A 55,549-nucleotide genomic window follows, 5' to 3' on the forward strand; every position below is an offset into this window, starting at 1 on the left:
AAATTTTAGATATTTTGACCACATCATTTAAATAAAGATATCATCATTGGATAATAATATCTTTATGTAATTAATTTTAATTAAATCTTCAATAAATTTAGCATTAAATACTTGAAGGTAGTAATTAATATTTTGAACAAGTTATTCAACAAATCAAATGAAGACAAATTCACACAAATACCTGAACAGTGGTAAAACTATGCTTATCTTCATTTCATAAAAATACAAGTCCTAAATACATGATTTGACTTGTTCATTGTATGGTCAAACTAAGAGCCTTTTAATATATCTAAGGCTCTTATTTTATCTTCACATACAATCAGTCAACTACTTGATTGAGGGCCTATTGTGCATTGATCACAATCCATATTGAGGCATGCATCACTTTGAACATTCATCAAAACACACATTAAAGCATTGTGCAAAAAATGCCCTTAAAGCTTAATCTTCAATATAAGTGTATAAACTTTTACTCAATCAATTGCATTCTGCAATTGATGCATTGGGGAATCCTCATCAAGGTGCCCAATCGTACCGTTTAGCACTCAACGAACAAGGTTGTTGAAAAGTATGTACACTATAATGAAGGAGAAGTTAGTGTAGTATAAATCTATTTTGGAATGAAGCCAATATTTGCCTTTGCAACAATGTCAAAATTCAATACTGAAGATTTATTTCATCCATAAGGATGAAAAATATTTCATTATCAACACTGGCATCCATATTCTTGATATATTTCCCTTCTCATCAACTTCAAGCAACCAGACATATATGGAGGATACACCTACTAAGGTTGTGATGACGCTTGCATTGATCAAACCTAACAAAATGAGACAAAGTGTAGTATCAAGATTTATTACAGCATAAGTATATAACTACCTTAAGGAAAAATTTTGTTAGCTCTCATGAGTCTGCACTCCAATGGTGGCATACATTTGGGTTACATAAATATTCATGCCATGTACTGATTCCAAAGTTATTCCTTTCTAGTTGACTCGAGTGCTCCATCGGAGTGTGATGGGGGACCATCGCACCAGCCAGGCCACGGGATGCCAATAACCTCACCGCGCAGCTCGAGTCGACATCTGCAACCCCAGCTTTAAGTACACGGCCTAGCAATGAATTGTGAGCGTTTGCTTTTATTTCCATGTATTTTGGTTTTTTTCTAAATTGTTGGATGGGCCTTCGTGTTTGGGCCTTGTCCATTATTACTTTCGTTATTTGCCTTGATGTACGTTTAAGGGAAAATCTCTCATCACGAGACGGTTTCCCCTTGTTCAGCCCAATTGGGCATCCTCCCTACCCTATATAAAGGGTGGCATGCCCAACGAAGCCGTAAGAGCCAATTTGAATTTGAAAGATATTTTCTCATCTGGGTTCCCGCCTCTTCCCGTTGGGAGTCATCTTTACCGTTTTCTAGAGTAGATCATGGATATCCGAACGTCGCAGAATTGCCAGCTTCACCACATTGAGACACGTCTCTGTGGAAGAACGACAACACCGTCTATGCCATTTCTTGGGCAGTTACAGTCATTTCTTGAAGAGTTCTTGAAGTTTTATCCAAGAATGCCATGTCTTCAACATTACCAGTGCCACCGCCATCTCCATCACCGCCCACGCTCGCCGACCAGCACGTGCGTGCCCTACCTGCGCGCCCTCTTCCTCGCCCCATGTGGCCCACGTATGCCCCCTGCGTGGCCCTACACCCGCGACTGCGGCTCTTGCATCCCCATGTGGCCCACGACGTCCGTCATCTTCTGCGAAATGACTCCTCACCTCAGTCTTTCGGGTCTCGACCCATCAGGTACAATCCTTCTCCCACTTTAAATTTGTGGTATTATTACTTCTTTAAGTGTCGTCCAATGGATATTATGTGGCCATCCAGCCAATCACACTACAATGTTTATTTAAGTTCATTGAATAAAATATTACTGTTCATTATTATTCTGTGTGGTGTTTATAATGAATCCATGAATACGTGCAATGACTTAGTGAATTATGATGAGATCATAATACAGTGATCACTAGTCTTTAAACATGTATTCTAAATATTCACATTCAATGGATAGTCGAGACGAACATCGAATTATCCAGATAGAATAGCACTAGGTGATCCTACTTGGACGATAAGTATAGCTGATCATGTGGCTATTAATGTGGCAACACTAAGGGAAGATAGTGGGTGATCTTTGGAGAAAGAGTTCATTGAATCGATCCGTATGAATCCCTTAATGGTATTATACCAAAACGTCAATTAGGTTGATTCAAGTCGTGGTTGTATAAGTGATCCACTAACTTGAGACGCCAAGGACATCTCGCGAGTGGACGACTACATTTTGATTACGACTTACGAGCCTCTAATCATGGGATTCAAAAAAGTCATAGCTCGGATGTAGTAAGAAGATCACAGAGATGATCGAGTGGTCAAGACGAGATCATCCATCTTGAGTATAAGAGGAGATCAACTCAAGGAAGACAATGTAGAAAATCCCTAGTCAGAGTAGCGAGGATATTGGAGAAAGCATTCTCCAATGATCCCCCTTACGCATATGTATCCAATGATGGATTAGGGTTTGACGATCAACTATAGCATGTCTTTCGAGAGTCTGGCGCAGATGATGGATTATTCATAAACGGTAACCGATGACGATAAAGGTTCCATGAGAGAGTTCAAACACTACTCGGTATCTTCTAGAGCATGAGGTGTAGCTGGGCATCCCACGGGCTAGAAACTTAACCTATCGATTGGGTTAAATCGATCCATATTTAATTAATCCATATGTTGATATAGTTTATTAATAAGGTTAGTCAATAAATATTTATTAGGGTACTAAAATTTATTAACTAGAATGATACATGGGCCTTAAGCGTCACACACACAAGGTCATAAAGGTGATGGAAATATATGTGGCTGGCAAGCCAATCACACATTCCACATCTCGTTCCATATTCATTAATAGAACATATTCATTATAGTGCACGTGTAATGCGTATAATGAAGTCCACGAATACATGATCGAACTTAGTGAATTATGATGAGATCGTAATGCGGAGATCACTAGCCTTTAAGCATGTGTTGTAAACATTCATATTCGAAGGATACGCGATGAGGACATCGAAGTATCCTGATAGAATAGCACTATCTAGCTTCACTCATATGATGAGTATGGCCGGTCCTGTGACTATTAGTGTGGCGACACTAAGGATATATAGTGGGTGCTCTTTAGTGGAAAGAGTTCACTGAATTGATCCGTACGAATCCCTGAATGGTATTATACCAAACTGTCAATCAGGTTGATTCACGTCACGGTTGTGTAAGTAGTCCTTAGACCCGAGACACCAAAGACGTTTGCGGACGGATAGTTGTACTTTGGCTATGGCCAACGAGTCTCTAATCACAGGATTCTAAACGGTCTTAGTTCGGGTGCATCAAGAAGTACACGAAGGCGATTGAGTGGTCAAGATGGGATCGTCCACCCTCAGTATAAGAGGTGACAGCTCAAGGAAGACGATGCAACAAAGTCCTTGTCCACGGCAATGAAATATCGGAGAAGAGTTCTCCAATGATTTCCGAATGCATCAGTACTAACTCGGATGATCGATTAGGGTTTGACAGTTGATCATACCCTAAGTCGTCCAAGGAGCATCAAGTGGATGAGGGATTATACATACACGGTAGCTGATGATGAACAGGTTCCATGAGTGAGTCGATACACACTCATTTGCATCTTCTAGGACACGAGGTGTAGCTTGGCACCCCACGTGTTGGAGTCTCGACCTATCAATTGGGTTAAATCGATCTAACATTAATTAATCTATATAATGATATAGTTAATTAATTTGGAAGGCCAATAAAGGTTATTGGGCCGTCGGAGTCGTTAACTAGACTGACACATCGGCCTAGAAGGTCACACTTAAATTGCCTTTTGGATGTCAGAAGATATACTTAAGTTTTGGGGGGTTTTATGAAAAATATCCACTTAGTATAAATAGGGGAAGGCCCTGAACGAAATTCACCTAGGCCAGAATTGTTCAGGGGCCTTTCCCCTTCTTCTCCACTCTCCCCACACCCCCTCTCCATCCTTGATGTGATCGGGACGACGTAACGACACCGACGGAGATAGAACGGGGCTCGTCAATGAGAAGGAGGAGATCCGGCGTGCCGATGACCGCGTGGATACGTCTAGAGGCTACACACTTGAGCAGCTCAACTCGTCTCGCTCTGGGATTGAAGAAATCATGAATGAGATTCGTGTAAAGGTACTTCATTTTAATAGTTTTTGTCGATGCCGTTCGATTTGCAAAAGTCTTCCGCTGCGAATCATTTTGTTTTGTTCATCCAGATCTAGGCCTCTAGAAACCAACAAAAGGCATTGGTGGATATATCTTACTTCGTAGGATTTTTGAGAAAAACTTTAAGTGAAATATAAAAAGAAGGAAATGGGTATCATTTTAAGCACCCATGCAAGCCTGATTTGAGAGCATCTCCCTTTCTCCATTCTCTTCTCCACTTATCCAAGGGAGAGTGTCTTCATGGTGAGGAGATCTTCTAGATTTCCAAGAAGAATCGAAGAAGACGTGGAGATCCAAGCACCGAGTGATCACGTGGATACTTCTAGAGGCCGAACGCGTGAACGGCTTCAGAACGATCTCGGAGCTGCAAAGTCAAGGGTAGAACAAGTTCCCCAAAAGGTACATTCAATATGTTGATTTTAAAGATCGATTATGAATCGATCTACACACTTCTGCATCCATGGAATGTGTTTTCCATGGACGAACCAATGCATTAAACCCAACACCATCTTCTGCTCTATGCTCAATATTAATATTGAAATATAGAACTAGCCACCTACTTGTCGATAGCTAGGGGTTTCTTGTGATAAAGACTAAGGTCCCTGGCAGAAAACGACGTGGACATCTTTGGACTTCTCGTTGTCCACTCACCTCATAGGACTTTTAGTTAGTCCGAGAGGGTCATTGGGAGCCTAATTGTGAATGGTCCACTCCCGAATCTTTAGTCGATTGTCATTCTAATCAGCAATTTCCACGTCTTTCTCATTGGTTTTTCACCATCCTTTGCATACATTGTATCACTTACATTTCAATTTTTGTCTTGCCTGTGTTGTAACATGAGACGACAGATCCCGGCGCTCTTCGTGTTATATCAAAGTGCCTTTTTCGAACGGACGAGGGATCATGACATTAGGCGAGGATGACTTTTTGTGGACATGATATCCATCTTTCATGACTATGCAATGCTGGGCATCAATGATGAAGTGGAGTACTAAGGGGATGATAGTGAAGCAGATGACATGTGAGTGGAGAAAAAATGAAGACTGAAAATGTAAATTCATTTTTTATTTTCTATTTTATGCATTCTTACGTATGTTTTCAACCATGGTGAATATTATCGCTTCTCTCATGTGCACAATATCAAGCACCACTTGGCACCCACAGCGACAACTAAACAAAGTCCAGTTAAATGCGTTGAGACAACTTTGTAGAGCAAAGGCAAGCTAAGCAGCAAAAAGGGATACCACTTTCGGTGGAATATATGTAAATGAGATCATAATATTTTCTAATTTTGACTTTAAATATTCTCAGAGATTCTCTTAAAATGTTTATAAAGATTGACATTTGACTTTTTGACATTGACGTTGACATTGACAAGGTAACTTGACCAAAATGAGACTAGACCGAACTTCAGATCTAGGTTTAGGTTTTTGATAAGCTTAGACTGGAACCTGACCATGTACCTCCCTACCCCTCCAGATGCCTCCATCATCGTCATCTTGGAAATTTGTCATGTCTCATGTCCTGATGATAGTCTAGATGGCCCATCTGTCACGTCGGCCATCACCTCTTCGTAAAAGAAGTCGTGATAAGAGACGTTTGCTGAACCCCATCTAAGGCAGAATTCTTGACTGATGACCATAGTTTTGGTTCGTCCAGGATGTGGACGGTGGACGGGTTGGGATGGATTTCATCTCGTCCGACATTGGGCTTTAGTGCAGGGAGGTGGACGAGACGATTTTTTTGTCAGGCTATACGAAAACCATCCCGTCTAGGGAAAAACCGTCCCGTCCCTCGTCCTAGACGAAAAAAAATCAGTTTAATATTTTAATACATTAAAGGTATGTTAAACATTTTAACATACTGTTGCCTCATTGTGGACTTGTTCCAATGTCTCATTCAATTAATATGGATTTTTATAAGTTTTTTAAGGAAATACGAATGAGAGCGAATGCTGAGGGACATATATACAATTACTTTTGAGCAGCGTCAGTTTGTGAGCGCATAAAAATACAGGGACTTTAATGTAAAATGTAACAACGAGGCCTCGTGGCTAGATCTCAACGTCAGATGTGAATCTGACAGTTTTTAGTCCTCCGACCGTCCATCATCAGAGACCTCTGACGGGACGGGTTTTTCGTCCCACAGGGCGAAAACCGTCCCGTTAGGTCGTCCCGTGACGAATTTTCGTCCCGATTCTCGAACATTCCCTTGGGCGGGACGATTTTTTCGTCCTGGGACTGAACGAAGCTCCGTTCGTCCTCGTTCCGTCATCCTTGCACAAGCCTTTGGGCTGACGAGATAAAACTCCTGTGCAGCTTTAAGCTGTTCCCTTATCCGGATTTACCTAACCGGAGCCCACGAAAGGGACAAGTTTCGCATTTGGGGTATTTAAAAGGAGGCCGAGTAACAGAAAACTTGAGCGCTAAGAAAAGTCGGGAGTTCGTCCTCGTTTTCCCCCTTTCTCTGCCTTTGATCGCCTTTGATCGTCGGCTGAGGAGACCTTCATCCGCAACCACCATGGCGTCTGGTGGATCTTCTGGTCGTCCCTCCGCTCTATCGCATTCCTTCGATTTTGGTTCGAACGACGTTCTTTGCGCGTATGATGACATCGGTAACCAGGATCATTCCAACGGGAAGCGAATGGATCCCTCCGGAAAGGTGATATTTATTATTTGTTTCATATTTATTGATTGATGACAGTTTTATCAGGATTTCTTGTCTGCCGTCTATCCTATGAAGTCTCCTGAAATTATTTCGTTCTCTGGTTTGATCCTGGCGTCGAATTTCGTTTAGCTAGAATTGTTTTTGGCCAACAGTTAATTCGTGGTTTATCATGTTGTTCGGGATTTTGGCTGATCTTCTCTGTTCTCCAATTCTATATGGTGATTGTTGGTGCGGTGATGGCATAATTGCTGTTTTTTCTCCGTATATTCTCGCTGTCATGTATCGCAACGTTAATTTGTCGCAACTTCACCTTTGCCTCTCCGATTTTATGAACTCCGTCCATGTACTGCGGTTTAATTCCCGTTTTTCTTGGGGTAGGGTTTGTCTGATCTTATCTCTCCAGAGGTTTCGAATTACTTCTTATGGACCTTTTTTTTGCTATTTCGACTGATTTGAGTGATTGTGTTCATAAATTAAAGCAATTATTATGTATAGTTTTATGTCACTCAGATTTCTCCAGAATTTCAAGCGACATGTGCAACTTGGGGAGTAATCTTTAATGAACATTTCTCCAATTTGATACAGGAATATAGGGATAACAGAACAGGGAGATCATTGATGGATGTATACGGCCAACGGGAAGAGTTTGACAACCGCGATGTGCTCACATCTGTGGAGAAATGCATGAAAAAACACGCAGACAATCTTCTGAGAGTTCTGGAAGGGATCACCGGGCGGCTGTCCCAGCTAGAGCAACACTGCTACAGCCTAGAACGTTCCCTTGGAGACCTGCGCTCAGATATGGGACGTGATCAAAGTGAATCTGATCAAAAGCTCAAGTCCCTCGACAAGCATCTCCAGGAAGTAAGTTGCATGTTAATAAACAGTAAGCACCACCAGAGAATACTAATACTGATATAGTGCAGGGACGCGGACAGGACGATTTTTTCGTCCCGGGACAAAAAAATCGTCCCAGGGACCATTGGACGGGACGGTTTTTGCCCCATGGGACAAAAAAAACGTCCATCCGGAGGTCTCAGACGATGGACAGACGAATCTGGACAGAAAACTGTCGGATTCACATCCAACGGTTGAGATGTTGCCACGTGGCCTCACTATGACAATTTGCATCAAAGTCCCTGTACTTTTACGTGCGTGCAGATGGACGCCGCTCAGAAATAATTGTAAATATGTCCCTTCGTATTCTCTCTCCTCTGTAATTCAGTAAAAAACTTGAAAAAATCTACATTAATATATTAAAAATATAAAATGGTTTTTTTCCGTCCGGGACAAGGGCTGGGATGAAAATTCGTCCCGGGAGGACTGGACGGGACGAAATACCATCCAAGTATGACTGGACGGGACGGTTTTTCTATGGTTGGACAAAAAACCGTCCCGTCCTCCGTCCCAGAACTTACTCTGGACGTTGGATGGGACAAAATTCGTTCCGTCCCGTCCATCGTCCACGTCCGGGACGATCTGGAACTATAAATATTAATTTGTCTTGATGTTACAGATCCACAGGTCGGTGCAGATTTTAAGGGACAAGCAAGAGCTGGCCGAGACGCAGAGGGAGCTGGCCAAGCTGCAGCTCGCCAGCAAAGAGCCGTCAGACGGTGGCGCCGCGACCACTGCTCCCGCTGCGCCTCCAGAGCCATCAGGCCAGCCGCTGGCGCTCGCCCTTCCTCCGCCGCCGCCCAGAGCTCCCGAGCCGCCCGCGCCGGTGCCTCAGCCAGCGGCTGCTCCGCCAGCCAGTAACTACGCCCAGGTTGCTGGTGGCGGCACGACTTTCTACGCTCCATACTCACAGTGGCAGGCGCCTCCAACACATTTCTCTCAGCCGCCGCCGCCACATCAGCCAGGTCAAACCCAGAGCACGCCGCCACCGTACCCACCAGGTCAAGCCCCGAACGCACCGCCACCGTACCAGCCGGGTCAGACCCACAGTGCGCCACTGCCCTTCCAGCCCGGTCAAACCCAGAGCGTGCCGCCTTACCAACAGGGCCAAACACAGAGCATGCCACCGCCTTACCAGCCAGGTCAAACCCAGAGCACGCCGCCTCCATACCAGCGAGGTCAACCTCAGAGCGTACCTCCGCCACATGAGTTGTATGGTGGGGGTGGGCCGCTGCAGGCGCCACCGTATTCTGGGATGAGCAAGGGCGGAGGTTACGGCGGTGGATATTATGGTGGCGGTGGATATGCAACGGCGGCGCCGGCGATGGGCCGTGGTCACCCTTATGCTGAGCTGATTGACAAGGCCATCAACATGGGTTATCCTCGGGACCTCGTTGTCGGTGCCGTCCGCCACATGGAAGAGAGTAGCCAGCCCGTTGACTTTAACTCCCTCCTTGACCTTCTGAATTCCCGCCCTGGCCCGCCCCCATCCCAGCGATGGTCTAGTTAATGATCTCTCTATCTCTGCCTCTCTATATTTTCCTCTCCCTTTCAGTGTCTCTCATTCTATCTTTCCTGGTCTATGTGGTTATGTTCCTTTGTCTATATTTTTGCTTTTTTTGTGAATGTTGGCTTTTTCCCTGTCAGCCCAGAGAGGTCAGGTATCCACCCCCATTCTCTTGCTCCCATACACTAGAGGATATCTGAAGGAAAGTTCCAACAAAGTAAAAGAATAAAACATGAATGAACTTCTTGCTCAACAGATCTCCAAATGAATTGAGTACAAAGGATCTCCAATGTAATTTGGTACAAATGATACACAATAACTACTAGATTAATGTCTATGATCCTTCTCCTAAAACAAGAAAAGCGAGAATCATGGGTCTCTCTCAACAGATCTCTAGTACTTGTGATTGAGCTGTTTCATTGATGCATCCTTAGAGCAGGAGAGGAACAGAAACATGACTTGCATCCATGAGCCTTATTTTACTTGAGGCCTTATATAGGCCACAAGTCTACGTAATCTACAGAAATAGTCTCTCCAGACCTCATGTTAGAAAGTGGCCTTGTATCGGCCACTAAAGGTTCATGGTTTTACATAATGACAATACTATTGAAAAAGACAACTTAAAACTAGGAAAGACAGCACTAACAAGATACAACAAAAGGTATGAAGTTTTACATGCCTGAGTAGAGATATTATGTAGGTTCTTGGAACTATAGAATCTATCAGAAGATAATGTGTGGCTCAAGAAAACTCTAACAAGATGAAATTGAAGATCTGCACCTCTAAAAAAGGTGTAATATAGATATTTTGTAGATACTAGTAGAAGAAGAGTTTGTTGAAGGATTCTATGATGGAAGAATATCTAAAAGGATTTTGTGGGTCTCGAGGGCCCTTTATGTAGATCTTGCCACTTCTAGAAGAATCTCCATCTTGGGGCACTACTTACTATGGGCCTCCAAAAATAAGCATTTGGACTCCATTAATTATGGATCTTCTTGAAGTATTTTCCCTCACTTTTTGTATATATACCTAGTAACAAAGTCCCATTCACCTTCCCATGTGACCCAACTACCTTCCCCTTAACCCCATAAGAAGAGGAGGTCATCTCATGAAAACAGTGTGATAGCCATTTGCCAATAATTCTCTTGCTTCTCCTTAGGAAAGTTATTTGTCATTATATATGAAATATTATTCATTGTATGGTTCTGATTGAGTTTAAATTCCTTATCTTCAAATAAGTGTATAGAATGATGATTAATGACATGAATATATCAAATGAAATGCTATCCCATTCCTAATTTAAATCATTCCTAATCTTTTCACATTGAAAATATAGAAAGGTTATAAATATATGCATCTTCACACATCACACCAAATATTCATAGTTACAATTTATTCAATTAACACATGTTATGATTATCATCAAGTCCATGAATACATGTTATGACTAAGTCAATAATGGTGAGATAATAATATGGAAATCACAATTTTTTATATCATGTATTCCAAGTATTCCTTTTTTTAAGGATACTCAAGAAGGACATCAAAATATCGTGATTGAATAACAATGTCTAGTCTCACTCATTTGATGAGTATGGTCGATCCCTTTGCCATTAGTGTGGAGATACTACAACATATAGTGTATACTCATTGTTGGAAATTATGTGGTTGTCAAGACAATGACACTTTCATGTTATTTTAAGTTCAATTGAAATGAATATTTAATCATTATTATTATTCTCCTGTTATGTTTATAATGAAGTCCCTTAATATGGGCAACGACTAAGTAAATTATAATAACATTGTAATATAGTGATCACTGATCTCTAAAAATCTATTTTCAATATTTTTATTCGACGGATAAGTGAGATAGACATCAAACAATATGTAAAGAATAGAACTATCTTATCACACGGATAGCGAGTGCTCTGTAAGGAAAGAATTAACTTAAATTATATGTGTCAGTCCCTGAATGATATTATACATCAATTTCAATCAAGATGATTCATATCTCATTTGTATAAGTGATCCATTGACATGACTCACCAAAGATATCTTGTGTATGGATCATTAAATTTTGACTACGATTTAAGAATCCCTAATCATAATATTTAAATAATTCTTAGATTGAATATAGTAGAAAGTACACGAAGGTGATTTTACGGTCAAGATAATTCTTGGATTGTGATGTCCTAGCTCAGTTCACACTTGGTATATGAGGATATTGACTCAAGGAGGAAGATGTGGTAAATCCATACCCAAGGTAGTGGAGATATTGGATAATACATCCTCCAATGATCCCTAAGAATTGGTTGAATGATGTATTAAGGTTTAACAATTAACCATACCCTTAAGTCATTTTGGGGTTTACTGCAGATGGAGAATTATACATGACTACGGTAACTAATGATGATAAAGGTTCCATGAAAGAGTTCAATCACTACTATGTATCTTCTAGATCAAGAGGCATAGCTTAGCCCACCACGAGCTGGAATTGTCCATTAGGTTAAAGTGATCCTTAATCAATTAATCTATATGTCAAGATATTTAATTAATTATGTTGGTTAATAAGTGTTCTTGGGCCATGAAAGTTAATAACTAGATCGATTCATGGGCCTAGAAGTTCACACACATAAAATCAATGAGTGTTGATGGATATAGTTGAAGTTAAAAAGGGCTTTTATATAAAGTACCTTAATAAGTATAAATAGAGGATACCCCCATTTCAAGTGTCCATGCCAGCCAAACCTGGGCACCCCTTCTTTCTTCCTTTCTACACAGGTCACACACTCCATTGAGTGAGATTGATAGTGAGGCGAGACACGTGAACGGCTTGAAGAAACTCTTATGGAGAGCAAATTATTGTTTCCGCATGAGCGCTAACTAGGATGACAGATATTGCACAAATTATTGGGTTAATTCTATGATATTTATATTATATATACGCTACCTATTTTATACTGATATTCTAGTTTTTGTGGATTTATTGGTATTTTAAGGGATTTTTGACATCATATTCTTAAATAAATTAATTTTATCTATCAAAAATATCTTTAGAAAATTTATGACATTATATTTACGGAGATATTAATTATTAAGTTGGAAAGTATATTTATTACACTTTTATGACTTGTACATTATTTTTTATGGTTATTATTTAATATTTTCTAGTCCTATTTTCCTGCCTAGCCTAGTGGGATATTTGATTCAATCAAATTGGACTAATCATGGTTTTGAAACTATGCCATCGTGGCATTACAAATTTTGATACCATAACATCCAACAAGTGGCCGACATACTTTTATTTTTTCAATCTATAGGACAACGTGGACCAATAAAAAAAAGATGGTAGTAAAATAGCAGTCACTACATGTGCCAAGATCAAGAAAATAATCATTATTTGGATAAAGTTTCCTAAATTAAAAAGTCAAAAGGCGAGAGGTGACAGGGAAAAGGGAAAAACATTGATATGGTGTCGTAGTTTGTGTTGTCATGTCACACAATCGATCTTTCTTATCTTTCCTAACGAGAATGACATGTTTTAGCATGTAATTTTAAAGAGGAAAATGTATTTTTTATGTTCGCTTTCCATGCAGGAGACGTGGCGTTCTTAGAGTTTTAGCTTATGGAAGCCGAGGAGAAGGAAATCTGGCAGGCTTATAAAATCATTAAACAACAAGTGAAGGAACAATTTCACCAATGAGGATTGAGAAAATGTAATAAAAAGGGCACCAAAGATTACGCCAACTTCAGAGGTTGATATCTACAATCCTGAAGGCCAATTGAGCTGAAATTTATGGACAGCTTCATTTTTTATTACATGTTAAAAAGGAAATCTTCATTTTTTATCCCCTCTTTCCATCCATGTCATCTGATCTGTAAGTTGAGTTGTGGATCATTGTAAAAATTATCCTTACATTTGTTTCCCACATACGTGGGATGATTGTAAGATACCTAGTTTCTGAGATCCATCAGCATGGTTCTTGGTGTGCTTGGTGTGCTTGGTGTGCTTGGTGTGCTTGGTGTGCTTGGTGTGCTTGGTGTTTGAGAAGAGGCAACATAGCCTCGGGGGAGTGTACCTGTACTTAAAATTCACCATAATATTGGCTAAATGTAAGTATCTATTTAAGTATCCTTGCTTTACATTGGTTTTTCTCATCATCTATGTTACCATAGATCCATCTTCACTCCCTTTGTTGTCTCGCTCATTCATATAATATCATCATTATCAGTACATCACACCTACTATAATCATCTTATTCTTATCGATAACTATAACCTCCTAGCCTTAATTTCATCATCTCCTAACCTTGTATTTTTAGACGTATCTTCCCCATTATGTTTAATGACTATATAGAGAATATTAAATCCTTAACCGACGCTCCCTTTGGAGCTGTTTCATGAAAACATGTAAATTATTGGGTTATTTCTGGGAAATTTACACTCGTTTATGCATTAAAATAATTATAAATGTGTGTTATCAACTTTCTATGATTAAATATATTTTTAGGGTGATGTTTTAGACTGATATTGTTATGTTTTTGATTTAATAATATTTTTATGGATTTTTTTGACATCATATTCTTAAAGAACTTAATTTTTTGATTCAGAATATGTTTTTTTATGAATTCTTTGACCCTGTATTCATGGATATAGGATTTTTCTAAGTACATATATATTTATTATATTTTCTTACTTCATATTTATTTTATAATGATTTATTAATATATTTTTCTTTGAATATGCGCCCGCCACGTATCGCCATTTGATTTGTTGAATCGAAAACCAATCAAGAGTATATGTAATGATTAGGTACATTTATCATTGCAAAAAGGTGCAATTATGTCATCCCGAATCATGATGCCATAATGCGTCGATCATTACTTGACACTTTCCATATATTTTGTTTGCAGGGACAACGTGGACCAATAGGAAAAAAGATGTGATTTAAAACATAATAAATGCAATTCGATAGCTAAGAGAGAAAATAATAAAAAGGGGAAATATGAAAGTCAATAATTGCAGCGCTACATGTGACATATACGTGTACCCCCCCATTGTGTAAAAAGAAGAAAAAAGGTGATTACTGCCAGACGGAATCACATACGCTGAATGGATACGGCCCTCAGAAAAAGCCCGCCGAATGGATACGGCACTTAACTGAAGAAAAAGAAAGGTGTAGTCGCTGAATCGATTTCCGCCGAATGGATACGGCACTTTTCTGTTGAATCTCCTCTTGAAGGAAAAAAATAGTCGCCGAATGGATACGGCCCACCAATACGATACTTTTGTCGAGAGGAGGGGTTCAACAGAAGATCGCGTTTCTTCAGTACTCGCGACCGAGATTGCAAGAAGATGGTTTCACGGTCGGAATCGAAATGATTTCCGTCGAAACCGAACAAGATGATCGAGCAATCTTTAAGTACTTACCAGAGTCGAAATAATTTTCGCCGAAGAGCAGTTCCCGCCAGAGAGTCGATTTCCGTAGAATAAAAAAGGAATGCCAGAGAATGATTTCCGCGGGAGGACGATTTCCGACGAATGATCAATCTTCGCGGGAGAGCGTCCGAGTGCTTTTGCAGCCCTTTAATCCCTCGAAGCAAAGGTTTCTATGAACCTTGCTCTGATACCATGTTATCTCGGAAGGGTGAAAGGAGATTTTAACTATATCAACATATAGATTAATTAAATAATGATCGATTTAACCCAATCGATAGGTTAAGTTTCCAGTCCATTGGATGCCAAGGTAAACCAAGTGCTCTAGGAGATATCAAGTAGTCTAAAACTCTCTCATGGAACCTTTACTATCATCAGTGACCATATATATATATATAATCCATCAGTTGCGCGAGATTCTCGGACGAATTAGGGTATGGTTTATCATCAAACCCTAATCCGTCATTCGATTAGTACTGATGTGTAACGGAGATCATTGGAGAACGCCTTCTCCAATATCCTCACTACCCTGGCCAAGGATTTTTCTGCATTGCATTCCGTGAGTCATTCTCCTCTTTCTCCAAAGAGCACCCACTATATGTCCTTAGTGTCGCCACACTAATAGCCACATGATCAGCTATACTTATTGTATAAGTAGGATTAGCTAGGGTTATTCTATCTGGATAATTCGATGTCCGTCTCGACTATCCATCGAATAGGAATATCTAGAATACATGTTTAAAGTCTAGTGATCACTGTATTATGATCTCATCATAATTCACCATGTCATTGACGTATTTATGGACTTCATTATAAATATTACATTAGAGTAATAATGAACGTAATAATTTATTCAATGAACGTAAATAAACATGGTGGTGTGATTGGCTTGACGGCTACATAATATCCACCACTAGGTGTGTGGGAAAAAAATAGAGAAGACGGGGAGCTTACCTGCACTTGCAAATTATCATGATCCTAGCAAAACATTAGGATCTATGGTAAGTATCCTTGTCTTATGTTGTTCTTTCTCGATATTGTCGTTAGGTTGTATTAATTTCACTACCATGTCTCGTCATCGCATCCATACATTCTCTAAATCACATCTTACTACCTTCACATCATCATCTTATCATTAACTTATTCATCATTTGATGTATTCAACTTTTTCTATACCTCGCTCCCATCGTTCTTCTTATCGTAGTCATTTCATTATTGCATTCTCAAATCCTAATTATCACTATCTACTAATTACCTTCTTGGACTTAGTATCACCATCTCACCTCGTACTTTCTAGTCACTCAATTTCGTAACTAGAATGTTTCTCATCTCATCTCATCTCATCTCAATAATCACTATAAGAAGAATGTTAAATCCTTTAGCACCATCCCCTGTGGAGACAATCCGTACTGATCACTAGCTAAGCTTACTAAGTGAGTACATGTTTATATTTTTATTGAATAATCTCAAAAATACTAATGACAAGTTAAAGCCTTAACTTTGAGCTTATGAATCCATACCTATCATTAGCTAAATTTACTTAAGTATAGGTTTCTATTTTTATTAATTAAATTGAAAAGGACCAATGATAAATTAAGCCCTAATTTTGAGTTTATTAGTGACCAACTAGGGTTTGACCTTTGACCATCCCCTAACTTATCCTTGTTGTGTCAAGAGAATGAGGGATTATATATACACAATAACTATTAACAATAAGGTTCCATGAGAGGGTTTCCAAACTCCTTTGTATCTTTTGGAGCATGAGATATAGCTTGACACCCCATGCGCGACAAACTCCACTTATTGAATGAGATAAATCCATTATTGATTAATCAAAGTATATATTGATAATCTACAATGAATAAAGCTTAATATGTTTATATTTATTAACTAAACTAATACATGTGCCTAGAGGGTCACAATCAACGGTCTATTAGAAATTAGAATATATACTTCATATTAGTGTTTTTTGAATACATATGGTTGATGAAAATACTAAATTATAAATAGGAGAATGAAATGAATGTAATTTACCCAGGTCAGAATTCTTAAAGTGCACATCCTTCTTATCTCTTCTCTCATTAGGGAGATGTTCTCCCAATTAGAAAGCCATAACAATGAAGGTGAATCCATAGTGGGGCTCATTGGTGTTAGTATGTGTTGTTTATATTGATTGATAAGAAGTCCATGAATGAAGTCCTTGATGTTAGTAATGAATTCCTTGAATAAATAAAAAATGTAAATCATGAAGAAATAGTTTTATGTTCACATATTATGCAATCAACCTGATATAAACAACCACTATAGAATTCAAAGAGAATTTTACCAATAGAACATGCCACATCCCCTTCTTCCACCCGGATCCCTCACAAATAAAGACCTAAGAAGGACAGAGAGATAGAGATAGAGATTGAGGGAGACAGAGACTTAGAGAGATAGAGAGAGAAAGGCAGAGAGAGATAGAGAGAGACACAAAGAGAGATAGAAACACAGAGACAAGAGATATAGAGAGACACAAGATAGAGAGAGATACAGAGAGAGGCACACAGATAGAGAAGAGATAGATAGGGACACATAGAGAGAGATAGAGACGGACACACACACACAGAGATAGAGTGATAGAGAGAGAGGCAGAGAGAGATATAGAGAGACACAAAATAGAGAGATAGACAGAGGGAGAAGGGATATAGAGAGAGAATAGAGAGAGAGACAGAGAGATAGAGAGAGAGACAGAGAGAGAAGAGATAGAGAGAGACACACACATAGAGAGATAGAGAGATAGAGAGAGAGACACATAGAGAGAGGTAGAGTGATAGAGAGAGACACAAAGAGAGATAGAGAGAGATAGAGAGAGAGACACAGAGAGAGAGAGATATAGAGTGATGTAGAGAGAGACACAGAGAGATAGAGAGATAGAGTGATATAGAGAGAGACACAGAGAGATAGAGAGATATAGAGATAGACACAGAGAGATAGAGAGATAGAGAGATAGAGAGATAGAGAGATATAGAGATATAGAGAGAGATAGAGAGAGATAAGGAGAGACATAGAGAGATAGAGAGAGATAGAGAGAGACAAGAGAGAGACAAGACACACACAGAGATAGAGAGAGACAAGAGAGACACTGAGACACACACACACAGATGGAGAGAGACAAGGGAGACACTGAAACACACACACCCACACAGATAGAGAGAGACAAGAGAGACACTGAGACACACACACACAGATAGAGAGAGACAAGAGAGAGACACAGAGAGAGATAGCGAGAGTCAGAGAGAGACAAAAAGAGAGATAGAGATAGAGATATAGAGAGAAACAGAGAGAGATATAGAGAGAGAAACATAGAGAGAGGAGAGATAGAGAGAGATTAAATTGTAAAACTATTGATTTAAGTAATCTCTCTCTCTAAATATATATATTTTTCTGTTTATATACTATTCAGATCTTTCATTCTCATCATGCATGGGACAATAATGCATGGGGAGGTAATGAACCCCATACTCTTATCTGGTACGCCAAGTGTCACTCTCAATACACAATTATCTAACATGTTTTGTCACTTTCTTTTCTCTGTCCTTGTACACACCACTCCGAAATAACTCAAACTTGAAATCCAAAAAATCCAATAAAATAACCCCCTATAAAATCACACCGCGGGACATTATAAACCTCCACATTATTCGTCACAGCCCGAAGCACCGGAAGCCACGTGGCGACGTTAACGGACGACATAGTCTACTCCGCGGGACACCGTACCGCGCTCCTCCCTCATCCCCGTATGTGCGCGAAATTCCCTTTGGATCGCGATTCGCGAGACAAGTCAGTCGTTAGGGTTGCGGGGAGAGCGCGAGAAGCGATCGTCTCTCAATCAAATCTGCGCGAGCGAGGAAGATGTCGGCGGCGGCGGCGGGGCAGAAGCCGCAGGGAGAGGGGGCGGCGCCGCCGGCGAAGAGAAAGCCGGTATTTGTGAAGGTGGACCAGCTTAAGCCGGGCACGAGCGGGCACACGTTAACGGTCAAGGTCGTCAGCTCGAACATGGTTCTGCAGAAGGGGCGGGCCTCGTCGTCTCACCTTCGGGGCACTCGGATTGCCGAGTCCGTGGTCGGCGACGAGACCGGAACGATTATTTTCACTGCTAGGAACGAGCAGGGTTCGTGTTCTTGATTAGTTTTTTTTTTTTTTGCAATTTTTTTCGTTCTTGATCGTTTTACTCGTTCCTAACGCGATTAATTTCGATACCCTTGATTTCTTTTTTCGAAATTGTGGCCCACGTGGATTGAAATGATGCTTCTGGTCTTTTATGTGGTGTAGCCTTCGTTATCAATCTGCTGATTGTCGCTTATTGTTTAGTTTACTCCCCCGTTGGTTCTCCGGATCGTGTCTTAATTTCTTTTTTTTTAAATTGTTGCCCGCGAGGATTGAAATGATGTTACCTAGTCTTTTATGTGGCGAATCCTGCGTCTTCGATCGGCGATTTGATAGGCTGATCGTCTCTTATACTTCGATTACTTGCCGATGATTCTCCGGATAGTTTTCCATTATCGTTTGATTATTTGCCCGATGATTCTTTGGATCGAGATAGTGTTCCATTTTTTCTTGGTCCCAAAAAATGGTAGAATTTGCGCCGGATTGATTCTATTTACAATGATTTTAGAGAATTTATTTTTGATTTAAACAACTTCTTACCTCTTTGTCAAGTGGGAAGGCTTTTAATTTCGTGCGTTTTGGATTTGTATCGGACGGCTTATCGGATGCCTCGATCGTGGAAGAACATTTGCGATCATTGAGATCGTTCTACCTAAAACCACCCCGATCGAGGCATTTGTAAATCTGCTTTTTCTTTAGATCGCAAAGGATTCTCTTTGCTTTATTCTCATCAACTCTATCAAAATCTACAAACCCTCCTTGCCTATACCTTTGTTCTCAGACGGGAGGTTCCCTCTCCTCCCCCTCCCTGATCTAGATATACTAGAATTTCAACTTTAATACAGTATTCTGTTCTATATATATGTATATATAGTGGATGATTTGACCTGGATTTACTGCTCATGGGTATTTTTCTAACTGCAGTTGACATGATGGAGCCGGGTAATACGGTAATTCTACGCAACGCCAAGATTGACATGTTCAAGGGGTCGATGAGGCTGGCTGTTGATAAGTGGGGACGCGTGGAAGTCACTGAGCCTGCCACGTTTGCAGTTAAGGAGGACAACAATCTCTCTCTGGTTGAGTACGAGCTTGTGAAGGTTGAGGACTAACTTAAAAAGGGGTTGGGAGTCTTGGACCCGCTTCTTCTTTTTTCTCTGACCGTTGTTCATCTCATAGAGTAAAGTCTTATTTTTCTTTCCTGTTTTGTTGTTCTGTCATATTCTTGTTCTCATGTTTTTACATGAGAGGTAAGATAAAGAACTTATGTTTAATATCAAATTGCAATACCCATTTCTGCTGAAAAGTGTCTCGTTCTTTCTTATTAGCCGTTCAGTTTTTAACTTTTGTTTAATATCATGCACTTCAAATAGCTCCTTCAAAACGACTTGTGTGTGCCATGCTTGTTGAAAATTGAATGACTTGAAGATGGCTGTTTCAGAACCTTGTTTGGTTCATTTCTTCTCATAGATTACTCCATCGAGCTATGACTTTGTCAGGATCTTTACAACACACCAGAATACATGCTGGGTAAATAATCTTGTGCACAAGTGTGTTCAAGGGGACGAGGGGTAAGCTACTAGCCCTATGAACAAGAATTTTGTGAATCTAGTCATTTACAGACCGAAGAATTTAACTTTCAAGAAACAAAGGGACAAGGAATCTCCATTACATGAGTGACAATCAGGTGTGACTCAAAGACCTACCCTAATTTAATTTATTTTCCAATGATTTCCATGCGTGAAACACAAATTTTGTTCTGGATACGAGCTGATTGATTGATTTATGAGCCAATGAGTATATTTCGACCACTTTTTTTGGGCTTTTGATTAGCCAATATTCAAATGAGAAAGAACAATTTGTCATTGTTTTGAATCAGATGGGTTCAAATGTGAAGTCCATAGGAGGCTACATACATATTCTGGACTTGGTTTGAAGAGAAATATTTATTTTCCATCACGTGAAAGGAACTTGATACTCGTAGTCAAAGAAAATTATGTTGTACTTTTTATGCAGCAAAATGTATCTAATGAAGGGAAGCATCTGAATCTATCCCATTATTAAACTTCAGGTTCCTTATTTTACATATCTATTTGCTCAAAAGTTTTTTTTATATATCTATTCTCCCTCATGTTTGCCGTAAAGAAGGAATAGAAACCAATGTACCTTCGGGGTTTTATGGATAAAAGGTTGGGATACCTCCCAAAAGATGTTTGGATTTCAATGATCTTGTAACTTCGTCCAATTGTATTAACTTTGTCACAAAATACACTTGTTAGGATTCTATTATAGGCTCCAAAAGAATGAGAACAGAAAATTGAGTAAATCAAACCCATATATCCCACATATCATAGGTAATTAGAAAAAAACAAGCCTCTGGACAAGGATTTAAACATAGTTATATTGTTATAGTTAAATAGGCAAACATGCAATTATAAAAGTTTAAATAATTATCAAATTTAAAATTATAATTAAAATAAAATGACTGGCAAGTCTTGGGTGTGAGGCTTCTCCAATTGAGAAATCCTCATCTCAGGACTTGGAGGCTTCGCCAAATGAAAACACCTTGGAGGCTTCGCCAATTGAGAACACCATAGTCTTTAGAGGCTTTTGCTGACTGAGAACCCCTTAGTGAGGCTTCGCCAACTGAGAATACCTTATTCTTTAGAGGCTTCGCCAATTGAGAACCCCTTAGTGAGGTTTCGCCAATTGAGAACACCTTGGAGGCTTCGCCAATTGAGAACACCTTGGAGGCTTCGCCAATTGAGAACATCTCGAGCTCGTTTACTCAGGATTAAGCAAAACCTTATTTTGTGACGTACATGGACCTTTTAATCTAAGTTTAGTGCACAAGCATTTTCATAAAAATTGGGGATCCAATCCTTCACATTGTAAATATCTACTATCACATTCGTATTGCCTTAATAAGAAAAGCTTTATCTCAAATTTTGCATGCTATGAATCTCACTAATAGAATTGTTATCTCTATGTGATCTTAGATGTTTTATTTTAGGTACTTATCCTAAATTTATACCCTCATTCGGCCACCTTTTGCCTAGCATAAGCTGAGGAAATAGTTACTAATACTAATGCTATTTCATTTTTTAAGTCTAAAAATCTTACCATGTTTCTTGATACTTGATCATCTTCCAAGGGATTTTGTGACTAACCCTGATAAGCTTGAAGGAATTTACTTATATTAATGGAGATCTTCTAGTAACAGATACTAGTATTTGTTAAGGAAATGAATGAATTAACTTTTGCATTAATCATGGAGCTGGAATGTGGGCTTAGAATATGGCCCATTTAAGTCCTCACTTTAAAAACCCCACAATGACCCAATGAGTCAGAGGTAACCCTCCAAATCTTTTACCCTTCAGATTTCACTCCGAGGTGGGAAATTTGAAATCTAAAGTTTGAGCTCTCAATCAATGGGAAGCAAGGGCAGAATGGTAAGAAAACAAATCAAGGGATTTGAGAGGTTTTTTGGAAAACTTAAACCTTCTTATAATACTGTTGACATTCTAGGATGCATGTTGTGAAACCACTTGAAATCAAGTTTTCTCAAGTGTTTTTGCATTGTCATAACATTATGCTACCTCACAAATGCCTTGTTTGGACGAAGAGCCTAGAGAACAGTGATTCATTCATACATTTATATATTTCCTATAATACTGATGTCGAACGTCGTCGGGGACGTCGTCCGGTCGGCACTGAGTATGATGGCTTGATACCGATAAAAGATTATGGTATCAAACGTCGACGGTGTCATTGTCCGACAGATAAACCCTAACGGGTCGATGTGACTTTGATGCAATGAATTAATGTCCTTCGTGTCATACGTGCAGGCTCCGATTCGAGGGAGGCGCTGAGCGCCAAGCTTGGACGGGTCGTCGGGTGACAACGACGGTGACCTCTCGAACCTCGTCGAAGCGACGAAGGCGTCTACGGCCGAACGGAATCAATCAGTAACGGGCGGTCTCGTCCGTACTGGTAAGACGCTCACTTGCTTCGTAGTTTTCTCTCAATTCTTTCCTCTCTCACCTACCTAGCCTGAGTGCGGTGGAGTCAAGACGAAAATTTACTGCAATTGATAATTGAATGAGCGAAGGGAGAGGACGGTGTACCTCGTCGGCGTGGCTCGTGGTGCAGAATTCGTTGACGGTCAGCGGCGATGAAAGCGGGTGTGGCGGAGAGGCGCCGGAGAGCTGACGGTGGCTCAAAGGGCAAAGATCATGCCGAAGCGCTTGGTAAAGGGACGGAGGAGAGGGGTCGGCGGAGGGGACCAACGGGGTAGGCACAGCTCGAGCAAACCTGCAAGGACCGATGGAGCAACGGTGTGGTAGTCGACTCGGGCGGTCGTTCAGCAGGGGCGAGCGGCTGCGGCTGATGCGATTGCTGATTCGAATGCCTAAGACGGCTGGCGATCGGCGGTGAGCACGATAGCGGTTGTCTGGTGAACAGTCGAGCTGCAATCAGACCCAATCAGCGTCGATCAGGGAGGGTCGACACAAGATTCCGCCGCCGGTCGACAGAAGTTGGGAGGCAACTCCCGAAGTCCCCTTCAGTGCAACTGCGGCAGCGTGATCCTCGTCAACATGACAAGATCGGAATTTGGGATGTTCTTTGAGCGGAGGGGATTCTCGGGCGGTCAGTGACTATGGTGAGGTTACTCTCCAGGTTCGGCAGGTTCCTGGAGTCTACGGCGGGGATCTGGAGTCCTGTGGCGGGAACCTGGGGTCCTGCGTTGAGGGTCTGAGCGAAATAGGGAGATCACCTGCCTTGGCAAAGACCGGAAGATTCACGTCGTCACTCTCTGCTCGGCGATGGGGATGGAATTTTCTGTCTCCCACCCTCTGCTCGCTTTGCCGTTCAATTGCAGTCGTTGGACCCAATTGAGTGATATCTCCGATCACCGAATGCAATATTCAGCTGGAATTGCTCAGTGCACACTGGTCAGCAAGGCTGTTTCCATAACTCACCTTGTAATGGGGGGTGGGGGTAGAAATCCCACGGTAATTTGGGGGAGTTCAGGCGCCCGAACGGTAAAAGGAGAGGGAGATCGTCCTTTTCCTCCTTGGTGTTCAGTCCAGCTCCCTCCTCGCCTTCTCCTCTCTCTACTTCCCCTCTTCTTTTTCTCTGGATGGAGGGGTGAGACCAAGAGAGAATTCAACAATCAAGCTTCTTCTTCTTCCTGGTCTAAGAATCTAAGGCGCCCCCTCTTCCCTTATAAAGGGGGAAGATGTCAACAGGGGGGGGGGGGAAATAGGGGGCCATTATATAATGGGCCCCCTCATTACAAAATAAGGGGAAAAATAAAATAAAATAAAAGGAAAAGAAGAAGAAAACAAGGGGCACAAGGGAGGGGGTCCAAACTGGCAAAGGACCCCTTCCCAAAAATGACAAAAACACGGACACGAGGTTCATCCCAGGGCAACGAAAACAGGGCAAATACGAAGAAAACACGAGGCACGACTAAGAAAATGACAAAAATCTAAATCCGATATTTCGAGCATCTTTACCCGATTCTCGATGATGGTGGTGGGCGGCGCAGATGACGTTGTCGATGATCCTTGATGGCGTGCGCCATCAATCCTCCCAAGGTCGGAAGAACTCGGCTCCGTCGAGTTGGGGTAGCTGGCGAGGAGCTGGTCGTAACTTCTTAGCTAGGAAATTTTCAAGACTTGTTAAGTCATCATTTGGATTCTTAAAGATGCTCTTATAGGGGGATAGAGATAGAATCATGAACGGGTTCAGGTTCTACATCGGGCTTCAACCTTTTTCCATTTACTGCAAAATCCTGCTCTATCTTGGGATCATAATCATCACCGCTCCACTTCCAAAATCTTTAATCACAATTAATAGTTTGTCCCAAGATAGGTGATTAAAGTGTTTAAACACTTTAATTACCTTGATTCTAATATTCCAGAGAATAGTTATAACATAATATTATAAAGCCATAACTTTTGATTTTCTTAAAATTTTCATATTTTTAAGTTCAATCATGGAAGGCCTTCATAATCATGACTTATGTATCTACAAATTTTCTTAGGCTTGATTCCTGATTTCTTCTAATTCATGGAGTTGAAACAAATGATTTTTTCTTACATCTTCTAGAGAAAAAATTAGAGTTTTTAATATCCCAATATGCTTTATGCTCCAACCCTACAAGTAGATGACCTGTCTTTCCAGAAAAATTATCTAAGAACGACACATTCCCAAGAGGGTTTTATGATTTTTTATTTATGGCCATAAAGCCTCATCTAAGTTTTTGACCAATCTTTACAATCAGGTATTCCTACCTTTTGAAGAATTTTTTTGATTCCCATGTTCCAAAACTCAAACTGTATGTTTGATTGGGGACGGTGGGGACCAGTATCTTTGTGCTTTGCACCAATTGTCTTCTAAAAAGTTATAAATTGGAAGTTAGTAAAATGAAAACCACCACAGCTAATAATAGCTCTTGGATAACCAAACCTTGTAAATTTATGTTTATCAAAAAAAGTTTTCACCACTTTCCTATCATTTGTGCCAGTAGCTATAATTTCTACTCATTTACAAACATAGTCAACATCCAGGAAAAATACTCAATTCCATGAGAGTTAGGACAAGGTCCAAAAATAAATTCCCAGAAGTAAAAAAATTTAACTTCCATGAAAGGCTTTAATTGCATATGGTATTTATAATTCAAGTATAAAGATGTTTGGCAAGACATGCTTTTAATTTAAACAAAGTAGGCCAATAAAAACCACTTTTTAATTCCTTATGAGCTGTTAAATTTTCTGAATAATGATTCCTCCAAGGTGTGAATGAAAAAGTCTAAAATCTTGTTATTATTGCTACTCATTGATAAAAAAGTTCTGGTAACCTCCCAAAAGTAAATCGACTACCCTTGAGGAACTTTTTCTCGTTGGAGAGTCACTCTTGAGGCATCTTATCTGTCACAATAAAATCCACCAAGGTGTCGTGGTGTAGTTGGTTATCACGTCACAATAAAATCCATAATATGCACATCCCAAGGTAGTTCCTTACCAGTAATGATTAGTTACTTCTTATCGGGAAATTCATGTCCAATACAGGTCAAATCTGTCACATCAATTCTAGAAAAATGATCAACAACAATATTCTTGCATCCCATTTACGTGTAATTTCAATATCAAACTCCTAAATAGTAATATCCACCTAATTTGCCTTGGTTTAGCCTCATTTTTATGTAAAAAAATTTAAAGCGACATGATCTAAAAAAAACTATTGATTTACTGCTAAGAGAATAATATCCAAAACTTTCTAATGTCAAATCAATAGCTAGTAATTCATTTTCTGTAGAAGATTGACCTAATCATGGTTTAAGGACTTACTAGCATAGTAAATGGCCACTGACTTTTTCCCCCTTTCTTTGACCCAAGACTGTTACCAGTGCCAAATCTGATGTATCACACATTAGTTAAAATATTAAACTCCAATATGGGTCTTGCAGAATAAGTGCTTGTATTTTTAACACTCTTCTCAATCTTGGTATTTTCACCAGTTATAAAATTCATATCTTTTAACATGAGACTCCTAAAATGTCTAGAAAATTTAGCAAAGTCTTGAATGAATCTCCTGTAGAAATCTGCATGGCCAAGGAATTCTTTAAATTGTTTTACCTTGATGGGAATAAGTAAATTCTTGATTGATGCTATTTTTCCTTGTATACCTCTAGTGCATCTCTGCTGACTCCATGTCCGAACACTTTCTCTTTCCACACAATGAAATGATATTTTTTTCAGCTTAACTCAAATTGTTTTCAGTGAAAAATGTAATAATTTAGCAAGGTTATCTAACAAAGTCCCAAAGAAAGTCTAAAATATGAAAATATGTCCATAAAATTTAAAGAAAATCACCTAAAAAACTATAAAATATGTCATTCATTTGTGTTTGAAATTTAGTTGGATGATTATATAATGCAAATGACATTCTTCTAAAAGCCCATGTTCCTATTGGAATGCTAAAAGTAGTCTTCTCCCTGTTCTTGGGAAGAATATTAATATGGTAGTAGCTTAAATAACCATCAGGAAAATACAAATAACATATATATGATAATGATCTTGTCTCATATTTGGGTCAAGTTTTCTATAATCTATAAATACTCTCCATGCTGAAGCAAACCTAGTTTGAACATCTTCCCCTTTATTATTATTTTCACCTAACCTAGGTTAAATGATCCAGACTTCTTGGTTTCCATATGCACTTGACTGACCCAATAAAAATATTAAATAGCATAAATCACATCATCTTGCCACCTTTTATGAATTTTCGCTTTTAAAACGTCTTGAATGTGAGGGCTGAATTTCCTCTGGTTCTCTCTAGATATCTGGGAATTCTATCCAATAAAAGTCCTACGTTCACAAATACGAGAGGGAATTTATTTACGGTCATCAAAATTCTTGCTATATCTGATTAATGTGTTTTCAGAGCATCCGTTAAATCATGTTCATGTTTAATAGTCAAGCTAGTCAAAATAATGACAGGTAAAGTTTCATTAGGATCTTGGAAATCATCTCAGTGAATAAGGAAAATGTTTAATTCAGATTTTCTGTTGGGAGAAAGTTCAGGAAGCTCAGGGGTTATGTTCTGTTCATCATTTTCTTCAAAATCAAGAACATTTCCTTAAAACTCATCATTATCTCCTACCAAGTCACACACATGAAGGTCCTCATGGTCAACATGAGAATACTTCATGAGTCTACCTATATTCACTTCCACTTTTCATCCCTTACTTTAAGTTCCACAGTTCCTTTATCCCAATGTACTGTAGCTAGGAAAGGTTGGCCCAAGATTACTGGATAACGACTCACATTTGGGTATGCTTCATATATGTCATAATAAATTCCAAAAGAAACCTGAAATTATCATCTTTCCTAATGATATCATCTTACCTACCACAAAGCTGTCTAATAAATCCATTAGGAAGCTGTAATTCTAAAAATATATGTTTTAAATATCAAAAATTTACTTTATCATAAAGAGATTTAGGTATGATGTTCACATTTGCACCTAACTCTAGAACGGATCTTGAAAGCGTCCTGCCTCTAGTCTTACATGTAAGGAAAAAAGTTCCTGGATGATCTCTTTTTTAGGAACCTGATCCAGGAAGATAGAACTAAAATTTTTGTTACAATTTAACTATTTTCTATTCCCTACTAGGTGGCCACAATTGTAAAACATACTTAGAAAAAGTACGCATACATTTAATTTCATCTTATGAAGGAATATGAAATAAGCCTCCTTAAAAAGATTCAGTAAGTCCGTTATTCTGACTTTTTTTAGAAATATTTAAGTCATCAGGGAAAGTTTTAGGAGGCTATCCATTTGTTTGACTCCCTCTCAATGTATTTTCCTTTAGGATATTTTTTCTCATCATCTGCCTTCTAAATTTCATAATCCACACTATTTTTATAAGGCACAGGAAGTTATTTCCCATGCATTAATTTGGATTTTCCCAAGGTACCCTCATAGTTTTCACTGGAATATGGCATGAAAGATGTAATTAAATATTAACATGAAATAAAATACTAGGAGTAATCAACAGTTGAGTAGGAAATTGAACTTTTTGAGTGTCTATTTTAATTCGCGTAGCTCTCTGCATTTGATCCATGCTCCTCAATTCTTGATAATTTTTATCTTATCTCTGAAGATTTTCCATCATCTTGGCTTGTTGTTCCATCATATCCCCAATCATTTGTAATGTGGGATCGTTAGAAATTTAATTAGTTTCTTGCTGATGTAAAAGTTGAGGTTAAAAATATGATTCTAGTTGACTTTTGAGGCTGAGAATATTGTGGCCAGGCTAGAGGGAGGGACTGGATTCATGGTTGTGGTTCAAGCTACTCTGATTTTTCCTTCCATTCACTAGTTCTTCCCCTGGTTGAAGTCCATGGCATTCATTTCTTCCCAACCTTGGCACTCTCGCTGAAAATGGTCATCACTAAGAAAACATTGAAAGAACAATTATGCACATTATAAATTTTATTTCCAAGTAAAGTCTTCTGTAACATTTCTGTCATATTTGCCAACTGTTTAACAATTTTTATAGTATCTCTATTCATAACTTCATTATCAGTTTTTCTGTTCCATGTCCTTCATATTCAATACTCCTCGTTAGGAGCTGAAATCCTTCAATTTCAAGTAAATCCAATGTTATGAACATCACAGTCTACCAATTTGTCTATCACTTAAATAACTTATTATCATTGGCATCTAAAAATATACCTTCTGCAATCATATCAACTCTATGTCTAGCTTCTCTAAATGGCTTATCATTCAGCATGAAATCAAGAATGACTTGTTTCAAGGTATGAGTTTTTGACATAGAACAAAATTTCTTTAGTTTTTTCTAATTTCATCCCATGATTCAAATATCACACCCACTTTGCTAAACCATTAATTTTTTCTATCCTTCAAGGTTAGTGAAACATCCTCATCATAACTTCATTATAAATTCCTGGAAGACGATACAAAGTACATCTCTTACAAAATTCATCTGAATAAGCATACTAATCTTCTGAAGGTAAACCACTAGGATCTTTCAAAGAATTCCAACATGCATTATCCACTTTAATTATACCATTATCTCCTAAGGTTTCATGCACTGAAGTATTCTTTTTATTTCAAATTGGCTCATTATTATCGTGCAATCTTCTATTCATCTACGGAATGTCCATTTCTTCCTGATCATTCATATCAGACGTAATATCCTTAGTTATCAGACGTAATATCCTTAGTGAATTCAGGTTTTTTATATCTTGTAATGTTCACAAACACCGAAATAATGATTGAAGGTGGATTGGGAAAAAAACACCGCTGAAGTCCTCCTTTAATTATGGTTCCGCACTTATAAAAAGGAGAGAAGATAGTAATGATTCAGAATTAAATTTAATAACTAAATTACACATGCTCCTCAGCATCAACACCTGATGATAAACCAGAAGTTGGGGTAAAATCTATCATTTTTAGGCTCTAATTTATCAACAAAAATTATAATTTTTTCCTCAATTAATGAGCGAGCAAGGGTCAAATCCTCAATGAGCAAGTAATGAGAGAGTAATTTTCAAAGTTTTGAGAGAAAAAAGTTAATTAATATCAAGTTTTCAAGTTTAAGAGACACAGTAAACATCTTCTTTCCTTTCCATTTTTTTATCTTGAGATGGACAAGTGATAGATTAGTCTCATAATGGCATCCATCATTACAATCTTCTTTTGGTAATCAGTAACAAATAAATAAATAAAGTATACTTGCCATCACTAAAACTTTCAGCTAATTGCTACCCGGTAGTATTTATTCAGCGTTGCCCCGTTCTCTCTTCTGTCTTATGTTCTTGACATTCTTCCGCTCTTCTCTGGGTCGTGAGCAGCAGGACGAACAATGGCATCGTTGTTCAAGGTTAGACGCCCGTTCAATCCGTCTTCTCTCGATCTGCAATTTCATGTCGAGCAGAACGATTGTTGTTTTGTGTAGTGGGGTTTCTCAGTGTTTTTTTTGCGTTTATATTTCCTTTCTGACGACCTAATCCGTGTTGGGATCCGTAGGACATGGGCAAACTGTCGGCGTATCGGGATAGAAGGTTTCCTGGAACGCAGGAGGAGTACGACCAGGCGTTGCAAGCGTCGACTACTTTGTATACTGGAAATTTGTCTTTTTACACGACCGAGGAACAGGTTTACGAGCTATTCTCGCGAGCTGGCGAGATTAAGAAGATAATTATGGGTCTGGACAAGAATTCTAAAACCCCGTGCGGCTTTTGCTTTGTCCTGTAAGCGTCTTGATCTTCTTAATGCTACCTTTGCCACAAGCGGTTGTTTGATGGATCGACCGTTGGTCCCTTGGGATCATGCGGGATATCTAGTTTTTTCTTTCTTCATTTTTTTCAATCTGTTGCGCTTTTATTTTGGTAATTATCGAGTTCAGTATTCATCATGTTCTCCCGATATAGAAAGTAAATGAAGTTGATGATCTGAAACTCATAAAATCAGGCTCCGCGTGAGCCGGGAATGTGATTCAATTTGATGTATTTCATGATGAGTATTAATTATACAGAAAATATTGCTATTGAGGTAATCCAGTGCATTGATTTACATTTCTGTGGATGATTCTTGGATAAGTTTTCCTTTCAAGGTAAAATCTAGGGTTTATTTTTGACCAAGTGGGGCATTTTCCATCTTGTAGAATGCATTACAGGGAGCCACGTGCCTTGAATGCAGGGAATTTCAATTCTCTTCGCGGATGTGACATTTTGGACTTAAGCTATGGTTGATACCTGTCCAAATTGATGCATTTTATTTTTCTCTTGTTAGTGATGGACCCGATCATCCGGAAAAAAACAATTGTTTAGACTCTAGGTAACCTGCTTTATTTTTCCCCTTTTTCCCTCAGTAACTGGTGGAGATTTGGCTCCCTATATTTTGTAACAAAAATGGACCATCTACTTTGAACACTCTTTTTGTCAGCGGAATGTTTAACACTTTTGTACGATGCCACCATTTTAAAACCTTCATTTCTAAAAAGCTGAATGCCATAATATGCTGTCGTTTCTTGTTTAAGTGAGGTGTATGCATAGCATTTGAAGGAATGTTAGGGAAGGGTCAAGGCTATTAACATCTTTACACTGTTAAAAATGTTCATGGTGCTACTTTTTCTTCAATCAGATATTACTCAAGAGAAGATGCAGAGGATGCAGTAAAATATATAAGTGGGACTATTCTGGATGACCGCCCTATCCGTGTTGACTTTGACTGGGGTTTTGAAGAAGGCAGGCAGTGGGGTCGTGGACGAAGCGGAGGACAAGTCAGTCTTCTTTCTTTGTTCCGGGATTCCTTCTATCTACCTCTTCCAAGCATTTTTGATTCTGTGACAAGTTCTGTGGTTAGATTTTCTTGACTTCTCTCTTCATGTTTTTGCAGGTGAGGGATGAATATCGAACGGACTATGATCCTGATATCCTTATTAAATTTATCTTTATGTTGGCAATTAAAAAATCATTGCCGGGAAAGAAAAAAAACCATAATTTTTTTGGTTATCTAGAAATCCATTTCAAGAAGTTTTCTCCCTTGACTTTGGGATACGTCGAGGTGGGTATGGGAAGCTGGTGCAGAAGGAACTCGAGGCCCAGAGGGAATTAGTGGATTATGGAACCGGCTCATTGGGATATTTCCCACCGTCAGTTGTACCTAACTGTGGGTCTATTTCTACTTATTTGCCCTTGGATTTCAGTTATGAAATATTGTTTATTTGTTAATTTGAATAAAAAAAATCAAACTTCATCGTTTTAATTTGGTACTTTATTTCTGGTGTGCGCAACAGCAAGAGGATCGGGCGGCTCCTACAGACCTGGTAAGACCCTGTTCACTGCAGCATTTGGCGCCTATCAGCATCAATGTCATCGACAACATCATTGACTGTGTTGATGTCAATGAATTTTAGGCTGGTTTATGGTTGACATTGGTGAGGTTACCATTGATGGTTGGCATTGCTGATGACTGGGTATCACAGAGTTGACTTTGTCTGTCAACGTCAGCAGTTAACTTAGTAAAATTCTACTTAAAATATTATCAAGGTTGTCATCAACTCCAACCAGCCTAGTTGACAATAATGATGATGCTAATAATTTTTCCAATGTATGGACTGCTGATGTGGACCATGTCATCAAGTATTCATCTACTGTTTGTCATCAGCTATTTGGGACATGACAAACATAGTTTAAAGAATGATTCCAAGGTTGACTTTTCATCAGACCCCAGAGTTGAGTTTCTTTACTTGACTTTAATCAGATTACCATCGGAAGCGTCAACGGGAGGATGACCGACAGGCACGGCGGGACCGTGACACTGTACCACCCAAAGCCTCAGAGCTTGATTCTCGACAGGTCTATCTTCATTTCATTGCTTTCTGTCATGATCTTAAGCTTACATCTTGTTTGCTGTCTCTGCCTTCTGCAGGAGAAGAACCCACGGTTCCGAGAGAGTGGTGATTCTGATGAGGAAGATGAAGAAGATGATGGCCTCAAACGACGGCGTTGATTTTTCGCGAAGGAAGGTTTAGACTCTCTTCTTTCGTTTAGCAAAGGCCTTAGGATTTGTAACTTGCATGAATTTTGAATTCAAAATGCAGCGAGACTGTGAGGAAATGTGTTACCATCACTAAGAAATTAATCCAGTCCATGTGAAGGCGCACGCCATCAAGGATCATTGACAACGCCGTCTGAGGCCGCCCGTTACTATCGTCGAAGATTGGGTGATAATGCTCGAATATCCTATCTTATTTTCATCGGTTTGTTTGTCGTGTTTTGTGTTTTGTTCGTATTCATTGTCCCATTTTCGTCGCACCGCGACACATATCGTGCCTGCGTTATCATCGTCATGGGAAGGGGCCTTTCTTTTCCCCTTTCCCTTGTTTTATTTTAAATTCCCTCCACCCCTTCTATGTGTAATGGGGGCCCATTCTATAAGGGCCCCTAATGAATCTTTTGTTTTCTTTGTTGACCCACTAAGGGGGGGGGGGGTTTGACCTTTTCCCCGTTATAAGGGAAGAGGGGAACGCACTGGCCCCTTACACCAGAGATTAATGAAGAAAAGCTCTGTTTTTGTTTCTGGTCTCCCCTCCCTCCATCGAGAGAGGATCTTTTTTTTTTTTGGGCAAAAAATAGGGTGCCGGGTACGGCCAACCCCGGGGTTGTGCCCACAGACCGATCCATCCGTGCCCTGGACGCCACCCAGGGGGGTTTTATTTATAAAGTGGAGTGTTTTTCATTGTTTTTAGGTGAGGAACGAGTATATATATCCCAATTACACTCGGATCCAACTCGTCCACGCCCATTTTAAAGGAAAGAAGAGATACATGGATGATACCTCGCAGGCGCTCAGGAAAGTGTACTCGCCGTCGTCCCGCCGGAGCCGCTCCGCGATGACGATGTACTGCGGGATGTGTCCTCTCCGTCGTGGAGAGGGATCGAGAAAGTTCGTGCTGACGCGCTAGTCAAGGCGGGCACTGTCCACGCCTCTAGCTCTAGCAGTCCACGCAATCCTCCAATCCCGCGGGCCTGGTGTCACGAGGATGCGCCGTGTGTGGATGGTGGGCATGCCAAGACGATCGAGGCGATAGCAGCCGCGAGCCGTGGGGGGGAGCGCCTGCCAAGTATGAAAAAGAGAGAAGGGGGTGCGTGCGTGTACCGCATGGTTGGCGAGGGCATTGGCTGTCTGGTTGCCCTCTCTCAGCTGATGACGAAAGCAGACTATGCGGGAGCGGCATCGCATGATGTCTTCCCACGCATGGCTGAGTCGCCATTGGGAGCATGTATCTAGACGAAACATATCAACCAATATTTGTGAGTCCGATTCTACGACGATATTGTGAAGGTTTCGTTCCTCACAGAAGAGTAGACCATCACGAATCGCCATAGCCTCGGCAACTGTATTAGTTTGTATGCCATAAAAAGAAGAGAAAGCAAAGAGTATACTCCCCGTATGGTCTCTGAGGATACCTCCTCCCCCTGCAGTCCCGGGGTTCCCTTTAGCCGCACCGTCCACGTTCAGTTTGAGAATGCCTATTGGCGGTGTGAGCCAATAAACAACTCGATACTGGATGCGGGTGGCGGCGGGGGTCGCCGGGATGCCAATTGAGCAGAGGAGATCTCTCGCGAGTGCTCAGCGGTCGTCTCGAGAGGGAAGCAGAGGTTGGATGCGCTGAAGCCACAGCTGAACTCGTCGCATGATGTCCACGGCGCGCATGGGCGAACCTGCAAAACAAGAAGAATTTTGCCCCTTCCAAATCTCCCATAGAAGATAAGCTATGGTGATGCGGAAGATGGGCCGCCGTGCAGAGCGGGTTGATGAGAGGATAAACTTGCCAAAACACTCAGACGGGGTTAGAGGACGAAGGCGATCGGTGATGAGGCGCTAGCATTCCACAGCTGTCTCGCTGTGGAAGAAAAGATGGTCCATCGTTTGCGTGTGTGGGAGGGTGGGACAACAATGGCAGTGGGAACTAAGAGAATATCCGATCCAAGTTACTCGGTCATCAGTCGGGAGGCCGCGGTGTAAAAGTCTCCAAAGGAAAAAGGAGACGCGCGTATGGATCGCTGGATGCCAGATGCGGCGACCCCAGTGTTGTAGGGGGGATTTCACACGGAAATGCTCCCAAGAGGAGCGGCATGTGTAGGCTCCATTGGATGTGAGTGTCCAGATAGCACTATCAGAACTAGAGTCGATTGGCATAGTCTGGACATCGGGTAGGGTGTCCAAGGGAAGACCGTGCTGCTCTTATAGGTGTGACATGTTGTCTCTAAGCAATTGGGTCACAGTGAGTCTCACTCGGTGTGGTACAAACTGTGGGTGGGAAGCGAGTGGAAAATCAGCATGCCAGGTATCGTACCATGCGCTAATGTCCCCTCGGCCGATATGCCAACGTGTGACTTGAGCCATCTCAAGCCAGTGTCGCTGCCACGTCTGCCATCTCTTAAGGCCCCGAATATCTATCTCGCGACGGGCCCATTCACCGTATTTGGCTAAGATGAGACTCCCCAATGGGGAGTGTGTGGTACGCATACGCCATACTAGTTTCTTTTGAAGCATGTCCTGAACGTCAGAGAGGCGTCTAATCCCTAGACCCCCTTCATCCGTCGGCCGACTCGCTTTCTCCCAAGAAACCCAATGGTGGCGGCTCTCTTCCTTGAGGTGACCAGACCATAGGAAGCGCGCACATAGGCGTTCCACAGAGCGGAGAACAATAAGAGAGAGTGAGTGGACCGCAAGAGTGTGTAGCGGGATACTCATGAGGACATGTCGGATAAGCTGGATCCGTCCTCCTGGGGATAGGAAACGAAGTTTCCATCCCTCTAATTTCTTTCTGAGCTTGCCTAGCACGACATCAAAGTAGTGACGACGAGTAGGGCCAAGAAAGATAGGGCATCCAAGATAGTCGAATGGGAGGTGTCCTCGTGAGTATCGTGTATAAAGCTGGAGTATCTCAGAGCGCTTTATAGTGGTGGAAGGTCCCACGATAAAGCTACTCTTCGAGGCGTTGACGAGCTGACCCGAAGCTTGCTCGTAAGCTGTAAGGACACTCATAAATTCCGTAATGGATTTTTTAGATCCATTGAGAAACAATATGACATCATCAGCGAATAGTGAGTCCGAGAGAATCAGGCAACTCCTCTTTATAAAGTATGGTTGGATGAGGCCTTGGTCGATCGCTAGCACCAAGTTAATGCCTACAATATCCCAGCATGCCGTATAGAAATCAGCGGTGAATCCATCCGGTCCTGGGGCTTTGTTACGGCCCAAGGAAAAAACTATCTCTTTGATCTCCGCTCGTGTCGGGGGGGCTAGCACAAGTGCGTTGTCTTGGTCGGTCACCAGGTAAGGTATAGAGGAAAGAAGATCCTCACTCATAACTGTGGGTTGTGAGGAGAGGAGTGAGTGATAATACTCCACTCCGACGGCTGCTAGCTGGGCAGGGTTCTGGCCATACGTCTCTAGTAGGGTCGCATAATTCGGGCGTGCTCTGTGACAGATCGAGGCGTGAAAGAAACGCGTATTTTTGTCACCCTCTCGCAGCCATTGGATACGAGATTTCTGGAGATAAAATATCTCCTGTCGTCGCATGGCATCCTCAAGCTGCTCTCTGAGACGTAGCTGGCGCTCTCCCATATCATCTGTCCAGCACTCCTGTAGTTGGCGGTCAACATCAACTAATTCCTTCTTTAATTCTTCGACCGGTGAATGAACGTCTGCATAGACATGACGATTCCACCATTTGAGGTGAAGCTTGAGATTCCTCAGTCGATAACTGAAGTTCTCCATAGGTGATGTAGAAATAGAACCATGCCAATGGCTACGCACATAACTATGGAATTCTCTATGTTCTAACCACATGTTCTGAAATCGGAAGGGTGGTCGACGGACCCATTGACTCAAATCTGGGAGGAGAAGGATCGGTGTGTGATCCGAATAAAATCTCGGGAGAATCTCGATCGTCAACGTGCAATGCATCAAAGCGGTACTATTGGTAAAACAACGATCAAGTCATTCGTACATACGCGCATCCGTTTGACGTTCATTGCACCATGTCCACTTTTCCCCTATGGTAGGCGGCTCCACTAGTGAAGCCTCGTGGATAAAGTTATTGAAGGCTTGCATAGAACGTAACCGAGGTGGGCGGCCCCCCTGTCGCTCAGTGATGTCCCGTATGCAGTTGAAGTCTTCGGCTATAAGCCAAGGTCGATCAACCGATTGTAAATCAGAACGGATATGTTGAGCGAGTTCCTCCCATAGGGCCTCTTGCTCGATGGGTCTGTGCGGGGCATACACGACAGTAAGTAGGTAGGGCTTTGGGGGGCATGATACGTCGAAGGTGGCGTACTGTGTCCCTTCAGCCAAAAATGTAATCGGATATTCTCGCTTCCAAAGAAGCTAGAGCTTATCCGATGAATGGCAATAAACATGATCCATCCCGAGTTTCCTTGCGATGTAATGAGACTGATCCGATGTAATCATCGGCTCAAGAAGTCCCACTATACTTATGTTATGCCTATTGATAAGGGAGAGCAGATGTGTTTGAGTGAGAGGGTTGCCAATCCCTCTACAATTCCAAATGAGACTGGGAATCATAAATCTATTTGCTCTCGTGACGCACCCGAGATCGGGTGTTGTATGTGCGGCGTGGAGGTGAAGGGGAGGCATCCGAGCGGCGTCTCGGATAAGGGGAGGTATCCATATCAGAGTCCTCCGAGAGGGAGACATCGTCCTCCTCACCTATGGAATCCCGACCACTGGTACCGCTACACATGTCCTCCGAAGTAGTGAATGCAGCTTGACAGTTTGTCAAGAAGTCCACATGCTCGGAGGGTATATGTGATGGGTGAAGGATGGGTGTGGAGGTGGGGGGTGGGTGCGAGGGGGTGGAGGGAGGTGGATCACGGGGTGGTGGAGATGGGAGGGGTGGCACACAGGGTAGTGCAGAAACACAGGGTAGTGGGGAGAGAAGAGGTGGGTCATGGGGTGATGGGGCGGGTGAAGGGGGTCGGGTGTGAGGTGGTGAGGGGCGGTCAGGGGGCGGGGTGTGTGAAGGTGAGTGGCTCGAGGAAGAAGGTGGGGGACGAGAAGAGCTGAGCCGGGAAGATGGGCGATGAGAGGGAGCGAGAGGAGAAACATGGGAAGGTGCACATAGGGGGGGCGTGGGAGGGGGGGGGGTTGGTCTAGGAGAGGCAGTAGGTCGGGTAGTGGGAGGGATGGTACTAATGGGACGATCATCCGTAGTGAGGATGCTAGCCTCAGGGTCCTCGGGTACCGCCAATAGGGCAAAAGTATTCGAGGTGAGTGTGGAGACACTGACCTCCTTGCCCTTACGGGAGGAGGCATCTCGAGCCCGTGGTGGGGTTTTGGGGCGCTTCTCAGCACCCTTCTTCACCCACTTTGAAGTAGAGGGGGCAGGCTTAGCCGTTTGAGGCTTAGCTGCCCTGCTGGCTCGTGGGAGAGAAGGTGATACAATGGTGAGTTGCGCCGATGTAACCACTGGGCGCGAACCGAGTGACGGTCTCGCGGTAGCTCGTCGCCCTTGGGTGACGGAGATCGTAGCGGCGATGTAGTCATCGTAAGCCAAGGGTTGGAGATATTCCTCCTCAGTGGTAGAAGTCTGCGTCGCCTTTTGGCGACATGTGTGGAGGGTATGACCTAATACGGTGCAGTGTGTACAAAACCTCGGAAGGTTTTCGTACACCACGGTCTGACGGATCATCTCATCGCCATTTTGAATGAGTATCATACGATGTAGGGGGGCGAGTAAGTCAACCTCAACACATACTCGTGCATTGCCGGGATGGCTAAAAAGTTGGACATCCTTGTCCGCACGTATAAAAGTGCCGACCGTGCTAGCAAGAGATTCCAAGGACGTAGGTGTGAATAAATGTGGTTGTAGGCCAGGAAATCCTATCCACACCAGGACAGAATGGGGAAAAATGTCGCGTGAGCTCCGTGTCTGTTCGGCTGTCCAGCGGTAGGTATGCATCGTGGAGTCATTGATCGTCCATGTGGTGCAGCTCCAGACCCGTCGGAAGTCATCCTCAAGCTCGAATCGAATAAATACGCTCTTGTGATTCCTTGCTCCAATGACCACCGGTCCAAGGAAATTCCCTGGCGCTGCATAGACTCTCGAGAGAGGATCAACAGAGGGGGGGAGGAGAGGAGAACGCTGAAGTGACCAGGGAAAGGAGTTCGTCACCAGGACGTAAGAGGAGGGATCAAACGATTCCCCTCTCTCTCCCCACGTTTCTTTCGATCTGGTTTCCCCTCTTTTGCGGTCAAATTCCTCACGGCCCCAATTTTGATCACGGCGTCCAAATTCCTGCATCGCAGGAAGAACCCGTCAGGAAGTGAGATAAGGGGAGGATCTAACGATCCCCCTTCCTCTCCCATCCTGTTCTTCCTCCCCGGCCCTCTATCGCGGGAAAATTCCCACGATTTGGGATCCACAACTGCTCCCGCTGTGTTTCTGCACCGCTGGTCATCGGCCGCACTGCTGTGGCTCCCCTCTTATAGCAACGCACGGAAACGGCGACAGGGCATCGCAAGAACTCGTCTGCCTGTTGGTGATCAGATCTTCTGCTGGGACGATTGAGCACCATATTGGTCCCTCCCTCTTTAGCAACGCGACTCCAGGACGTTGACTTGGTGGTCATTGCAAAGCAGATAGCTAGCTCTCACCCCTTTGACTAGCAGACAGACGCCGTGCCCTAGACAGCTTGAGGATAGGCCACACACCAGGTATTCGGAGAAACGTTCACAGAGCGGCGTCGCTTTGTGTCCTCGATCGTTCGCTGCCATCCCCACGACCCGCTGCACGTGGATCAATTCTGCAAAGACGCTGCCTCTACTCGCGTCTCTTAATTCACCCCGCCCGTGCCTATCCACTATAGGGACGCCTTCGGGGTCAGAACTACGCCCGAACCGGCTCGCTGTGGCCTTTCCACGGTCTCTCTCCTCTGCCACTTTTACCCATAGCTCCGGCATCGCCCACGGCTCGTCAAGCCACCGTGATCTCCCTGGCGACTATCTGCCACACCCGCTTCAAGTGCTGCCGATGTCGACGAAATTCTGCACCGCGAGACATGCCGACGAGGTATGCCATTCTCTCCCGCCGCTCATTTATTTACCTTTTGTAGTATATTTTTGTCTTGATTCCATCGCGCTCGGGCTAGGTAGGTGAGGGAGTAATAATTGAGATAAAACTACGATATTTGGGTGTCTTACCGGTACGGACGAGTACGTCCGTTACGTGCAAGTCCTACTGATAGATTCTGTTCGGCCGTAGATGCATTCGTCGCTTCGACGAGGTTCGAGAGGCCACCGTTGCCATCCCCCGGTGACCCCCGTCCAAGCTTGGAGCTCGGCGCCTCCCTCGAGTCAGAGCTTGCACGTACGACACATAGGACGCCCATACATCACGTCATAGTGACATAACCCGTTAGGGTTGCATTCGTCGGATGACTACACCGTCGATGTTCGATACCACCATCCCTTATTGGCACTGAGCCATCATACTCAGTCTCGACGTCCTAGACGACGTCCGACATCACCATTGAAGTATGTTGATCCCATTTTTAGGCATATCATTAATAAATTAAATCGGAGAATGAGAGATTACAGCCAAAAAAGCCTTAATCTCACCGATTGACACCCAATCTCTGTTAGTGACCCAGGTTTATGAAGTACAGAGGTGATAGGTTGGATTAACTCCTGAGAAATGTAGGGGTAAATGTGGCTCTATCTTTGGAAACCTCCTTCAACCTGGTGATCAAATGTCTTTTATTCTCAGAATGAACTCAGACTTGACAAAGATTGGAGTCAAAGAGTCTACGCACTGTCTGCCTGACTTCGTGCATAACATGTGAGTCTTGTTTCCAGCTTCTTGATGGAATGTTAATCCACTACAAAATGGGTAGGAATAACCCAGCTGTATAGTGCTAGCCACTGATGTATGGAACATTTACTTCTAACACATGTTAATCAAGCCAAATATGTGAAACCTTATTTTGGAGGGTAAATAAAAAAGTTTGCCACAGTGGGGAGGACTTTGTTGGATCAATGACAGGTTGATGGTGTGACACTTAGGGAATAACAGTTTCTGTCTCAGTATCTGTTTTTGGGAAAAACCTAAAACTATATCTAAACTTTAGTAAAGTTTTGGTTCGATCAAAGGCTGGTTTAAGTTTGAAAATTGGTCATGAGTATCTGCCAAAATCAATTTCAAAGTTAGAAAATAAGGGGAAAAGTTCAACTCAAAGGAATAATTAATAGAGTTAATCACTCATGTTACAAGGTGGAAAACCATTTTGTTATGTTTTTCTATTCATATTTGTATTGTATTTTTATTTCTGTTTGTATTTAAATTTGAATTTATATTTGTAATTCTGATTTATATTTATACAATTTGTAATTGTATTTGTCTTCATATTTTTATTAGCATTTACAGGTTTATTCATATTACTAAAAAATACATGGTGGTATAGTTGGAAGATGAGTCTCATCCTCCTTGTGGGGGGTCCTGAATTCTATCTTCACCAGAGACAAAAAATCGTGTTTTTATTACTTCCCCCGTCGTATATTGATTCAGTTTTTCGTCTAATTTTCTCTTTGTTACAAAAATGGGTGCCGAACTTTTAGAAAGCTCTAGATCCAGAACCAATGCTATTTCTGGAAATGTATCTATAAAAAAATTAATTTATAATATTTAAACTCAACATCCATTTCACCATGGCCAGCCCATGAATTATGCATTAAAAGACAAATGACCTTCACATGTGGTAAAGTGATTCAAATAGATGGATAAGATGATGAGTCAGTGGCTTAATTGGTTCATAATCATAAAGATATACTTTATCACTAGGTGAACGTAGTAACTCAACCATCTTTGACATTAAAATTTTACTATAAAGGTCCATTATTTTAAAATTTAGCTATATTTTCTATAATTAATACCATGTGTTTTTACAGTGTTTGAGTGAATGTATAATTTAGATCAAAATTTAAGGTGAATTTGACTTAGATTTTAATGTATTCATATGATGATTTGCTTTTTTTATCTCAAAATATTATTATAAGAAAAATAAAAAATAATATACAAACATGATAATATCCACAAATATTTTTGATATCGTGAAAAAGTATCATGAATCTTTTTGGCTTTAACTCAATCAGATATTGACCTTACTTGACTTGATCAGTCATATATAATGTATTAATACATTCAACATTATTGAATTAAACACACAAAAATCCTTTTCACTCACCTATTCAGGATTTTTCACTTTGTGACTAATAAGGTAAGTATACTTGTTGATTTGAGGTTTTCTAAAAGTTTGAGTTTGAACTGTAGAGGAATCAAAAGGAAAACCCTTAGAAATATTGATAGAATTTTCACCAGCATATTTTGAGTTACTAATGCCAAACGGACGAGAGCATGTGGCAGTGGAGATGAGGAAGATGATCATTGTGATGGAGAGATGTGACTGTGACAAGGATGAATGAGACATTGATGACAATGATGTCGTAGACATCAAAAGGTTACGAGGATGACACACTTGATGAAAATAGATTTGCATGTAATCCTGGAGTACACCCCCACCAAACTACACGGTTCCGCTATCCCGACCTTGTGTTATAAACTAGTTCTTAGTTCCTCCTCCCAAATAAGTGGGCTTGGTGTGGACTCCACCAACTTAGCTTAAAAGAGACTTGGATCCTAAAACTACAAGAAAGGCGGACCACGTTTAAGTTTGTCACTTTTGCCTTATGAATCAGATTTTATAGAGGAATTTAATTTGGTCTCTTTGATGATGTATGCATTATATAGTATCCCATATTAAGATGTGCCTTAATCTATGTGGGGTATATGAATTTGTGCTTGTGTGTGAGTCGACTATCTCATATAGTCAACCCCACATTCTAATCTCATTGGTCAACTAACTTAGGTGACCCTATGTCAAGTCCTTCGACGTCTTAGGTTATTCATCATACCATATAGTCATATCACAAAAAAAGAAATCATATGAAAAATGTAATATAACACAAATATTAAAATACTTCAAAAATTCTAATAAATAAAAATGACTTTCATGATTTCAAATCAATAAATAATTACTTCAAATTTTTTAATAATACATGGAACTTTATTAAAGGCCATAATCATTTAACTTTTAATTATTACATTAAATAAACCCAAAATTATATTTGAATAACTATATCAACCTCAAATAATTTTTATTTTTATTGAAATAAAAATAAATTTTTAGAATTTAAAAAACTTAAAAAACTATTTCATTGAATTTTTAGAAATTTCTTCAATTTATTTCACCTTTAAATAATTTATTTCTAAATTATTTAAATAAATAATTACATATATAAAATTTAAATATAGTATATCTATATATAGTAACAAGAATATGGGGTAGCGTAGTGATAGCGCCACCTTCTCTACTTGGTAGAAGTGTGTGATGCGGGTTCGAATCCCAGTTCCCGCACTTGGAATTGAATATATTCTTATTGCAGATTTGATCCAATCCGATCTGATCCGATTGTGTCGGATCGAATCGAATCTGACCTTATAAACAAATTGCTCGACCCAGATCCAATTTGATCACTGACCTACCCAATCGATCTGGATCCGATCTAGCCGACCCAGTCCATTGGCCGCTTTAAATGGCTGCCAAATTTGGTTCAAGTTCAACCCGGTCTTGGGCCATGTGACATCTGCTAGCAGTTGCTAGCAGTTGCCGATAGTTTCCTATGCAACAACTGCTAGCAGCTATGTGTGGTAATGTGGGCGCGGCTGCAACAGCTACATGAGCATGCACATGGTCATTATGCTCATCACCCTGCACCAACACCCGTTGTTGTGGCTAGCACTGCCGTTGGCAGCCGTTGGCGTAAGCATTGGGGCTGTTGCCGAGTGCCATGATTGGTGCTAGTGCTGGCCACCATTGGCATAAGCATTGGGGCTGCTGCCAAGTGCCATGATTGGCTCTGGTGTCGGCCGCCATTGGCATTGGAAAACATCCAAAATCAAAATTTTGGACATTATTTTGGATGGTTTTCCATTCTTTTTGAACCATGGGATATAGAACCTTGCTCTAATACCACTGTTGACTTCTGGTGCAATGATTCAATGATAGAAAATAGTTTTTTATGCAACATAAGCTATAATTGATTTCAAATGGATTTTTAAAATGAATACATCATAGGTTCATTGTGGGGAACTTGTTCCACCCTTAACTTGCTCCTTTGAAATTTTTTAAAGCCATTCACATGCCCGACCTCTAGAAGTATCCACGCGATCACGTCCCCTTGGATTTCCAGGTCTTCTCCAACTCTTCTTGAAAATATTGAAGATCTTCTCACCATGAAGGTTATCTCCCTGGTTGAGTGGAGAAGTGCTTATAATGAAGAAAGGTGGGAGCACCCAACTCTGGTAGGCATGGGTGCTTATAATGGGTTCCCCTTCCCCTCATATTATACTTAAATTGTTTCTTAAAAACCCATAAAGTAAAATATATTCCACCAATACCTCTATGATCTGATGCGTGTGACCTTCTAGGCCCATATAGCGTTCTAGGTTTATAATTTTAATGGCTCAATAACAATTATTAGAAACCTTATTAATCACATGCATCAACATATAGATTAATTAACTAAGGATTGATTTATCCCACTGGACAGATTAATTTTTGAGCCCATGGGGTTCCAAGCTGCACCTCGTGCTCTAGAAGATACCAAGTAGTGTTCGAGCTCTCTTATAGAACCTTTACGATCCTCAATTACAGTACATGTATAATCCTTCACCCATGTGAGGCTCATTAACAACTTAGGGTATGGTTGATCGTTAAATCCTGATCCGTCATTCAATTAGTACTAGTGCGTAACACAGATCATTGGAGAATGCTTTCTCTAATATCCTCACTACCCTGGCCAAGGATTTACCTGCAATGGTTTCCTTGAGTTAATATCCTATTATACTGAGGATGGACGATCCCATATTGCCAACTCAATCATCTCTGTGGGCTTCTTCTTACATTTGAACTATGACTTGTTTGAATTTCATGGTTAGAGACTTCTAAGTCATTGTCAAAATATAGTAGTCCATCCATAAGATATCCTTGGTGTTTCAGGTCAAGGGATCACTTATACAACCGTGACATGAATCAACTTGATTGACGTATAGTTACAATACCATTCAAGGATTGTTAAGATTAATTTAATAAACTCTTTCTCTAAAGAGCACCTTCTATTTTTCCTAGTTTAGACACACTAATAGCCACATGATCAACCATACTTATTGCATGACTATGATTAGGTAGTATTGTTCTATCCGGATAATTCTATGTCCATCTTTCCTATCCATCAAATAAGAATATTTAGAAAATATGTTGAAAATCCAGTGATCACTTTATTACGATCATATCATAATTTACTAAGTCGTTGCACATACTTATAGACTTCATTATAAACATCACACCATAATAATAATGAACTAATATTTTATTCAATGAGCTTAAATAAAAACATGGTGGTATGATGTGGCTTGATGACCATAATATCCAAATGATTTTTGTGAATAAAAGCAAGAGGGACTTCATCATTTGGAAAATTCACTTAAATCCCACTTTGTGTCTTACAACACACTCACACACGTAAGCACACATACACACACGCACGCGTGGCACCTATGTGCTGTGTGCTCTCCTTGGTGCCACACATTCTCATGAGTCTGCACCAGTGTCTATTGCTACCTCGTCAGCACATCACATCAGCCTTGTAGATTAGCTTGTATTAACTCTCCTTTCCATTCAAGTCCTAATTAAGCTCAAAATAAGTTTGATATAATGCAAATAATGGTTTTGAATGAAACGATATCATAATTAGAAAATTGATATAAAAACATGACAACATCCATTATCATTGGATAATTCATTTTTTAAATGAAAAATTATCATGAAAAATATTGTGCATAAATTGCATGTTATCAGTGTTCACTGCCATAGGTGGTCCATTAAGGGCTTTAGGTTCCCTGTTCAGACTTGAGGAGGAATGGGTCGAAGGTGGCTTGTTAGTGCGGCTAGGGTTTGCCCTAACGGCCAACATGTCATCAACACCTGGGTTGAGTGATCCCCACCAAGTGATCCTTTAGAGATGACAATTGATAAATTGAATCCTATTGTAATTAACTAGAAGTCTCTAACCATGTAATTAACCCCCACCAAGTGATTCAATTCATTTTCTCTCTCTATCTCCTCATTTCAGCTCTTTCTCTCTCTAGAATCTTTTATTTCTCGCTCTAGACCTTAATCCATATCCATAGTTCACCCCCTAAAAATTCCATAAAAAATCTCATTCATCTACACCTTCAAATTCCCTCTCAAACTCTCTCTACACCATCTCTACATTGTCTCTCTCTATCTCTTCATTTTCTCTCTCTATCCTCTCATTTTGACATTTTATCTCTCTAAATTTTTTTTTCTCCCTCTAAAATATTTCCCTATATCTCTCTAGATCCTCAAGCATGCGCTAATTCGAACCCCAAAAAAATCACATTAAAAAATCATTTCTAATCATTTCAAAACTCAAAATTTCTGTCTTCTAGCCGCCACCGTGCGGTGCCCGTGTAGCAGGGACAGCCCTCTACCCGCCGGTCCGCGCGCAGCCAGCGCACACGACCGCATGGCACAGGGTAGCCCTGTGCAGGACTTAGCCAAATCGGCTAAGTCGTGACCATTGGGTTAAGCCTAATAAGGCTTAAGCCCAATTTGGCTAAGTCTTCACTTATCCAAATTGGGCTAAGCTTAGTGGGCTGACCCACAAAGGCCAGCCCTATAGGGGCCACACCAGGCCTGTCGGCCCATCTGGCCTGCCGCCGGCGCCGCCACTCCGCAGCTGGCGCCGTCGCTGCCGCCGCTCCACAACCGCCGCCACCGCCATCGCCGCCGCCACTCCGCCGCTGTTGCCGCCGCCGCTCTGACGATCGCCAAAGTAGGTAAATACCATATTTTGAGTATTTAAAAATCATTAAAAAATAGAAAAAAATCAGAAAAATTATTTTCTGCATTGAAAAATCTGAAAAATTAGGAAAAATCTATAAAATTCATATAATCTATTGGAAGTCATTTTAACACCTAAAAAAATTCTTAAAAAATCTCTATCTCTCATTTTTAATATTTATAGCTGTTTTTTTATGTAAATTAATTCCAGAAAATTCTAAAAATATTTGTTTCTGATTAATTTTCTAAGAGAAAATAGAAAAAGTAGTCTAAAAATATGATATTGTGTTCCTCCTTGTATTTTGGCTTAACTTAAATCATAGGGAATTATGAAAATTACCTAAAAATCTAGTAAAATCCCAAAAAATTGTATTTTTCACGTTTAAAATCATTTTCTTTATCCCAAGCTTTAGAAAAAATTCTGAAATTAAATTTCTGCCTCTCTGTGGATCGACCCCTTACTTGCCCTATATTAATTATAGAGTATTTAAGTGGAAAAGTTTCATAAATATTTTTGGCTAAGTCTGAATCAAAACAACGACATAAACCCCTAAATTTGGACTTATCACATGCCAACGGTTGACATTGGCTATCTCTTGCCAGTATCGCTGCCAAGTCTACCATCTACGATGTCCTCATATGTCTGACTCTCGACGGGCCCAATCGCCGTACTTTGCCAAGATGAAACTCCCTAATGGGAAGTGTGGGGTACACATATGCCCCACGAGCTTCTTCTGATGCATGTCATGAACATCTTGAGGGAATTCGATCCCTAGACCCCCCTCATCCGTCGGTGACTATATCCCTCGAGGTGCCTTGACCATAAGAAACGTGCGCATAGTCACTCCATATAGCGGACTATGAGCGATAGTGAGTGAACCGCTAGGGTATGCAACGGGATACTCATGAGGACATGTCAAATAAGATGGATGCGTCCACCAGGTGATAGAAAATAAAGTTTCCATCAATCTAATTTTTTTCTTAGTTTGGCCAGTGATAAATCCAAAATGATAGTAATATATATGTGCAATTCTAGCTAATTTATCTACTTATTTATCTTTATTTGGATATACTATCAACATTTAAGTTTAGTTGTGAAAAATAATGAAATAAAATCACCTTTTTCTATTTTGGAGTTAATTATTATCATTTGTGGGACTAACCCCACTTAACTCAATGAGTTAAGTGGAATGAATCTCACTCTCTTAGTTTATGTGGAAGATGCAGAAATTAGGTGAAACTTTCATGAATAAAGGGGATAATTAAATGAAGAGGAAGCTATTTGGACCAGAGGAGCAGGCTCAGCCACAACCCTGGGCCAAGAAAGAAGACCCAAAGCAAGACAGTTGGCTCTAGTCTAAAGGCCCACTAAGGAAGCTCCACTAAGCCCACTATGAGAGGAATGTTGGGCCAAAGAAAGGAGGGCAAGGGGAAGGTCCAGTCATGATTATTTATGAACATTTCAGGGGCTTAAATGCTGATTGGAGGACAACCTTGGACGTGGATCCAAGCCAGAGAAAAAGATCCAGCCATTCAATCCACAAAACATCCAAGTGTGGAGACTTAAAGATAGCACCTTTAATGCTAATTAAGGAAAGAAACCTTGAACGTCCAGGGGGTATTTCAAAGGTCTCAATGCTAATTGGAGGACCATAATGGACATGGATTATGACCCTGAAAAGAAGATCTGTCCATCCATTGTATTAAAAATCCAATGGCTCTCATTTGCTCTCTCCCTATATAAACCCCTTCACCCTATTGTAATATTCATCTTGTGATTCAATCTAAAGTAATGTTTGGTGGCCTAAGTGCAATTGAGTCATAGATCCATTCACCTCGGTGAGTGCCAGGCTGAGCAGGAAGCATCCAGGGCTGAAGAAGCTGGTGGAAAGGGGAAGAAGAAGTCCCTTGGACCTTATCGGGTGTGACAAAGAGGTTACCTTCTTATTTCTCATTTTTTCACTCTTTTCTGTTCCTCTTTTGTCTTTTTGTTAGTCTTAGATCAGCTAGCCAATATCTAAACGGTTCCAATGCATCCAACCACGCTCTAAAATTCATTCTATAACTCATTCTAGAGTGAATTTAGTGCAGTTCATTTTTTCTCTCTCCTCCACCAAGCCACTTTCCCCATTTGGCATCCGGACTTGGCCAAATTTTGACTAAGTCCAGAGCGCCAGACTGTTTCATTTCCTATTTTCTTTTGGCTTTAAAATACTCCTTAAAAATCTCAAAAAAATTATTTTCTGCCTACTAATATTATTATAATATTATAATAATATTTTAACTTTCTTTGTTTTATATTTTTATTTAGTTAGTTATTTATCTTCATATGTAGTAAACCTACTTCTAAAATTATTAAAAAATATATAACTAAAGCACAAATTCTTAAGGAAAAACCCTTGCTCCCTGTGGATCGACCCTTACTCTCCCTACACTAGTAAGGTTATTATAAATTTTGGTTGTTTTAATTCGGATAAACCAACGACACTAATTAGTGAAGTTAGCTCATCACTAATTACCCCAAAATATGAATTATCAGCCAGCAAATCATCAAAATAATGATGCCGAGTGGGTCCGAGAAAGATATGGCATCCGAGATAATCGATATGGAGGCATCCGCATGAGTATCAGGTATAGTGTTGGATAATCTCAGAGCGCGTTACGATGGTAGATGGACCAACCATAAAATATACTCTTTGAGGCATTGACGAGCTGACAAAAAGCCCCCTCGTACGCGATGAGTACACTCAGAAGCTACTTAATGGATTTTTTATATCCATTGAGGAAAAGGATGGCATCATCTGCAAATTGAGAGTGCAAGATGATTGGGCATCCCCTTTTTGTAAAATAGGGTTGGATGAGGCCACGAGTGATTGCTCGTATGAGTGATCGGCTGAAGACCTCGTCCATCAATATGAAAAGCGTGGGGGAGATAGAATCACCTTGGCATAGTCCTCACATGGTAGTAAAGAAGCCGGTGGAGTTTCCGTTCACCAAGAGAGAGGAAGGATTCTCTTTAATGCACGCATCCACAAGAGCGATGAATGTGTCGTTGAACCCAAAGTGACGTAACACTGTGGTAGCCTAATCAGGCAGTTGGATCTTCAAATATTAAGGTTTGAATCTAGAGAAATATAAGGTGTTTGATCCTTTTGGCCTTCTCTCTCTACAAGAAATTTTCACAAAAACCCCTCCACTTTGGTGAAATATTTGTATATATGCTCCTCTGCTTGTATTTTACCTGAAAAATTGCACAAAAGCCCTCCATTCTCACACAACAAGTTTAAATACCAAAAACTTCAATAAAATAGGAGATTTCCGCCTCCAAATACTACCGAGAGCCGTTTTAGAGCCCTTTTCTTCATGTTCTCTGATAAATAAATTCAAAAATAATCCATAAAAATCAGAAAAAAATAGGAAAATTCAGGCATATTAATGATAAATTTATTTCTTTTTTACAATGAAGACATAGAATTCTAGTCATTTTTGTGCAAATATAAATGCAATATGTATGAAATTAGTACTGTAAATTTCAAGTTAGCATATACTGCCACACTTATATTATTGCTAGTCCCGAGAAATGTCATGCATGAAATCTTTAATATTCCTATTAATGAGATTTAATTTCAGTCGGTGGGGGGGGGGGGTTGAATGGTGACGGACAAATGAACAGAGGCATAGGTCTATGATGATTGAGTGATGGTCAAAGTGGTCCATGGCAGTGGTTGTGGTCTGTGAAGTGGTCAGCCCAGCTGTAGGCACATCTGTTGTGGACGCTGTTTGCTTAGCGACTGCTTCCCCTGTAGTCGGGGAGAGGGTGGCACTAGCTATGGAACTTGTTGGCGCAATGGAAATGGCCACCGCTGATGTGAGTGCAATTTGAATCAATCGTGATTATTACTGGTTTGATTTATCAATCCTAAGGTGACCTTTAGTCGTCCCCGTCAGCCTCAGTCCTAGTCATCTTGGATCAGTTATTGCCTGAATTTAATATTGTTAAAGTATTGGTTATTTCTATTTCTCTCTCTCTCACTCTCTATTCTAAAAAACAACTTACAATATGTACATGCATTCAAAAGGATCTATTGCCACCTCGAAGTTGAATGTTGTCAAAAATCATTCATCGAATTCCATAAAATGACTCATAAATTTTATTTCTATATCTACTTTTTTTGTTTCAATTATTATTTTATAATTCTAAAGAGACTTACTTGTAGACAATAATGAGCTCAAAAGATTACTGAAGAAATGAGTAACTTAGCAAAATGGCAAGACAAGGTCAATGTCCCGGTACCAAGAAAAGGTGAAGATATACCAATTTCTGAAAACTTCTAAACAAAATATATGTTTTGACTTTATCCAATGGTGAATAAGATGATCATAATAAAAAAGTATGCATGTAAATAAATAAGGAAAAAGGGAAATGACTTCTTTTCTGAAGAATAAATTATAAAAATTGGGTTTGACGTATTCTCAAAAAATTTTGGTGACTTATAAGATAAAAGTTTATAAGTAAAAGTTTTCAAGATAGTAATGCGAATAAAAGATGCAAACTTCTTCCAATTATGTGCAGCGTTGAGCAGAAAAAAAAAACTATTTGAAACATTCCTTAAAAACATTGATTCATGGAACAAAGGATGTACCCAAAGGACAAGAGAAATACAAACCTTATGGAAACAGGAAGACAAAGAATTCATGAAACACAGGGAGATATATTAATGGAAACTCAATTCAACTTTCATGATTTAGTCTTAATTGTATCCATTACTTTCAAAGTACTGATTTTTCACAGAACCATGTTATAACTTTATTTCTATTTTGATACCATATAACCTGATCATACATTGTATACTGCTACATCAGAGATGATATTTTCCTCCAACATTGATTTAAAAGTCAATCTATATTATTTTTTCCTTTTTTTCTTGGGGATAATAAATTAATGAAAAGCCTACCATAATAAACTTTGAGTAGAAAATTAAGCTAGAACACATCCCTCTTATCCATGAAGAAAAATTATTCTAAGACGTCTTCACTAGGACACATCACAAAAATTGACCTTTGGCCACGTGGTTAGGAAAAATATCTGATGGAACATTTACTCCCATCAGTTACCATGTTTATATAATCCATCATATGCTTGAGACTCTTGAATGCTTTAGTGTATTGTTAGGGTTCAAAACCTACTCAATCATTCTAGTTAGTTCTGATATGTGAAATAAATTACCAAATAAAACCTTATATAATATTTTGCTACCCTAGCCAAGGACAGGGACATTAGGGATGGAATTAGAAGTGGCTAGAAATATAGTCACATACTCCATCTTACGGTCAAATTTCATTCATACAATATATTCATATAATGCAAGTGTGATGCTTATCATCAAGTCTTTGAATACATGATCTGACTTTGTTAATTATGATGAGATTATAATAAAAATACCAATAGACTTAAAATATCTATTCTTATTATTCCTTATCGAAGGATGCTCAACAAGGACATCAAAATATCTATAGATAGAATAACACTATCTAGTCTTACTCATAGATGGGTATGGCTGGTACTATATCCATTATTGTGGAGAAATTCATGACAGATAGTGTCTGATATTCAAGGGAAGGAGTTCACTGAATTGATCTATATGAATCTATGAATGGTATTATACCATATATCAAATAGGTTGATTTTTGTCACTATTGTGTAAGTGGTCCTTGCACCTAAGATGCTGAAAATTTATCGCATATGGAAGGTGGTGCTTTGATTATGACCTATGAGTTTCTATTCAAAAAATTCTAAATTACCTTGGCTTAGATGTAAGAAGAAGTTCATGAAGATGATTGAATGGTCAAAATTGGATTGTTTGCACTCGGTATAAGGGGTGGTAACTCAAGTAAGACGATGTGAAGAAATCCTTGGCCAAGGTAGGTGGAATAGCACAGAAGAGTTCTCTGATGATTTCCAAAGTATCATTAATAACTCAGATGACTGATTAGGGAATAATAGTTGATGATACCATAAGTCCTTGGAGCATCAAGAGGATAAGGGACAATACATTTACAATTAAGGAGTAACAATAAGTCTCAGTGAGAGATTCAATGTACTCATTTGTAGCTTCTAGATTACGAGGTCTAGCTTTGCAGCCCATGACCTAAAAACCCAACCCATTGATTCAATTATATATATCCTTGGTTAATTAATCTATATTTTGAAATAAATAAATAATAAGGTAGACAAGTAAAGGTCACTGGGCCACACAATAGTCATTGACTAGAATAATATATGGGCTTAAGGTTCACACACAAATGAGAACTTGGATGTCATAAGATATAATTAAAGTTTTAGGATTTTAATGAAAAAATTATTATTATGTATAAATAGAAGAAATCCCATAAAAAAATTTATCTGCAGCAGACTTCTTTAGATGCCAATCCTTCTTCTCTCGTCCCTACTTGGCTCTCAATATTATTATACTTCAGATGTGATTTGGGATGATAAAACAATGATGGTGGATAAATAACATGTATCATCAAGATTAAATTGGATATTGAATGTGCTGAATATCAAGTGGATATGCCTAGAGGTTCATCAGCTCAACACATCTTCTAGTGGAACTGAGAAATTTTATAGTTGAGCTTAATGTTTCAAAGGAATATTAATCGTCTTTGGCTGAACAAATGATCAGAGTTTAATGGCAATCATGTCCATAGAACACAAAAAAAGAGACACTGTGATGAAGAAAGAGACATGGAGAGAGATCAAGAAATAGTTTAATTGATTGACCAAGTGGACCAGAAAAGGGGTTACTTAAATTTCAATTCAATCTAAAATTTTACTTCCAAAAATACTGGAAGTTTAAACCCCATAACTAGTATTCATCTATGAAATCCAATTAGTTTCCTACAGTAAGCTTAAATACTATGTTTTTCTTGTTATGCTGATCTTATTGCTATAGGGTGATAAAAAACCTTTCACTACCCAATTGGGTCTCTTTTACTTGATTCCCTTCCTCACTCATCCACAATTTATTCATAGCAACATGGTAAGCCTTCTTGTAAATGTATTTTTTGAGATATGTTGAGTTTATAAATTAGATACCAACTTAATATTCATATCTATATGTAGAGTCAGAATGAAACTATATATAGAAAAAGTAAAAAATAATTTTATGATTAAAGTCCCTGTCTTTGTCATATTTTTTACTGAGCCTGGTCCTTGGTAGAAGTTGATATTTTCCAGTTCCCATCCCTAAACCAGCCCTAGTCCAATATTTTACTGGTTCCATTTGGGTCTTGGTTCAACAAAAAAAACTTATAAAAATTCAACATCAAAGTGAAAACTTACGTTAAAATCAATTTATAAAATTGCAATCAGTAAAAAATTAGAAACTTTACAAATATGTTTAACATTGATATCAGAGGGTAATATGAAAAACGTTTTTTTATTACATTTCAACATAGTCATAAAACTTCATCAGAGTGTTAAAGATAAAAAATGATGTGAAGGAATATTTCAGAGTTTGATAATAAAAAATAATTAGCACATATAGAGACCATAATATTCAAAATAAATTCGATCACACAAAAATATTTTAAATATTCTATGATACAAAATTTGTAATCATGAAGGGATATCATGAGACAGAAACTTTTAGTAAATAATTAAAAAATGATGGAGTATTTGAAAATCTGAAGATAAATTAATATTTGATGGAAAACTTATATTTAAATTTATGTATACATCAGAGAAAACTCAAATTTCGTGTTTCAAAGTCTAAATTTCCAAATTTATATCAGATGTTTTACTTTGAGACTATTGATTGTTCAAGAAACAGAATTATTTATTAGTTTTTTTTCCCATCAAATCTCCTTCTTCAGCCATATACTCTGATACATCAGAGATGGCTTATTTTCATTTAACATATTAATAAATAAGGATTTATTTTTCCATTTTTTTTAGAATTATAATTTTATAAAATAAACCCTGAGACAATGAACCTCTAGTAGAAATTTCAGTAAGAAAAAATGCCTATTAGTAGGTAGAGACTCAAAGTGTCTTTCAAGAAAGTGCATTGAAGGGATTTTTTTTTCTCCAATATACCAGGATGATAAAATCACTCTAGAAATAGAGTGATCAAAATGATATTAGCTATTGGGTATTTTCATATTTCTTCTTATGTAATAGAAAAATAGCTTTTTAACTCTTTGCAAGAGAATATGATTATCTTTTGAGCAATATGTACATATGAATATGAAACTATGAAGGAAAGTAAGGAAAGTGCTGAGAATATGTAGGAAAGAGAAGAAAAAGGAAAAGTAGAGAAATGAGATAAAGATGCCAAGTTGTAAGTTTCACTTGATGGAATGAGGAAATGATGGAGCTCGCCATAAGCAATCAAAATTAATGGAATCAATACTGGTATAGAATGATGATAATGGTGCACAGGGGAACAGAAGTTAAGGTTTCTAGAGAAGACGGATACATGATTTTGGTTTGACTGCAGTAAGGCCTTAAAATACTATCTGAAAATATTTCAGAATCAAA

The 55,549-nt window shown here is 39.9% G+C and overlaps 3 protein-coding genes across 5 annotated transcripts; all 3 read left to right on the forward strand.

Moving 5' to 3' along the window:
• Nucleotides 1-6,712: 6,712 nt before the first annotated feature.
• LOC144701200 (formin-like protein (DUF1421)) lies at nt 6,713-9,483 on the forward strand. The gene is made up of 3 exons (XM_078572941.1): nt 6,713-6,954; nt 7,546-7,824; nt 8,477-9,483. Exons 1-3 carry the CDS (start codon nt 6,814-6,816, stop codon nt 9,365-9,367), a joined length of 1,311 nt encoding a protein of 436 aa, XP_078429067.1. The 5' UTR covers nt 6,713-6,813; the 3' UTR covers nt 9,368-9,483.
• A 9,111-nt stretch (nt 9,484-18,594) lies between these two features.
• LOC144701201 (uncharacterized protein At4g28440-like) lies at nt 18,595-20,255 on the forward strand. The gene is made up of 2 exons (XM_078572942.1): nt 18,595-18,953; nt 19,874-20,255. The coding sequence occupies exons 1-2, from the start codon at nt 18,695-18,697 to the stop codon at nt 20,059-20,061; spliced, it is 447 nt and encodes a 148-aa protein (XP_078429068.1). The 5' UTR covers nt 18,595-18,694; the 3' UTR covers nt 20,062-20,255.
• A 9,977-nt stretch (nt 20,256-30,232) lies between these two features.
• Nucleotides 30,233-33,574, forward strand: CBP20 (CAP-binding protein 20). Of its 3 annotated transcripts, none has more exons than XM_078572944.1 (9): nt 30,233-30,371; nt 30,518-30,741; nt 31,634-31,772; nt 31,889-31,922; nt 32,051-32,161; nt 32,289-32,318; nt 32,756-32,850; nt 32,924-33,020; nt 33,096-33,574. In XM_078572944.1, exons 1-8 carry the CDS (start codon nt 30,354-30,356, stop codon nt 33,002-33,004), a joined length of 732 nt encoding a protein of 243 aa, XP_078429070.1. In that variant the 5' UTR covers nt 30,233-30,353; the 3' UTR covers nt 33,005-33,020; nt 33,096-33,574. The 3 variants fall into 3 exon arrangements, with proteins under 3 accessions (XP_078429070.1, XP_078429071.1, XP_078429069.1); XM_078572945.1 differs by having other exon boundaries at nt 33,100-33,574; XM_078572943.1 differs by having other exon boundaries at nt 32,924-33,574.
• The last annotated feature ends 21,975 nt before the right edge of the window (nt 33,575-55,549 follow it).

This window comes from Wolffia australiana, chromosome 3 (genome assembly GCF_029677425.1).
Source record: "Wolffia australiana isolate 7733 chromosome 3, ASM2967742v1".
In the NCBI taxonomy this organism is placed as follows: Eukaryota; Viridiplantae; Streptophyta; class Magnoliopsida; order Alismatales; family Araceae; genus Wolffia; species Wolffia australiana.

Coding starts and splice junctions, on each gene's coding strand:
- LOC144701201 (XM_078572942.1), top strand. CDS start 18,695: ATGTCGGCGGCGGCGGCGGGGCAGAAGCCGCAGGGAGAGGGGGCGGCG. Junction 18,954..19,873: donor CACTGCTAGGAACGAGCAGG/GTTCGTGTTCTT, acceptor TTCTAACTGCAG/TTGACATGATGGAGCCGGGT.
- CBP20 (XM_078572943.1), top strand. Junction 32,162..32,288: donor ACCGTCAGTTGTACCTAACT/GTGGGTCTATTT, acceptor TGTGCGCAACAG/CAAGAGGATCGGGCGGCTCC. Junction 32,851..32,923: donor CAGAGCTTGATTCTCGACAG/GTCTATCTTCAT, acceptor TGCCTTCTGCAG/GAGAAGAACCCACGGTTCCG.
- LOC144701200 (XM_078572941.1), top strand. CDS start 6,814: ATGGCGTCTGGTGGATCTTCTGGTCGTCCCTCCGCTCTATCGCATTCC. Junction 6,955..7,545: donor GAATGGATCCCTCCGGAAAG/GTGATATTTATT, acceptor AATTTGATACAG/GAATATAGGGATAACAGAAC. Junction 7,825..8,476: donor TCGACAAGCATCTCCAGGAA/GTAAGTTGCATG, acceptor TTGATGTTACAG/ATCCACAGGTCGGTGCAGAT.